Raw genomic sequence first — 72,089 nt, 5'->3', positions numbered from 1 at the left:
CGAGGTATGGATAATTCCACTCACTTTGAGAGATCCAAGGCATGTTGGGCCCGTTTGAAATACTTTTCAGGAGCTATAAATGAATGGCCCCTTTCACTTTCTCGTTTGAAATAATTATAGATTTTTCTAATAATGTCTTTTGCGTCAGCCGACAAATTAGATGTGGACATTTCTCTATGTGTAGATGTGTGTGATGTCCAAGAACATCAGTGTATCACAGCTCCCTCCCCCCAACACAGACCAGTACATTAACTACCAACAGATAAAACAAAACGTGCCAAATCCATGTGCCACCCAGATGCACTCAACACTAAACTGGACCATCTGAAGCAAATTTTCACTTCCCTCAACAGATACCCTGCCTACATAGTTTTCAAAACCATCCACAAGACCCTCTACAACTCCGATCCAAAAAACTGAACCATCACCAATCAGAATCACTGTATCAAGGGTCACTCCTCAGATTTAAGCCCCATCAAGAGTAAGGCAAACATAGATGCCAGCTTCTCCAATGATATGACAATGGAAGAGGCCCTAGCATCGCTAACCTCAATCATAGAGGATGTATCAGCCAGATCCCCTGAATCTCCTGAACCACCAATATATCACAAAAACAGAGCCCTTAACACTAGACTCAAAGAACACCCGTGCTCCGTCAACAAACGAGCTGAAATCAGCTATCTCTGACCACATCCTCAAGAACCAAGACCACAACTCCTGTCTACGAACAAAAAGAACTGGCAACAACGAAAACTGCAAGAAGTCACTGGCATCAGGCAACACCAGCCAGCCATGAACCGCAACAAGGGAACCCACCCGCTCAAAGCCTGGGAGTTATTGCTTTGATCTTTGTTTGATTGTGGTATGTACTTATTATGCCAGGAGCATTAGACCTTGCCATGTGCAAAGTACAAAGTTCTGCAAATTCTACCTTGTGGCATTTTCAAAATGGCCGCCAATTTCAAGATGGCGGCCAAAATCATTAAAATGATTATACACAGGCATATGTTGTCAATAAATATGCCATGTGACATATCAAATGAAAGTTCATCTCACAAGGAATCTACAAAAATTACTTATAACACCACACATACATAAGACAATGAAGAATGGCATGATAACAACAATGTTATGAAGCGACCTTTGCTTTTCTTGTTGCTAAGAAAAGGCTTTGGTGAAGTTGTTGCCTTCATGTCTGGCTCAAAAATGATTTGAGACGATATGTTCAGCAGATCATATCCATCAAACTCCACTAAACTGAACCATAATGTTGAAGCACAAAGGACACATATCTGTCACGTATCTGGCAAACGTTGTAGCAGCTGACTACCGCCAATGACATAATACACTCTCTTTGGATGGTCATTGTCGTCTTTGACTTGTGATCTCAGCTGATTAGCAAACATCTGACCTGTCGCTGCTGAAGGTGCCTTCTTTCCTATAGAAACTGCGTTGTCTGCGTTTACCAATTGGCCAACTACAACACCACCTCTTGCTATGCAGATGAGCGACCCATGCTCGTCATAGGAGAAAGGAGAATGGTCTTTCAGCCAATGGAAGAATGTGTTATTGTCCTTGTTGTCTCTCACGATGTTACATAAATGGAGGTCAATATGTTGCTCAGATATTTGGCTGTGCACCCCTATGAATCTCTCTAAAGCATCACATACTGGTATGCAATGAAGCATTGCATGGACCCATTTGGCAACAGTGCTGTCAGTTATACCACGACCACGAGCCATTCCACCAGAGATCTTCAGCAGTCGCATCAGATCTTGCTCGATCACTTGGTCAGTGAAGTTGCCACTCCAGAATGTGTCAGTTCTACTAATGGTGAAGTACCCTTTTCCTGTTTAGGCACTGACCTTATCTGGCGACATTATGACCTTCAGGTTTTTATTTCTTCAAGATACAGACGCTCAGATCTGGCATAGGCAAGATGACCAGCAGCATGGACAAGGGAATCATCTTTGCTCCACGCAAATGAACTGCAGGATCAATTATATTTGTTCTGCATATTCCGATATCAACCAATTCTCTGCTTTCATACCTGTGGTTAATGTAAGTGGATATGGCCAACAATATTTGTGAGACAAACGATCTTGTGAACTCCTGAAGTGAATTCTGACAGTCATCATTTTCACGAATATACATGCAGAGTTTCTCAAGTGCTTCATGGTTTACTGCATCGAGAGGCCGACCTCTTCCATCTGTATTGTCCTCACTTGGAAATGGCTTATTTCATCGCTGCAGCTATACAATCAAAGGTATTTGAGATCCAGAGTTTGACAGCATCCCCCCACTCGTCAGCTCGAGCATCTGCTTTCTTGAGTATACTTTGAATATAATCCATCGTCATAGCTTCGTGTGACTTGAGTCTACAATGATTGGAAATTTTTAATTCAGATTTCCCCTTTGCTATTTCCTCAGTACAGTTGAGACAATGTGTTTTAACGTTGACAACAGTAGCATTTGAGCACAATTTAGAAGCTGGGTTTTCAACGTCGAGAGATTATTTTTCATGTTTTCTTTTCAAAGAATTTATCCTGCTCGTTCTGATGTAGTGTCTTCTGCATTCCGCATGAGCAACAAATGATAACTTTGCCTTGCTTTCTTCAAAATATGACTGGTAACCATGCCCTCTCTAACCATCTCCATGATCGGTTGCAATGTCTTTTCCACAGATTGGAATTCCACATCTTTCCGTCATTATGTTGTGTTTTATGTTGTTCTGTCAGTTTTAAACACTTACTTCAATATGTTCACCCAAATATCACATACTTAGATATTTTGGAAAAATCAGGATGAAATCCATAATTTCACATCCCACTGCATTCTCTTCCCACAAAGGTTAATCCTGTCATATCTTCCTACGTAACCTCTGTTCTAATACGGCCATATTTCCCGGTCATCGAGAAATCCCCTTGCGGCAAAAAAATCAAAACAGGAATTATCCCCCTTGTTACTATCCAATCAGAACACGCGTTAAATAGACTTAGCTCCAAAATGGCGGCCCCCATGGAGTTGGTTCATCAACGTGCGAAGGAAAGATTCTGTATTTCATGTTTACCTGAAAATCAGAAACTGACAACAGAGAGTGCAGGGATCAATCGCTGTTTGTAGAAACAAAAACTGGTAGTCACAAGTTTTCCAGATTCATTCAGAAATTACTGAGTGAGTGAGTGAGTGAGTGAGTGAGTGAGTGAGTGAGTGAGTGAGTTCATATTTAACGTCACATCGGCATCAGCCATATCGTGACGAGAACAGATTGGAAATTGAAATGGGAAACGTGCATACTATAAAAAAAACTGTCGTCAAAGGACAGTAAAACAACTAGAGTATCACAGCTACGGATAAAACTAGTGTGGAACGGTAAAACTGATAGAACTATTTGGACAAGACAAGATAAAACACGGGCTATACACGTCACCAGCAGCTGAAGGTAGATCACCATGCCAGGGTCCATGGGGACTTACAGTACCTTTGCTACCTGCATGGACCCTGGCTGGATTTACGCCATCGCTTCAGACACTGGCGATGATAGGAAGATTTAGCCAGAATTTAAAACAACAAACACACTATGACTAAAAAGTATGGTTCAGCAAAATCGACTTTGAAAGTTTTTTGGGACTTACGTACACTCTTGGGAGGACAATAATTTTACGCTACTTCAACCTCCCTCGAGGGCACAGCCACTAACGATCTCAGCTGCTAATTTACAATACCATGCATAAAAGATATATTATCTATGTACAAAACATATTCAGAATTTATGTAGCGATTCTATTTCCTTTAAAAATCCAATTATTAAATGATGATTAACGTTATAAAAAAGATCCTTTACAGTTTTCTCATTGAAAAATTTATCCCTTGTGTTAACAGTGATTCTCTCATCACAAGGGATACAAAACGGAGGATCCTCACCTTTTAACAAGTGTTCGTGAGTATATCGCGTGTGGCCAATGCGACATCGTTGTATAACAACCTCTTCAAATCGGGACCGACAACCCAAGTGGGTGTAACCGATATAGGGCTTTATTCCATGTAATTTATTGATACCCACTTGGGTATCCCACTTCTTTTACATTAGATCACGGATATATGATCTTATAACAGCCTTATAATCAGAATAGGGTATGAGAAGCGGTGTCACAGATTTGTTGAGTGCTACCTTGGCAGCATGATCGGCCATTGTGTTACCAGAGATTCCAACATGGCTGGGTAACCAACAAAAGACGATGTCACATTGGCCAGTAGCAAGTTCATTATACAATTCAACAATGTCAGCTAAAAGTGGATGTTGAGAAGATACATTTTCAATAGCCTGGAGGCATGAAAGAGAGTCTGAATAAATGATATATTGTTTATATTTAGAGTGTTTTTTAACATAGTTTAGGGCTGTTAATATGGCATGTGCTTCTGCTGTAAAAATGGAACTGCTATTTGGTAATCTAGACGATATTGTTCTGGATCCAATGACAGTGGCACAAGCAACTGCGCCACCATCCTTGGATCCATCTGTAAATAAGGATTTATATGTACTGTACTTACTTTTTAATTGATTATATTCCTGTTTGTATTGTAAGTCATTAGGTTCTGATTTTTTATATTTACTTAATGTAAGGTCAACTTGTGGTCTAACCAGTTGCCAAGGAGGAGAAGAAAACAAGCGAGAAGGAGCTAAATTATCCAGCTCAATGCCAGCAGCAGAAAGAAAAGGTTTAACTCTCAGTCCAAGAGGCGGAACAAGAGAAGACATCTTATTGTATAAATCCCCATACGGGGGATTGAAGACATAGTTATATGCAGGATTGGACTTATTTGAATACAGTTTAGTGAGATACTGTAAAGATAATTTAATACAACGGTGGCCAAGAGAAGGCTCGTCTGCTTCAACGTATAGACTGTCAACAGGAGAAGTTCGGAATGATCCAAGACAAAGTCTGAGACCTTGGTGATGGATAGAATCAAGTATTTTGAGGTTACTTTTACAGGCCCCACCATAGACAATGGAGCCGTAATCCAGTTTAGATCTGATGAGTGACCTGTATAAATGTAGAAGGGTTGTTTGGTCTCCTCCCCACTTTGTATTTGAAACGACTTTCAACAAATCGAGCGCCTTCAGGCATTTGGTTTTTAGGTATTTAATATGTGGCAGAAAGCTTAAGTGTGAGTCAGAGATGAGACCAAGGAACTTAGCTTCCTTGACAACTTTGATGGGTGTACCATTTAAGTCAGGGTCTTTATGAGGTTTGTATTTTCGGCAGAAGTGAATGCAGTTTGTTTTAGATTGAGAAAATTTATACCCGTTCTCAAGGCACCATTTATGAATTTTGTTGAGACAGATTTGTAACTGTCTCTCAATGGTTCGCATGTTTTTGCCACGACAAGAAATATTAAAGTCATCAAACCATTGATTGAATCTGTTAAAACCTTTGAAAGACTATTTATTTTAATACTAAATAAAGTCACAGACAAAATACTGCCTTGTGGAACACCCTGGTCCTGTTGGTAATGATCAGAGAGGATAGACCCCACTCGGACATGAAACTGTCTGCCCGTTAAAAACTGTGATATGAAATGAGGCAAACGACCTCGTAAACCAAATTCATGTAAATCTTTTAAAATGCCATGTTTCCATGTGGTATCATAAGCCTTTTCAAGGTCCAAAATATAGATACAGCATGCTGGTTATTAACAACAGAATTCTTAATGAAAGATTCCAATCGAACCAAATGGTCAATAGTGCTTCTGTTTTTACGGAAACCACACTGAATGTTAGAAATCAGATTATTGGTCTCCAAATACCACACTAAACGATTATTTACCATTCGCTCCATAGTTTTGCAAACGCAGCTAGTTAATGATATAGGTCGATAATTAGATGCATCTGAATGGTCTTTACCAGACTTAGGTAGAGGAACAACAATAGCATTCCGCCAAGAGGGAGGGAATGTTCCTGAAGTCCAAATTTCATCAAATATGTCTAAAAGTACCTCAAGACATGAATCAGACAAATGCTTCAAGAGCTGATAGTGAATATTATCAGCCCCTGTTGCTGTATCATGAGCTTGCACAAGAGCAGTTTGTAGTTCATGTAAGGAAAATACTTCGTTGTAGTCTTCATCATTGTCAGAGTTGAAACGTTTCATGTTTGAGTTTCTCAGTACACAATGATGTGAATTTAGACCAGTTAGCCTTTGAAAAATTCCACCTTGATGAGGGTGAAACATCAGACGGGTTATTGACTGAGAGGAGTGTTGGGAAATGGTCACTTCCACATAAATCATCATGAACTGACCATGAAAATTCATTCAGAAGATCTGCATCTGTGAGTGTAACGTCCAAGGCAGAATAGCTAACTGTAGTAGGGTGTAAATATGTGTGTGTACCATCATTAAATATGCAGAGACTGTTGTCAGAAATAAAATCTTCTATTATTTTCCCCTTGGTATTGATAACATTACTTCCCCATAAAGTATTATGTCCATTTAAATCCCCCATGAGTATGCAGGGATGAGGAAGCTGATCATACAGAGCTTGAAGGTCAGATTTCTGGAGGTGTGAAGATGGAGGGATATTCAAAGAGCATAAAGTAAACGCAATGTGTAACGAAATCCGAACTGCAACAGCTTGAAGGTTAGTAGTAAGATCAACAGGGCTGTGTATTATACCCTTCCTCACCAAGATAGAGGAGCCTCCAGTGGCTTTGTCACCCGGAGGAGAAAAGGAATGGTGAGAGCTGTACTGACTTAAGTCAAATTTATCAGTCTGCTTCAGATATGTTTCCTGGAGACAGAAAACTGATGGTTGAAAATCTTGTACTAATAATTGTATTTCATTGAAGCTGGTCCTAAGGCCTCTGCAGTTCCACTGGATAAGTGTATTATTCATGTGACATTAGGTGGTAACACAGGCGATCTGTTCCTGGACCGTGGCGAGTGACGCACACGGTGGTGAGGAGTGACATCCATATCTTCCAGAAGTTGATATTTATTAAATATTTGTACCGGATTCCGTTGACTCTTTGGAACCCGATCTGACTTTTTTTAATAGTTCACTGTCTTGCTAGCATTCACTATAACAGGTGATGGTGAACGAGATTGTGGACGGGATTGTGATGCTGTTTGCGTGGAAGCAACAGTTTGCATTTCACACGTAGAATAAGTCTCACTATTCACCCAAGTGATTTCAGTCTGGCATTCAACTGATTTAACAGTCTTAGTACGTTGACGGGTAACAGCTGCAGAGTATGACACAGTTGCAGTTGGAGTGCTATCGTGTGCAACCAAACGTTTAGCCTCTGCAAAAGTAATGTTTCTTTCATGTTTAAGTTTCACTATCTGATGTTGTTGTTGCCAGACAGGGCAAGATTTTGATGAGGCAGCATGATCGCCAGAGCAATTTACGCATTTGGGGTTGTTTGGACAATCAAACGTGTCATGAGCAAGTTCTCCACAGCGATGACATTTCTTGCTGTTGGTACAAGATTTAGCAACCATGACCAAACTTTTTACATGAGTAACACCGAAGCGGGTTCGGTATGTACTTATCAACATTGAAACTTATTACAAAGAAGCGATCTGCGAATGTATAACAGAAATGTAATACTAGTATCTAGACATTTTATAGTTTGCCTATATGAATCATAATTCGCACGCTCGCCCTAGTGTATGTCGTCTGTATCACTACACTTCACGACGAAAACAATGATTCTGTTGAAAGCTACGACAACTTATTAAAAACAAAAAATGCAAATATTAAAATTAAAGTTATAGGAGCAAAATATTAAAATTAAAACAAATTAAAGTTATAGGAGCAATGTCAGGCTATTTGCTTGTTCGTGGAATGTATCCATCAATATCCACAAAAACGAGTGATATATAATTCATCTGCAGATTTCCCAAGTGATGTGTCTTTTAACAGTCTAATATACGAAAACGTGATGTACCGTTTCAGGTTTTTCACATTGCTGTACAGTCTCATTGGTCACCCAAGATAGCACACCTGGCAACTAATTGCATGATGTGCGTCATTCTCAACGATGTCAATGAGTGAGTTATGCATTTGCACCACCTAGAGTATATGTGATCTTTAATGCTGTTTCCCTCAGTCAATTTAAAACAACGAGAAACCCAACAGAAACTCATAACTACTTTGATTTAAATGGTGGAACGAGATTTTGACAAATCATCCACTGTCGCCTCAAGTTCGGCTGTAGTGATCTAAACGCGAACAGATATAAGCGGCACATATTGGAAACATCCAAGTGTTCATGCGGTCATGATAACGAAAACGTTCTCCACTATCTCTTTAATTGTGAGAACTAAGGTCAGCTATGTATTTTTATACTCAAGGATATGCCTTTAAAACAACTTTATCTGGCAATGGTGCATTGAATAACGTAATAGATAATGATATTCTCAACTCATCTCACTACTTCATTTTAAAAAGTAGTAGGAGCAATGTCAGGCTATTACCTTCTTCGAGGAATGTATCCATCAATATCCACAAAAACAAGTGATATATAATTCATCTGCAGATATCCCAAGTGATGTGTCTTTTTACAGTCTAATATACGAAAACGTGATGTACCGTTTCAGGTTTTTCACATTGCTGTATAGTTTCATTGGTCACCCAAGATAGCACACCTGGCAAGTAATTGCATGATGTGCGTCATTCTTTTTAAAAAGTTATTTAGTTAGCCAATAATGAGCAATCAATCAATGTATTGGCGGTTTATCCTTTGAAAGAGGGGTGTTGTTTTACATAGACACAGACACGACAGAGTGTATTCAGTATAGATTAGTAAATATCCATACATAAACACTACCTTTTCACAAATCCCCCATTTAAATCCCCATAAAACTAATTAATCAATCAGAGTGTTATCGGTTCATCCTTTGATCGATCCAGACAAAAGAAATGCCAAATGGGGGCCTTTGTCGGGTAATCTAAGTGGCGTTACCACTAATCATACCTGTTATAAATTCATTAACTGAGCGTCAAGTGAATGATGACAAATAACGTGTAGGTTTATACCACCTAACACGGATTACGACCTAGCGACACCAAGTGATTTTGCCAGAATCGTCTATGAAAACAAGGGTTGTAACTCGAAAACTAGGCAAAGCAGGAGACAAAACTAAATGATAGTAGATTGTGAGAACATATAGCTTTCATTTTTTCTCAGATTTCGCGATTTCAGGTTTGTACAAACCTGTAAACGAAATAGTTTAACCCCTGAAATGTAGATGAATACTGCACAGACCCTCATTTCTATACCCACTATTACGTCACGGAGACGCGCCGCTCTGATTGTTTGAAATTTCGTTTGTTGACAAAAAGGTCGATTTAAGGTAATTAAAGATCGAAATGAGCAGTTTTAATGACGGGGTTTCATTTACAACGATGTCAGCAAGTGATTTTACATTTGTACACTATTGGAGTATATGTGACCTTTAAATGAGTATCAAGTGAATGACACTGAATTTGCCAAAGTGTCTGTTTGCTTGAAATCTCTGACACTGTGTGTTTTTATACTGTGCCCAATACTTAACGCTTTAAGTCCTGTATGCATTACTCAAGAAAAAAACACATGCCAGCTTTATTACACCTATTCATTGCATTTCACTTGATATGGTCACGAGATTCTCAGTTCTTCGATCCTCTGATAGTCGCGCTTTCACAGCACAGAGACTGAACCTGTCGCAATTATAGTACACGATAATCAAAAGCGTTTTTAGTCGCAAAGTCGTGAGTTTTGTGTTTCTCTTTCTGTTGTTAAATGAAGTATAGTACATGGAAAATTAAAACATGGTTACTGAAGTACATATACTACAATTAACCATATGCAGGCTGCGGCATCTACGCACTCCTTATTCTACCAGGCTCCACATAATGTAAATGTTAAGCCTTCCCGTTTGTACAGAGACCTTGGCCTTATAGGGGTTACAGGTGACTGACTCATGCTGTATCTCTAATTAACTAGTATTGAAGGAATGAAGAAACAAACGACTGAACGAATGATTCACAAAACATGAAAGCCATGCACCTGTTTACAAAGACGTCATATATGCACATCAGGGGAGGTACCGCCATGCCGACAATCTGGTTACTTGCTCACGTTAGCCGTTTAGCAAGTCGGGTTGACGCTACATTTTACCCTTGCCAAGTTAAAAAGATAAGCGAAACAATGGAAATTGGGGAGTAAACCAGCTGTGGAAAACATATATGAGCCTGGCAAGATGATTATTTCCAGCCTGAATATTCATTACCTCATATATCATGTACAGACGTCGCGGACTTTGTATATTCCGACATCTGAGTTATCCGACAGTCTGTGAATTCCGACATATTTTGGGGGTCCCGACAGCTTTCTACTATATTATCATAATTTAACCATTGACTTATCCGACACATGCCCATTCCGAAATCCGACACCCTTTTCTGGTACCAATGCTACTGTCAATCTAGACAATCCGACGTCATTACCCCATATTCCTGAAAAACAAGTCAGTACAAACCTGAAATCGCGAAATCCGTTGAGAAAAAATGAAAGCTATATGTTCTCACAATCTACTATCATTTAGTTTTGTCTCCTGCTTTGCCTAGTTTTCGAGTTACAACCCTTGTTTTCATAGACGATTCTGGCAAAATCACTTGGTGTCGCTAGGTCGTAATCCGTGTTAGGTGGTATAAACCATTATTTGTCATCATTCACTTGACGCTCAGTTAATGAATTTATAACAGGTATGATTAGTGGTAACGCCACTTAGATTACCCGACAAAGGCCCCCATTTGGCATTTCTTTTGTCTGGATCGATCAAAGGATGAACCGATAACACTCTGATTGATTAATTAGTTTTATGGGGATTTAAATGGGGGATTTGTGAAAAGGTAGTGTTTATGTATGGATATTTACTAATCTATACTGAATACACTCTGTCGTGTCTGTGTCTATGTAAAACAACACCCCTCTTTCAAAGGATAAACCGCCAATACATTGATTGATTGCTCATTATTGGCTAACTTAATAACTTTTTAAAAAGAATGACGCACATCATGCAATTACTTGCCAGGTGTGCTATCTTGGGTGACCAATGAAACTATACAGCAATGTGAAAAACCTGAAACGGTACATCACGTTTTCGTATATTAGACTGTTAAAAGAAACATCACTTGGGATATCTGCAGATGAATTATATATCACTTGTTTTTGTGGATATTGATGGATACATTCCTCGAAGAAGGTAATAGCCTGACATTGCTCCTACTACTTTTTAAAATGAAGTAGTGAGATGAGTTGAGAATATCATTATCTATTACGTTATTCAATGCACCATTGCCAGATAAAGTTGTTTTAAAGGCATATCCTTGAGTATAAAAATACATAGCTGACCTTAGTTCTCACAATTAAAGAGATAGTGGAGAACGTTTTCGTTATCATGACCGCATGAACACTTGGATGTTTCCAATATGTGCCGCTTATATCTGTTCGCGTTTAGATCACTACAGCCGAACTTGAGGCGACAGTGGATGATTTGTCAAAATCTCGTTCCACCATTTAAATCAAAGTAGTTATGAGTTTCTGTTGGGTTTCTCGTTGTTTTAAATTGACTGAGGGAAACAGCATTAAAGATCACATATACTCTAGGTGGTGCAAATGCATAACTCACTCATTGACATCGTTGAGAATGACGCACATCATGCAATTAGTTGCCAGGTGTGCTATCTTGGGTGACCAATGAGACTGTACAGCAATGTGAAAAACCTGAAACGGTACATCACGTTTTCGTATATTAGACTGTTAAAAGACACATCACTTGGGAAATCTGCAGATGAATTATATATCACTCGTTTTTGTGGATATTGATGGATACATTCCACGAACAAGCAAATAGCCTGACATTGCTCCTATAACTTTAATTTGTTTTAATTTTAATATTTTGCTCCTATAACTTTAATTTTAATATTTGCATTTTTGTTTTTAATAAGTTGTCGTAGCTTTCAACAGAATCATTGTTTTCGTCGTGAAGTGTAGTGATACAGACGACATACACTAGGGCGAGCGTGCGAATTATGATTCATATAGGCAAACTATAAAATGTCTAGATACTAGTATTACATTTCTGTTATACATTCGCAGATCGCTTCTTTGTAATAAGTTTCAAAATGCATGCAAGTATGATTATAAAGTAATTAGGATTATGAGACCAAATAGAAAGACGTTTATTGACAAGTATCTACATACTGGTGAGTGAACGTTACAACCAAGTAAATTTAGCAAGTGAAGAAATTTATCGCGCAGTATTTTCACTTCGACCTCGACCTCGCTTATGTTATGTTCCAGGTTGTGTCATGCAAACTCCCTTTGGTCATGATTCAAATACATATCTAACTATTAGTTGAAAGTAGCTTTGATTTTCTAACTTGATGAAAACAAACCATAATCTCATTAATTCAAATCGACTTTTGTCCGTGGCTTCACGATTTTCAAAAATGGGGCGCCCTGTCTTAGGATGAATGCTATTTGTTTGTTTTCAGCGACTTTCCAAATCAAAATAGCTTCTACTAGTAGTAAACTGTGTATCTTATTGATGGGCAATACGGTTTTGCATGATATTGCTTATAACATAACAATTTCATTCTTGGAAGAGAAGTGGAGGTCAACATAATATTACTTACGATAATATTGTCACTTCGACCACAACCTCGTTTCCGAGGAAGAAAGGGTTATATTCATGCAAAATCCTTTTGCTCAGCAATGTGTAGTAAGCAGTCGTAATTTTATAAACTCGATGAAACTTAAACTCCATTTTCTATCCTGGAAGCGTGGTAGGGGGCGAACCATCCGATTTAGTATATACCACAGATTCCACAACGCTCACTTCGCAGACACAAGCAACCAATTTAAGCACAAACTACGGGGTCCGGTGGAAATCTGTGTATAGTGACACCATGACCCGACTCCAAGGAGCAACTGACGGCAACACAACAAGAAATCAGCAAAGTGACGAGCTTCCTACACATTCACTATACAACTAACTGAAAATCGTTCCTTCTATGACGTCACTGCAGGGCTCTGGCGACAGAGTTACATAACCTGTCTATGGTTTCGTTTGCGGGCGAGAGAGAAGCAGACAGCTTTTTAGCAACCTTTAAGCGCTTGGTATTAAATAACCACAAGTTTTTTTAAAAAAACAACAACACAAAAGCTGATCCGTTTGTGACTAACCATAATTCTTTTATATGCAGTGGTAAAACGAGTACCCAAAAATTGAGTTTATTCGTTCTTTAACAGATCCATCAGTTAATGAATTCCATGACATAATCGCACTTGGTACAAATAATGTGAATATCTTGTGTTCTACAATTAACAGATTGAATAGAAGTACATTTCCAAAGATTATAGATGCTTTGTTCAGATACTCGTCCTGGTACAAGATTGTTCAAATAGTCTGGAGTTATGAGCTTAGAGCGATATCGTCTTTCTTTCAGTGTGTATAATTGGTTTCCCTGTATAGTTGTATATCATGACTTGTGCCACGAACCGCGCCGCATATGGATCTTTGTTGTTACCTTTGCCCTTACAGTTTGTTTGAACTTTGAATATTAAATGTATATATATGAATGCACACTAGATCTCGCCACTATATGACTGGAATAATACAGATGGACTGAACTTATAGTCTGGATTTGTTAAGCAAACCTCGCCATGCTTAGGATAAACACCTCGATATAACGATATATATTGAACTATGTTCCACCTACAGGCAAAGGTGTGTGTGTCGGTTTATGGTATGATCTGAGACGGAGTTTTTCTATATCAATTAAGCTTTACAACTATAGTTGAGTTGCACCTCGTATTGAGTGATTATTGTTTTCAGCATCAATAAACACATAAGAATGAAGATTGTTAAGGACATGAACTTCTTTATTATGAGAACACAACGTTTCGGGGAGGGATTCACCTGATGAAGGAGTAAGCATTAACTCCGAAACGTTGTGTTCTCATGATAAAAAAGTTCATATCCATAAAAAATCTTCATTCTTATGTATTTCACTTCTAAATGCCCTTTAAAGAATTAATAAACTCATAATCAGTGAGATCATCAGGCAACATTTGCGGCGTACCTCCCTGTAAGGTTTGAAATCGATTCTAAAGTAGGCTTGCAAGGCCTCATTTCCTTACCAGGAAGTAGCATCCAAAAGATTTTGGATTATTAGCTAAGTTTGTTTTCATTTTTATAACCATCCACCTTTGACCACCCATGTTGAATGCGTTTAGGTATGAGATGTATAATTATAAAACTGAAAACAGTAGAAACTAAAAACAAACCTCACCCAGACAGGTTCTCCTTCTCATGTTTTGATGTGTGAGTTTCAGGACGCGACCGACAAACCACGGAATGGAGCCGAGAAATCTCCGAAGACGTCCGAGCGTGTTTCAAGTATTACCGACACTACTTCCGATAAGGGCGTTGTGTTTATGTTATTACCGCTAACCTACCTATATCGCTGCAATTGTCTCGCAAGTGGGCTGCGCTTGTTATACACATGAGATGCAATTCCTTCAAGTTTGGCGTAATTCCTTCAGTTACTTAGGGGAGGGGGGACGAGAGGGGGGAGGGGAGGGGGCGGGTCAGTGTCAGTGATATCTCACGACATCAATAAATCTTCATGCGTATCCTTCAGCGATCATGTCACATTGAGAACATCTAAGAAACAATCAAAGAGATATCAGGTCAAGCTGATTTATTGCCTCTATCAAATCTTACAGTGGTCTGATCAAATCATTGAACTAAATAACGAATACTGTATATTGAAATACGTAGATTGAGATCAATATATTATATCGTCATTAATATTATTAAATATGAACAGGTAAAATTAATTAAAATTAACAGAAAAGTTATTTTAAAAACACTTCCTGTGCACAATAGATGGGCCGGACTCATCGTACTCCTGCTTGCTGATCCACATCTGCTGGAAGGTGGACAGAGAGGCCAAAATGGAGCCACCGATCCAGACGGAGTATTTCCTCTCTGGGGGAGCGATGATCTTGATCTTCATTGTGCTTGGGGCAAGAGATGTGATCTCCTTCTGCATTCTGTCGGCGATACCAGGGAACATGGTGGTACCTCCAGAGAGAACAGTGTTGGCATACAAGTCCTTTCGGATATCGACATCGCACCTCATAATGGAGTTGAATGTGGTTTCGTGAATACCTACAGTTTCCATACCCAAGAAGGAAGGTTGCAAGAGGGCCTCTGGACAACGGAACCTCTCGTTACCAATGGTGATGACTTGACCATCGGGCAACTCGTAGCTCTTCTCCAGGGAGGAAGAAGATGAAGCAGTAGCCATTTCCTGCTCGAAATCAAGGGCGATGTAGCACAACTTCTCCTTGATGTCTCTGACGATTTCTCTCTCAGCAGTGGTGGTGAAGGAGTAACCACGTTCAGTGAGGATCTTCATGAGGTAATCAGTCAGGTCACGACCGGCAAGATCCAACCTCATGATGGCGTGGGGAAGAGCGTAACCTTCATAAATGGGTACAGTGTGGGTGACACCATCACCAGAGTCCAAAACAATACCCGTGGTACGACCAGAAGCGTACAGAGACAAAACAGCCTGGATGGCCACATACATAGCTGGAGAGTTGAAGGTCTCGAACATGATCTGGGTCATCTTTTCACGGTTGGCCTTGGGGTTGAGGGGAGCCTCTGTCAGGAGGACCGGGTGCTCCTCGGGTGCAACACGGAGCTCGTTGTAGAAGGTGTGATGCCAGATCTTCTCCATGTCGTCCCAGTTGGTGACGATACCGTGCTCGATGGGGTACTTGAGTGTGAGGATACCTCTCTTGGACTGAGCCTCATCTCCAACATAGCTGTCTTTCTGACCCATACCGACCATCACACCCTGAAACAAGAAAATGGTTTTATAAGCATTGACATGTATTGTTCTACAGAGGCATGACTGCGATCCCGCTTCAACGTTTATAATCTCTCATTTCTCTTGTCACTATGTCGCAAGATGTGAGGGCATCACAATGTCCTCCCGGTACACCCGGGGACCATGTTCTTCCAAGGTAACAATACACGACAGTACCTGATGTCTTGGACGCCCCACGATGGAGGGGAAGACAGCTCGGGGAGCATCGTCACCAGCGAAACCGGCCTTGCACATGCCGGAGCCGTTGTCACAGACCAAAGCAGCTACATCATCATCCATGGCTGTAAGTAGTTGTGTGAGAAACAACAAACACAATGCGAGTCAACTGAAGACTGAAAGTGAATGTACTGTCGACGTTCATACCCAAACATCATTTATACTTTCCCTGCCTGTAGATGACCAATCAGATTAGTCCAAGAATAGTGGGAAGAAACAGATGTTACCATAATGATCTCATCTGCTGCATAACGGCCTCTCTCTCTCGTGTGTATGTAAGAATGTTTCACAGAGGGGGGCGGAATCGTCTGCAGCCAGCGTTCTCGCGTACAGCGATTCTCTCTTTTTTCCCTTTGATTTCCACGAAACCCCTCCATGACTTATTGTCTCACCATGTGATGCAAAATATTTCATTCTGGACGAAGTGTGTAGTAATTCCTTTGAAGAATTGCTATGAACATGTGTATTATAGTTATTTGTTTTTATTTTTTGTGACAGCATGTGAGTGAGTGAGTGAGTGAGTTTAGTTTTACGTCGCACTTAGCAATATTCCAGCTATATGGCGACGGTCTGTAAATAATCGAGTCTGGACCAGACAATCCAGTGATCAACAACATGAGCATCGATCTGCGCAATTGGGAACCGATGACATGTGTCAACCAAGTCAGCTAGTCTGACCACCCGATCCCGTTAGTCGCCTCTTACGACAAGCATAGTCACTGTGACAGCATGTTCCTTCATGGTACAATTACAGTGGAAGCCCTCTAAACCGGCACTCGTTTGTACCGGTATTGAGAAAGTTTCCCTTTTCAACCCAAGAATGCTCTGTGAGCCGCAAAATACCACGTGTTGATAGTCATCATACGCTTTCTGAGTAGACCAAGGCATTGCATTAAATCTGTTATCAGCTGAATTTTCTGTTCAAGAGGTAATTCTTATCTATCCCGTTTGGCACAATGAGCGACTGACAAATTGTGATATGACATGTGTGACTTTATTCTTATCCCTACTCCTTTTACCAGGCAGCTACAACTAGCCTAATGCCGATGGCATTCCACTGTGTCTGTGTTAAAACAATCTGTTAATCAATCAATCAGCCAATACACAGGACAGCCAAGATGCCGGAGGCCGGTGTAGAGAGAGTTAATTTCCATACAATCACTTGAGCTGTCTTTGTTGTGCCGAAGTACGGAACAGTCTGACGCCGGATTAGAGGGCGTGTAAATGATAATAAAGTAACTATCTTCTGACGGGACCTAATTCTAGTACCGATACTGAGAGCATGCGGTATTGGATCGTTGCCGGTTTCCAGGGCTTCCACCGTATGTTGCACTGTGGGCCCTGAAATGCATCTATAGAGAGGGTCGTGAACAGATCTGCTAGAACTGCCATGTACGATTAAGTTTGAGAGACGATCGTGAATAGATCTGCTAGAACAGCACTGAGCAATTATGTTTGAGAGAGGTTCGTGAACAGATCTGCTAAAACTGTCAGGAACAAATGTTATGGAGAGAGGATTGTGAACAGATCTGTTAGAACTGGCACGTTCAGTTATGTTGGAGAGAGGGTCGTGAATAGATCTGCTGAACTGTACTGGAAGCGGCGGCTACAGTTACTGTGCACACGTCAATTTCACCCGAGTTGCAGTGATCATATGACAAAACATCAGAACAAAAGTGAGGTTGCGCACCCGTGCAATCCCCCCTCCCCGCACCACACACACACACACACACACACACACACACACACACACACACACACACACACACACACACACCAACCCCCAATGGATCCTTCGTTAGATGATTCTTAGTAGGTGTCTTCATTTGAACCAGGCCATTGTGAGACAAGACATATCTAAAAGAGTTAGAGCGATCATGTGTTAGTGTAGCTGTTGATCACGACTGTTGGATACTGCCTTACGTACATATATTCAACTGCTGAAACCTGAGATATTTTCCATCGTTACAGTTCTACCGAATATAATAGTGTTAACAAAGACATTTTCATATCAAGTCTTCTTTCGGAGAAATGCATAAAACTGATTTTTCTTTATCAAAGCAGCTCCCGTCTCCGGCTCAACACCACGTGGCGGGCGGACGTCGGGCGGGTGGCACCTTCCATATAGGGACAAGAGAAATCACAGAGTGCTCGGCAGCAAGCAGATGAACCCCGACTGTGACACAGGCTCCCTCGTGTGCACATGGAATGATCTTATGCAACACAATACACTGGAGCAGCAGCAATACTTATCATTAACGAGCACTGTATTAGGTTTCTGTAAGGTGAAACTCAGTCTGATTAGTCTTCGAATGATGGTGGAAGTATAAAAGATGTTTGGATGTTAACATCGACAGCGCATTCTCTTACAGTCTTCAGCTGACTCGCATCGTGTTTACTATTCTTCACAGAACTACCTACAGCCATGGATGATGATGTTGCTGCTTTGGTCTGTGACAACGGCTCCGGCATGTGCAAAGCCGGTTTCGCCGGTGACGATGCTCCCCGAGCTGTCTTCCCCTCCATCGTGGGGCGTCCAAGACATCAGGTAATATAGTTTTGTGTTGCTATTGAAATACAGGGGTACGAGAGAGGATTTCATATAAATCAGTTCCACACCTGGTATTTGAGCTGACGTTATGACCCCCAGTACTTTACACACAACGAATATACCGTCCATTCATTCACTCTGCCCACGCTAGGCTCTAACTTATTACCATAACACAGCAAGTTTGAAGACAGAAATCTACGGGAATGACGACTGACAGTAGCATAAAGAATCATAGTTAACCCATTCAACACGGAAAACCGGAAAACACTTATTACATTTCAAATGGCCAAATGTCTGGGAGGATTAGAATAATAATAAACTATTTATCACAATGCAACGGGTACACTCCAGAGTTCTCAATAACAATATCTAAAGGAAATAATTGAACAAATGGAATAACCGGCAGAATTCAACCAATCACAGTACTCATAAGAGTTGTCAAAGGAACATTATACATTACTTTATCCATCTTTATTGTGCGATGGTATAATGAAATTCAAGTGACATCTCGGCTTTCGCTGCTTCGAACCTAACGCTCGGACACGATATCTTGTCATAGATCATACCTCCTCTAAGTTCCATAATATACGTATAGGTGGTGATCATCCGTGTAACACGTTCAGAATAGTATGATTTTTACTTTCGTCCGAATCTACACGTTTTCGTTTACAAGGACAGTATTCATCGCTGTAATCTGATTGGCTGACATTGTTGTTCCTGATTTTGACCAATGACGATAATCATAGCAGACTAAGGCAAATATGCGCCATTATGTACTTCGTGCCTGCGCCAACCGTGTCAGTTACCATAAGCAATGAAAACATCTACTGGAATTCTAACGTTGTTGCATTCGTCACCACTCACCCATTTTCGTGACCCACTCGTGTTATTCCGGGACAAGCCGAATACCGACTCGTGCCCCTTTCGTGGCCATCTTTGTTATTCGGCTTGTCGCGGAATAACACGAGTGGGTCAAGAATGACGTCGACGTTGTTGAGCACTGAAAACAATAGCGGCTGGTAGTATGGGCAAAAGTCAAGGTTGAATGGAGTCAATAGTGACGACATCCATGTTGATCTATGACGTGTCCATATTTGTAAAAGGTCGTTTGCTGTGACAGTAAATGCTTCTGTACCCATGGAGTTGTTTATTTCATAAAAACTTCAATCCATCTTAGCTATAATAACGGTAACGGTTTCTTTTTCAGGGCATTATCATTTGCTTCCGCAAATGATAATGCACTGAAAAATAGTGTTACCCTGATATTATAAAAAGTGCAACTCCACATCTCAAAGACGTTGACGTCAGATGGTTTTTTACACACTCTACACATGTTTTTTACAAAAAAAATGACTTCTTGTTTCAGGGCGTGATGGTCGGTATGGGTCAGAAAGACAGCTATGTTGGAGATGAGGCTCAGTCCAAGAGAGGTATCCTCACACTCAAGTACCCCATCGAGCACGGAATCGTCACCAACTGGGACGACATGGAGAAGATCTGGCATCACACCTTCTACAACGAGCTCCGTGTTGCACCCGAGGAGCACCCGGTCCTCCTGACAGAGGCTCCCCTCAACCCCAAGGCCAACCGTGAAAAGATGACCCAGATCATGTTCGAGACCTTCAACTCTCCAGCTATGTATGTGGCCATCCAGGCTGTTCTGTCTCTGTACGCTTCTGGTCGTACCACGGGTATTGTTTTGGATTCTGGTGATGGTGTCACCCACACTGTACCCATTTATGAAGGTTACGCCCTTCCCCATGCCATCATGAGGTTGGATCTTGCCGGTCGTGACTTGACTGATTACCTCATGAAGATCCTCACTGAACGTGGTTACTCCTTCACCACCACTGCTGAGAGAGAAATCGTCAGGGACATTAAGGAGAAGCTGTGCTACATCGCCCTTGACTTCGAGCAGGAAATGGCTACTGCTTCATCTTCTTCCTCCCTGGAGAAGAGCTACGAGTTGCCCGATGGTCAAGTCATCACCATTGGTAACGAGAGGTTCCGTTGTCCAGAGGCCCTCTTCCAACCTTCCTTCTTGGGTATGGAAACTGTAGGTATTCACGAAACCACATTCAACTCCATTATGAAGTGCGATGTCGATATCCGAAAGGACTTGTACGCCAATACTGTCCTCTCTGGAGGTACCACCATGTTCCCTGGTATCGCCGACAGAATGCAGAAGGAGATCACATCTCTTGCCCCAAGCACAATGAAGATCAAGATCATCGCTCCCCCAGAGAGGAAATACTCCGTCTGGATCGGTGGCTCCATTTTGGCCTCTCTGTCCACCTTCCAGCAGATGTGGATCAGCAAGCAGGAGTACGATGAGTTCGGTCCATCCATTGTGCACAGGAAGTGTTTCTAAACGTGCTTCTAAACGTTTTATAGACAAACCTAGTGAATATTCAACTAACGTGAAGACTGTTTGGGATTCGTCAGAATCAGAGTGCATTGGTGAGAGAATATGGCTTTACGCCCGGGTCATTAGCATGACGAACGGAAGCTTGAACCATCATGCTACCCAGCCGCCTCATAGCACACTAAATACCTGGTATTATGACTACTGTAAATATATTGATATATTTATTATTGTCTCCTATCCAGGAAATAATTACTTTCATATGGACAACATTCTGCGGATATACGATGATAATAAACCAGTTTGAATTGTATACTTTTCGGTGTATTTGTTATGTGACAGCGTGAGTGGCCTTAATTCTAAGTCCCGAAGCCATCTGAGCAGTTGGTCCAGATTGTTTCTACGGCAGGTAAGAATCTTACCAAGCGTTAAATGGTTAACATGACATGTATTGCCGTTAGTTTAGCCTACGTTCAAAGGCTGACGTCATGACTAAACTATCGTAATCTCAACATCCGTCCAATTTGCTTTTGCCATAAAAAATTCCTATCAACAGTTTCTGAAAATAGAGTACAATATTTGTGGCAATGCTGAATGCGTGTCAGCTTTTTTCCAACCACAGCAACACAGAGCATCAGGATTTTTATTCTGGATATAGTTTAGGTCCTTCTTATGATCTTACTGAAATAAAGTAGCTTTAGAGTCTTGAAGAAGAAGATTTTCTTTTTCATTCATTTTGATTTGTTGACTGCACAGTAACAGCCTGTGTTATACATCTAGATCACAGACAAGAGAAGCCCAAGGACCCTCTTTGTTCACACGGTAACCCAGAGATAAAGTAGTTTGGTTCAAAGTCCGCCTGTTCAAATCCTATTTATTGTTTAAACCAGCCACAACGCCTCTAAACCAAAGCCACTAAACACATGCTTGTTTTATTGCTGAAAGTAATGAGCTCACGGTCCTTAACGATCAGTTCACATGCTGCCAAGCAACTATGCTCAGTTGACGTCATGTTGAAGATTTCACAACTAAGCGCTAACTTGCACATTAGCTACATAACTATTAGATCAGTTATGAGGACTCGTGTGGCATCCGGGGAACCACGTTGCCACCGATGACGTAAAGTGTCGTCCAGGTCCTAGCAGACTGAGGAACACCACGATGATCGGGTGTACACTCGTCTGTCAAGACATCAGTGTGATAAAACAAGAACTGAAGTGGGCAGTGAGAGTCTCTTAGACTCTCTCCCATTACCATCAGAAAGACGCTGTGACATCTGCAGGTACATCGTCCGATCAGACGCCCCTTCCTCACAGACAGGAACAGACAGAAACGTCTGGTGTTGTGTAAACTCAAAAAAAAATGCAACTTGTCGAAATGGAGTAGCTCGGAAACAAAAAGGTCAACGTTTTCGAGAGGAAGTACTGCATACGGCCATAGGATCACATTTTCTTAACGTTGTCAATTGTCAGATATTCATGGATGACGACGCCTCGATGACTGGTGCCGCTATAACATTTTCTACAGAACAATCCATCGAAACATGACCATGGCCCACAAGGAGCCCCGAAATAAACCTAATTTCTTTCGGAAACTGTTAGATATCAAGTTCGAGATGGGCCTTATCCTGTTCAAAGAGAAGAATTAAGGTCATTGTAATCAGGTGCTAATACATACGATGACGGATGGCAGATGAATCAGGTGCAAATAATATGATGCTTGACTGGTAATATGAGAAAGATACTGGCATCCGAGGGATGGCTACACCAGATACTAGTGTTCTCGTCTGTGGTGTAAAACCACAACTACATTGTTTAAAAACAGATTTGTGTGGTATCCACTGTGACCAGACTTTCCAACATTGCTGATGTTTGTGTTTTTGTATTCTTATCGGATTGCAATAATATGCTACCGTGTTTCAATTTCAGTTTGGCTTTTGTTCCAATGAGAGTAAAATGTATTGCAGTTACCATTTTAATCCATGTAGTTTTGGTTTTCAAAGCATATATGTAACCGGAGTGGTTTTGTATATGCCACAAAGGCAAACATGTTTCAGTAGATGTCAGCTTGTATAGGCAAACTCGTAACAGAAGGCCCTGTGAAAATAAATACATTGAATTAACACGCTGTATTAAAATATACAACAGTACTTCAAGGGCCGACAAAGATGGGAATTAGCAATTAGCAATCAAATATATCTAATCAATATAATAATTATTGATTGGTCAGGTCATAGAGTGAGTGTGTATATATACATTCATACTTATAACGTTTATATTCAAGATAACCATAAAGCATCAAATAAGAGTCACCGAGTGTATGGTACTGCGCCCCTTTGAACGTCACAACCGTCAGCAAATATGTTTGCCACACCTGAACATAAATATTTTCAAAATCAAAGCTGTTTAACGTTCTGCATCTGTATCACTCTACAGTACATTCAGTATCTATTCTAACGACTCATCTCATACATACGTACGTACGTACACACGCATGCACGCGTGTATACACTATATTTACATACACAATAAGTTATTTAACATCCCTGTGCAAATGCTATTTAAGAATACCTGCAATACACCCACATACCAAAACGTATTGCTAGGACCTAGTTATGTAGCACACAATAGATAGTTAATTTAATTTATAAATACCACACATAACATGATACATGTTTTAAAAGAAGCTAAGAAATAATACATACACACTAAATATGAAGACATAAAATATAAGCTAACCTGTGAAAAAGCTGTATATGCTGACCAGTGACTGAGAGACTGAAGTGGAAATGTAATCTGACCCAGAACACTCTGCCTGGGAATATAAGGGGCCTGGGGCTGAGACAAGACAATAGGGGAAATGGTCAACGTAAGCGCTGGGCTGACTGTGCTATTGTGAAAGTGAAGCAGGTTAGAATAAGTGGTTAAACTGGGGCTAGACTTAATGATTAAAATACGAGATAAAATATGCATGCACTTGCTAATATATACAATTAGACCTACATCCTTCCCTCCCCAGGAAAACGACGTCTCAGTCATTCTGTGTTCTGGCGTGTGAGAATATGTAAAAATACTTTTGTGATGTCCGGTGCAGTATCTTGTAATGTTCCAGTGTTGGTTAAATGCTCTAAGTACCGAACCCTAGCCATCCAGTCTGGTTCTTCTGTGATATGGCTGAGTGCATAGTGTCCTGAAATCACCCAACTAGGGGGTTGCCTAGTACGTGTCGACCTTCGTGGTGCCACACTGACTCTACTAGTGTCTGGAGCAGAGTCATCTGCGATGTCCATTTCTTCAACTGCTTCAGGTGAGGACACAAGGTCCAAAACATCATTATTTGTTCCTACGTCTTCACTTTCAGGAATGACGTCATCTCTGTGTAGATCTGATGTATTAATACCAGCATCTTCATCCACTTCATCATCAGAAGGATTCATCTCTGTTTCTCCCTCTCCTGGAATGTGAACGTCGTCGCCAGAGACGTCTTCCGCTGCTACTTCAGTCTCACGAACGTCACCACTCGCCTGAGCAGCAGTACCCGTATCTGCAGAAGCATCCTGTTTGGTATCTGTTGGAATACCAGACACTGCAGCATCTCTAATTCTCTGGATCTCTACTATTACGTCTTCCTGACTGATGTTATCATCTGACCGTACATTATCTGGCTCTGGTGGTGGTCTAGATCGTCTTGGCCTTGGTACGGGTTTGGGTTTGGCTGATAGAGATTCTGCTTCGGGAGATGACTCAACCTTATCAAAGTCATTAAGAGCAACGATGGGTGAAAGGAGATTCCTATGCAAAGTCTTCTGTCGACCTTTGCCATTTTCTTTCTTCACGCTTTTCCAATCGCTCTTCATGTCGCATGATGTGTGATTGAACCTCTCACACATGCCATTTCCCATAGGATGATATGGTGTCATTCTGGATTTCTTCATGCCGGTTAATGAACACAGTTCCTTTATAAGATTTCCATCAAAGTTTGCCCCTTGATCAGAGTGTATGCGCTGTGGAATCCCATAATGCACCGTGAAGTTGTCACAGAAAGCTTTAACTGTAGGCTTGGCTGTCATCTTGTTAGTGAAATATGCCTGTGCATGCCTGGTGAAGTGATCCGTGACAACTAAAACACAGTGCTTCCCTCTTTTGCATGGCTCAAGGTCCAAGAAATCGATTGATACTAACCCTAGTGGCTGAGTGGTTTCAATTCCTACGAGAGGAGCTTTCTGATTGGTTGTAGTCTGCCTGCATTTTGTGATACATTCATCAACCTCTTTAGACATGCCTGGCCAGAAGAATCTAGCTCTCAAGAGAGACAAAGTCCGGTCTCTTCCTGGATGATCCAGATTGTCGTGAAGGCCTTCTAATGCGTCTTTGATGTAATCAGCTGGTAAAACCGATTGCTGTCTAGTTTGTCCGTTAATTGACACCTCTCTGTACATAACTCCCTGTTCAAGATGTAAGTTCCTTGAGATCTTGAGCAATATCGAGTGATTAGGAGAATCACAGAAATGCTCTCTCCTTGGTTTCTTGTGAGACTGTAAACTTCTTATCCATTGGTTCAAGATTGGGTCATGGTACTGTGCCATCCTCCAATCCCATTTCGACATCCTGGCTAAAGGGACACCAGTAGTATCTAGATTCTTCTCCAGAGTTACGTCAACCTGCATACATAAACTCTCAACACAATTTTGAGTATTAATGACGTTGCATAGAGCCGTTACAGACTCGCTTGGCATGTGCTTCATGCTCTCCACTTGTCTCTAGCTCGGGAAGACGGTACTTGATGTCAAAATCATAGGCTGCCAAGGCCGCTAACCATCTATGTCCTGTTGCGTCCAGTTAAGTTAAAGGTATTTTATAAGTCAAAGGATTGTTATGAGTATAGACTCTGAACTGGGCACCATAGGGTAATCATTGAACTTTTCAGTAACTGCCCACTGCAAAGCCAGAAACTCAAGTCTGTGGGCAGAATAAGTTTTCTCAGCTTTGTTTAACCCTCCAGTTTCATATGCAATCACTTGCTTCTGTCCGTCCTGCTCTTGGTACAGAACAGCACCCAGTCCATGAGTACTAATTTCGGTATGGAGTTCAAATGGTAGGAGGTAATCAGCAGAAGCTAGAACAGGAGGCGAAACCAGAAGCTGTTTTAGGTGATGGAATGGTGAATGCTTTCTTCCGTGATCTATTTGTCTGAGCTATTGGAGGATTAAGGTTTGACAACCGCTTGGTGGTTGCAGCAAAAGTCTATACAAATCTCCGGTAATACCCTGTAAATCCAAGGAACTGTCTAACTTCTATTAGATTCTTTGGTTGAGGCCATACCTTATCATTTCAACTTTAGTCGGATCTGGTTCAATGCCTTGTCCTGATACGATATGTCCTAAGAACTTAATCTTGTTTTTTTTTAAAAAAATGCACTTGTCTGGAGCGAGCTCGAATCCACAATTTCTGAACCGCTTGAACACCATCTTCAGCCTAACCAGATGTTCTCCATATAAAAACATGCATGTACTCTATGCTGGAATTTATATACATCAGCTTTGAAAAACATCTGCAATAAATATAACCAGCATGTTATGCAGATTTCTTGCATGTATGAAAGCGCCAAGCTGCTAGATGGCGCGAGGATATGCTCCTTACATGTTTTCCAACATGTCAAATACATATAGATACTTTCACTTCCAAAATGTGAAAACGGCATGTTACAAGTTTCAGAACAGAGTTAATAATCCATGAATTTACACGTTGAATATATCACACGGTCTATGTATAGTACATACGTGGATGAATTTTGGCGTCATGGGATGATTAACGGCCATGTATCCTGAAGAAATATTCCACCTCAAAGGAGCCATCTTCAGGCAAGTCTGTGCAGTGGACAGCGTTGCGTACTTTGACTCAAACAGAGCCCGTAGTGTCCGTAGTATCAGATGACGCGCGATCTCAGGATCAGCGGGTCCAGCCAATTCTCAGAATGTGTTAGGTGGGCACGAACTTCCAGTGCAATGCAGGGTCCTGATGTGAGCTCGGCCACCATACCACTGTATTCCTGAAAAACACCCTTGTACACCTCATGGAACTCCTCAGCATTTGCCCTCTGCAGGTTGAACATCTCGATGGCCGAGACTTCAAACCTTGCGCCGGGGCTTGATGACACAGCAGGTGCAGTCATGCAGGACAGTCCTTGAGGACGGCGGTGTTGCGCCGACCGGCGCCCGATGATGGGAAGAAGAAGTCCTGCTCACGAGCAGATGATGATGGACTGTCAGAACCATGGCATGCATTCATCTTCTTGCCTGTGCCAAACTGAGCCCGGATGCCGTTTGGAGCCTCACTACGTGCCACAGTCGGGTCAGTGGGTCCGATTGCATCTTTCCATTTCTGTATTGCATCCTCCCCAACCAGCTCCATAGCCATATCAGGACCACTTGTCACATAGTTCATCTAAGAATGGTTTCCCTTTGTGCTCCTGGTAGAATTCAAAAGCTTCATTGCGATCAACTTGACACATTTTTATCTGGGAGACCTGGAAACCATTGCGATAGACGTTGTCCAGAATTTGTCCGTCCTTCTTGACAGCATCTGGCTTGATCAAACCCAGAGTCTTTTCCTTCTTGATGGAGAGCATGTTCTTGGTGTAGACGTCAGCGTAGTCCTTGATAACTATCTGTCGACCCAGAATGTTGAGTGTACTGCCGATGCGCAGGTCACTCAGCGCAATAGGTCTATCCCTCAGACTGGTTTTGAGGTAAGTCTTCCGCGTCTTGATGCAGTGCATTTCAATTCCCTTTGTGCTGACATAGTATGTGAAAATGAACTGATGCGAATGTCTAATGAAATGTCTGACGCGAGCTGCCTGCTCCTCATTCCACTCAATCAGGAAACAAAACCTGTGTTGGTCAGTCATAATTGTCCCGGATATATCCGGCAAAATGCTTTGCAGAACGTCCTTAACTGTACGTTTCCCCTTGAGATCACCGTTTTTTCTGTTGTTGTAGCAACACGTCGGATGGTTGCCATTTGAAAGGCGATACACCAACATGTGTTTTCGTATTCATCTTTAAAAAGTGGGTTATTTCATGATTAATGCTCATGGATATATTTCATCATGACGTTGAGCATGTAGTCCAATATCATAACTTGTCATTTGTAGTATAACTGCCACGAGACATGTAAGCAAAGACGATTAATGTGGCACCATCGGTTTTTAATTGCTAATAAAATGTTTCATGAACATACTGAGTGCATTATCGTCCTTGAAACCAACTTAATTATGCTGAAATGGTATTCTCTAAAAGAAACGTGTAGAAAAACTGTAAAAACGAACTAGGCGAAATTGTCACTGGATTGCAATCATTTAAATGTTTTTAAAAATAATATTAAAGAGTAAAGACGTCTGCGAAAGACAAATCTGATTATTTGCCATTGTTGAAAATATCAATCAGTATTCTATCTGCCATTTAGGATAGTGGAGGCATGGTGTCCACCCATTTATGAGAACTGACATTTGTGAGGCACATTAATTAATAGTTCAGTGCATATAGGTGGTGCTTCCACACCCCTACAATGACAGTGGGAACAGCCCTGCTGCTGAAGAGTACCTGCAGGAGGCATAGTTCATTACGGAGTTACGTAACGCAGAAGACATTGTTTGTTGAAGGGCAGTTATTGTTTTCAATGAAGAAAATCAATAGATTCAGAAATAATGACATAGATTATCAAAAATATGTAGCGACCAGTTCTAAACAGGTATTTGCTGTCATATAATGGTGATCGAAAAGAGCACTCAAAGGTTGATAAAGATATTTATGTAAATATTGGTTAAACAGTTATTTGCAGTCAGATTTTATCATTTACGGTGAATTAAGTAGTTACCCCATCAGGATATCCGTAAACATAAGAATTATATGAAATTGGGCTAAAATGTTATGTTGAAAATATCGTGTTATATAACGTTATGTACAATTTGTACTGTTCAAATGCTGATTTTGACTTTCCATTCAAATGTCAAACGTATCATATCATTTGTTTTTCAGAACCTTATTTGTTACAATAACCTTATTACTATAGACTCTGGTTAACTAAATTTAGAACATCAAACCATAGGTTGCCCCTTGAAACAGGACGTTGTTACGGAACTGAAATTTAAGGTGTAACAGATATACATCATCTGTCTGTGGTGTACTCCACATTATATTATACTGTCCAGCACAAAATGCCCCGTTTCTTACAGTTTCTTTCCCAAAAACTGTAAAGATACAAACTTTATCAAAACTGGACTTTGCTCAATATTTTAATGTGATTTTACAGAATACAATGTCTGTTACATACAAGATTCAGTCACACAGCTAAGCGCTAATTAGCTAGCTAAAACCTAAATAGATAGGGTTAATCTATTCTTTCAGATGGTTCACGACCGGGAAGGCCATCAACGTGACGCTTCTCGGTGCAATGAGCGTAGCCTTCACGGTACTTCCGGGAAAACTGAACTATACACTGTAGCCTTCCCTGGACATTTGACAAATACATTGTAGCCTTGCTGGACATTTGACAAATACATTGTAGCCTTCCCTGGACATTTGACAAATACATTGTAGCCTTGCTGGACATTTGACAAATACATTGTAGCCTTCCCTGGACATTTGACAAATACATTGTAGCCTTCCCTGGACATTTGACAAATACATTGTAGCCTTCCCTGGACATTTGACAAATACATTGTAGCCTTCCCTGGACATTTGACAAATACATTGTAGCCTTCCCTGGACATTTGACAAATACATTGTAGCCTTCCCTGGACATTTGACAAATACATTGTAGCCTTCCCGGTACGATAGTGGAGTAAGGTGGCTTTCTATGGTAAATACCTTCTCCACTGTCTCACAAATGGGAGTCTCACAAATAAATGGGAGTTCTCTCAAATGGGAGCAGACCGGGAGCACAAATATTTTGGAGATGTTTAATTTTGATGTAAATTAACAATTTCTTCTCTTTCCCTGTACCTGTAAATGACTAGTTGTTAAATTATTGCTTTGTAATGACAGGCTCTGCCGACCATGTAAGAGGAAACATTGAAAATAGTACGGCATTTTTGTCTCGTGCACATGCGCACACGGACAGAAAAAAACACTACGTGCCTCCATATCTGAAATTTGTTCCAAGAGCTCCAAGATGGCGGACTCGACCGGTCTCATATAAGATACCTGTCGAGTCTAGTGGATCATTTTCTTAACTCATTGCCCATGCAAGGCCTATATATCGCTTAAACGTCTCGTAGGTAATTGCAGTAGCACATACGAAGAAGAAGGGGAAGCTATTGAGCTGAATTATGCCTTCGATGGACAGAAAAAGGCGGCAAGGGTGGAGGACGGTAGAGTTGTGTTTGAGACTAGCACCCTTTAGCCTAACACCCAGAGATCAGAAGTCTGTACCAGAGTTCGAACGTCCAGCCATTACAACACCCAGACTCGGCTACATTCTGTCAGGACGACACAGAAAACAATATCTCCTACCCATCGATCCTATTCAACTTCATCAACGAGGCCTCTGAAGATATACAAACAAGCAAGTTGACAAATGTGTTGATGTCATCTCAACTTCAGGAGAAATTCAAACAGGCGTTCATGCCAGGGCCAAAGGACGTCGTTGAGGTCTTGTCTAGCGTACCATACATCTATCATCCAAGCAGTTAGGTGGCTGCAGCAGAGATACCATAGTTTGACATACAAATAATTACCCACAATATTCTACCCCTTATTAACTACACGTCAAAAGTTAAGACTCACTAGCGTAAATGTAGACACTTACTTCAGTCAACTGCTCTACAGCAGATTTTGGAAAATATTCCATTCTGTTTAGCGGTAATGTTTAAACATGAAGCGATGTATGGTAAATCACATTCGTAATGCTGAAAAGATTATTGTCGTGCGTTCAGTAAATGATGAAAATCAGTGAAAATTGGCAAATTCTTTATAAAGAACTAAACCAAAATGCGGTCCTTCCCATGCACAATAATTGCACAATAATAGGTTTTAACAATTTGATGCATGATCCTCGTACAGTTTATCAGCATTAAGTTTGCAGTTAGTTTCCCCAAGTTAGTTGAGAAATTCCTTGACGATGTAACCATATACACAAAAATATATAGTAAGTGATTTAAGTGATTCTAAACTTATGGCAGGTAGTATCACTGTGAGCCATTATATGTTATTTTCGTGATCCATTTCTTACACAATTGTGATCCCATTTAGAGCTCTTAAATTAGTGGGCACCCGTGGCGAGCCACCTCCTCGTGGTGGGTGCTGGGTAACGCCAAGAGCTCGCCAACACCCCCGTATTGGACCCGGGGGCATATTTGGTCCACCAACCCGTTTGCCGTGGGTTGCGGCCCTGTGTCGGCGGAGGAGGGGATCCTGGTGGTTGAGGGCAATAGGGGCCTGCAATCGTGCTCCTGTTGCTCAATACACCACTTTGGCCCTGACTTCGCCTAGACGGGTGGTCGAATGGGCCCGGTTCGACCAATCGGCTGGTAATGCCAAGCCCTGTGCATGGAGTATTGTTATATTTTTCAATGCACACATATCATTTAGAATTGTTATACCTTTGGACTTGGCTATATTATCTAAAACATTTTTGATTTTGACATATGTTGTTCTGAAATTTGCCTAGAGTCCTATGCCAGAAAGCGGTGGCTCATGGGCCCATCTGGTGGAACTATTAATCTTTTAATTTTTCTACTGGAGTATATCATCCGGGTATCCTTGGTGCTGCAAGCTGGAGATCTGCTTGTTTTTAGCATTGTCCTTGTGATACTCCGTGGTGGGTGGGGAGCTCGGATGATGAAATCTCAACCCTAAATATAGCTTATGAAATCCCCACAAAAAAAAACAAACGTCCTCTTGAAAATGATGTTGATGATAATGACCTTCGACCGTCCAGATCAACTGAGTTTTGGCCACGCTTTCTTGTGATCGAATCTGCTGATAAAACGCCTCTAAAACTGAACCTGTTCGCAGTTGCCAAAGATATTCAAGGTATTGCCGGGGAAGTTAAGAACATTAAACGGTTACGTTCAGGTGCACTGCAGGTTGAGTGTGGGAAACGGCAACAGTCAGTCAATTTGATGAGCATAGAATCGTTTGTTGGAAGTCCGGTTACTGTATCTGCTCATAAGACGTTAAACACGAGCAAAGGAATCATCAGAGACAGTGATCGGTTGTTTTCTGACATGACAGAACTTGACATCATGACTGAAATGAAAGATCAAGGTGTGCTCGACGTCAAACGCTTTTCAGTCCGTAAAAACAATGAAAGTGTTCCAACCAATACTTATCTGTTCTCTTTTTCATCTCCGACAGCCCCAAAATCATTGAAGGCTGGTTACTGCAACATCAAGGTTGACGTGTACACTCCGAACCCACTCAGGTGTTTTAAATGTCAGAAGTACGGCCATGGTGTAAATACTTGTACATTGTCCGTTGTGTGTGCCCACTGTGGTGAGAAGACACACACAACAGAAGATTGTACCAGTGATTTTAAAAAATGCACCAACTACTCAGGCGACCATTCCTCATTTTCTAAACAATGTCCTGTTTGGAAAGAACAAATGGAAATAAATAGAATCAAATTCACTCAAAATATATCTTTTTCTGAGGCCAAAAATATAGTAAAAAGATCTGATCTTCCAGAAAGTTATGCTGCAGTAGCAAAAACAACATTGGAGTCACGCTCTAAAATAACAAAATCATCCACAGGCTGCCAAACTACCTTGACTTGGGTAAATTGCGATTCTCCACAGCTTTTGTACCCTGCTATATCATCTCAGACTGAGGAACCACTCCCTAGTACCTCAAAGTCGTCTTCTGATCACAAATCATCATCATCTCGGTCACATTCAAGGTCTCAATCAACATCTGATAGTCAACAAACGGTGAAAAGTAAACCGAAGCCAAAGCTTGATGCTTTAAAACAACACAGTAGCAGAGCTCCTAAGGGGTCACAAAATTAAATTCAATTGTACAATAAATATGGGTCTCTTGAAGATATGGACGTTTCTGAAAACGTCCATTCTAGGGCACATAGCTTGTCGCCCTCCAAAAGAGTGCGGGGTAGATCCCCAATAAATCCCCCTAAAGATAGTTTATTCCAATACTATTGTACAGTGGAACTGCAGAGGATTGAGGACAAATTTACATGACTTACAGCTATTAGTCCAAGATTTCACACCTTCAGCGTTATGTCTCCAAGAGACATATTTAAAGCAAACAGATACATTTGACCTTCGTCATTTTAATGCATATCATTGTTTTTCACCTCCGGGTGCTAGGGCCACTGGCGGATCATCCATTCTAAACAAACAAAACGTTATTCAAAGCCCTGTTTCACTTAATACTAATATGCAGGCTGTTGCAGTGAGAATTACTTTACATGTAGCGTTTACGCTATGCTCTCTTTATATTTCACCATCTTCGGCTTTTGCCAAAACCGATCTTCAAGCTCTATATGATCAGCTCCCGAAGCCCTGTGTTATAATGGGAGATTTAAATGGGCACAGCCCACTCTGGGGTAGTGTAAATACAAACACTAGAGGTAAATTGTTAGAGGACTTTTGTTCTGACAATGACTTATGTATTTATAATGATGGTTCCAACACATATTTACACCCTGGTACAGGGACTTATTCTGCTCTCGACTTGTCATTGACAAATTCCGAACTATTAAATGAATTCGAATGGTCAGTCCACGATGACCTGTGTGGAAGTGACCATTTTCCTACTATATTAAAAGCTGTAACTCCATCTGATGTTCCTCCATCATCAAGGCGGAATTTTAAAAAGGCTAACTGGGCTTTATATGAAACACTGTGTGCTGAAAAACTTAAACCCGAACGTTTTATTGACGTTCCTGATGCTATTAAATCTTTTTCTGATGAACTGAATTCCATAGCTGATGAGTGTATACCAAATTCCTCTGTAGTTCCACACAAAAGAAAACCATGGTTCAACGATGAGTGCAAACAAGCTAGGAAGGCAAGGAAAAAAAGCAGAACATTATTTCCGTCGCCATCCTATGGTGCATAATTTAAATAAATTTAAAATTTTAAATGCTAAAGCACGGCGTACTTTTAAACAAAACAAACGCCAATCTTGGCAAAATTATGTGTTCAAAATAAATTCTCGGACACCCATGTCCAAGGTATGGAACATGGTCCAGAAAATCAAAGGTAAAGGTACTAAATCTACTGTCCATCATCTTAAACATGGAGATCAATTGCTTACTGATAAATCAGATATTGCTAATAAAGTAGGTGAAACCCTTGCTAAACACTCTTCCTCTTCAAATTATGTACCAAAATTTCAGCAATATCAAAAACAAGAAGAAAAGAAAACTATTAATTTCAATTCTGATAATGGGGAAGATTATAATGAAACGTTTTCTATTCATGAACTCCATACTGCCCTTGATCAAGCTCATGACACTGCTACAGGAACTGATAACATACATTATCAACTCCTGAAGCACTTACCGGAATCCTGTCAAGAAACTCTTCCCAATATTTTTGATGATATTTGGACATCGGGTACCTTTCCTCCCTCATGGCGTGATGCCATAGTAGTACCAATACCTAAACCTGGACGTGATCATACGGATCCGTCCAATTATCGACCTATTTCACTAACTAGCTGTGTTTGCAAGACCATGGAACGCATGATAAATAATCGACTTGTTTGGTACTTGGAAACAAATAATCTTATCACAGATATACAGTGTGGTTTCCGTAAAAACAGAAGTACTGTCGATCACTTAGTGCGACTGGAATCATTTGTGAAAAACGCACTAATTAATAAACAACATGCTGTGTCTATCTTTTTTTATCTTGAAAAAGCATATGACACAACCTGGAAACATGGTATTTTGAGGGATTTACATGACTTCGGTTTGCGAGGTCGTTTGCCTCAATTTATTGCCAACTTTTGAAAAACGACAGACAATTCCAGGTCCGTGTGGGTTCTACCCTGTCTGATCATTACAATCAGGATCAGGGTGTTCCACAAGGCAGTATTTTATCTTTCACTCTTTTTAGCATCAAGATCAACAGTTTATCAAAAGTTTTAAACGATTCAATTGATGGATCGTTATTTGTGGACGATTTTAATATTTCTTGTCGTGGTAAAAATATGCATACCATAGAACGGCAATTGCAGTTGTGTTTAAACAAAATAAATGAATGGTGTCTTGAAAATGGCTTTAAATTTTCCAAATCGAAAACTAACTGCATACATTTTTGTCGTAAATACAAACCCCATAAAGACCCTGAACTGTCTCTAGATGGGACGCCCATTAAAGTTGTGAAGCAAGTCAAATTCTTGGGTCTAATCTTAGATTCACATTTAACCTTTTTACCACATATTAAATCTCTTAAAACTAAATGCCTGAAAGCACTTGACTTGTTGAAAGTGGTTTCAAATTCAAAATGGGGAGGGGATCAAGCTAACGAATCCAACCCTGCATATAACTGTGTCTTCAATCCTCTTTATGAGGATTTGTATAGCAAAAAGTCTTCTCTTGTTCCACCTCTTGGGCTCAGAATAAAGCCGTTTGTTGCTGCTGCTGGTATTGAGCTGGACAATATAGCTCCTTTCCGTCTTCTTTCCTCTTCCCCTTGGCAGTTGGTTAGACCACATGTTGACCTAACATTAACTACACTTAAAAAATCAGAAACGAATGAATTACAGTATAAACAAGAATATAATCAATTGAAACATACATATAACAATTACAAATCCTTATTTACAGATGGGTCCAAGGATGGTGGTGCAGTTGCTTGCGCTACTGTCATTGGATCCAGAACAATATCTTCTAGATTACCAGATAATAGTTCTATTTTTACAGCCATATTAACAGCTCTCAAATATATTCAAAGACACCCGAAACGTAAACAGTATATAATCTATTCCGACTCTCTTTCTTGCCTTCAGGCGATTAAAAATATTTCTTGTAAACATCCACTTTTAATAGAAATTATTGAACTGTATAACACTCTTGCTACTGGCCAATGCGACATCGTTTTTTGTTGGTTACCCAGTCACGTAGGTATTTCTGGGAATGTGATGGCTGATCTTGCTGCCAAGGCAGCACTGAACAAATCTGTGACACCACTTCTTCTTCCATATTCAGATTACAAAGCTTGCATTAGAACGTATATCCGTGATCTGTTGCAGAAGAAGTGGGACACTCAAGTAGGTATAAATAAATTACATGAAATAAAACCGTATATTGGCTACACCTACTTGGGTTGTCAGTCCAGATTTGAGGAGGTCATCATGCGACGATGTCGTATTGGCCACACAAGATATACACATAAATATTTGCTTAAAGGTGAGGATCCTCCGTTTTGTATCCCTTGTGATGGAAGAATCACAGTCAAGCATATCCTGCTTGACTGTGTTGAGTATTCCATCACAAGGGATCAGTATTTTCATTCACGAACTCTGAAGGATCTTTTTAATAACACAAGCTCTCATTTAATCATTGCATTTTAAAAAGAATTAGATTTATTGACCGAATTGTAAATAGATAAATATTTTATTATTGGAAGTTTAAATTCATAACTGTGCTTGTTAGTGGCTGTATCCTCAAAGGGGGTTGAAGTACTGTAAAACTATTGTCCTCCTGAGAGGGTACGTAAGTCCACAAACATTCAAAGTAAATTCTAAATTTCCACCTTTTTAATCGTAGTATAAGTGTTTTTTATTGTATGGCTAGATTCCCCAAATTGCTGACGGCTGAGGGGATGATGTAAATCCAGCTAGGGTCCATGCAGGTAGCAAAGGTACTGTAAGTCCCCATGGTCCCTAGTATGGTGATCTACCTTCAGTTGTTAGCAATCTATAGCCCATTTTTATCTTGTATTGTCCACTGTAGATAAATTGTTTTAGGTATAGTTACTAGTTTTATATTCTACTCTGTGATATCCTAGTTGTTTTACTGTCCTTCATTGACAGGTTTTATAATAGACATATATTTCATTTCAGTATTAAATGTTCTCGTCACGATATGGCTGAGATATTGCCGATGTGACGTAAAATATTAACTCACACTCACACACTCTTAAATTAGTGAGATTTGTCTCAACAAACAGCCGATCATACCGACCACCCCATATCGTGTGTATGATGCGTCGATATAATTAAATGGCCTATATATCTTCTCGTTTTGGCAACATTATGGTGACAATATATCTTCCGTGAACGTCCATCTGCGATCTGTTACTTTGTATCCTGATTTTATTTCCCCATTTCTCAAAGACAACTGCAGCCTTATGTGTGTTAGTTTTGAATTAAGTAATATACGGTGAAAATGTTTAAAATCAAACATTGTTATGAAGAGATAAATCGAATTTAACCCCATTAATCAATCCATGTAGATATCTTTAATATGCATTTATCTATATTTTATATTTGGAGTAAAATATTGTGCTTATGCATGATAAATATGTGCTAAAATGCCGTGCATGTGTAATGTAATATTAAAGAACGATTGCACCATCGTACAAGATACATATATCCCATAATTTAACTTTATATTGTGCAGATATCTATTGATGTCAAGAGGGAAATGATTGATTTTATTGATGTTTTGTGTGAGAATATCACAAACCAGTCTCCAGCTAAAACAGAAGCATTAGAAAGCTATGTATAACAGATAATGTCGTTATAGAGAATCAAGAATTAGTATGAATATATTTGTGTTTATTTATATGATTGAGGTTGAAAAGCATGTTTGATAATGTACATGAACTAATATAGCTTCTTCTGTGTATGATGAAATACATTTGTTATTTTCCTGTGTTAGATGATTTACATGTCATTTTAATACTTTTTTAAATTATACATATACCCTTAGTCTACCATAATCAAACTGCAGTTAGTGTAGATATTTGGGGTTTATATCAATCATCCATACATTCATTTCACACATCATGCACCATAAAGCCTTACCAAACAACGATGTTTCCACTCTATTTCTAATCGTATTTGAACATTTGGATGCGATATGTAAGTGTTTATTTTAACGGTTTATTTTATAATTACTTGAACATTGTTTCTCACAGTTATATACCTGACAGATAAGTGTGTCGTAAACAAATCAGTATGTAATGGCCGACCACGTTCACACGTTACAAACAAGACCTTTACATTCGGCGTACTGCATCTCCCGAACAAAACTGCATAAGGACATAATGCGACAGATATTTGGGAACGCATACAATGGAAACACGCTTAAGGTATACAATGTTATGTTCAGACATCTGCTGAAAGACTTATATTACCGATTGCTCAGCATCAAAACCATGACCTAAAATGATAGATCAGCTCTTTCATCGCCTCCCTTGGAAGGGCCATCTGGTGATTAATTATTGCAGTATAAGCAACCATGGCCATTCTTGATGTATCACGGAGTCATAAAACAAATATTTCAGAACTTTAAACTTGATATACCAACGTTTGAGAACATATATACATTGCCGATGCACCAGCTGGCGCGTTACCGATGAAGGTGAAGGTTATACCTGTCTGTATCCATCATAACAATACATACAGTTCGCATTGTTCATAAAACATGCCTTGTCAGTTAAAGGTTGGACCGTTTGGATCACCGACCTTACTGAAGGTAAGGTAGTTTGAATAAAGGTTCCCCATTATACTTCCGAAAACTCGGAGTTCCGAGAAACACGGACATAATGGGAAAGCAAATACACTGTAGGACTACCTAGGTGAGACGATGATGTAAACGCCTGGTCAGGACCTACACCAGAAGGGCAGGCTTCAAGTTGCCATATGCGCTACGTGTATGCAAGACATTATTAATAGTCGACTTTTGCAACTGCGTTCAATTAAACCAGATTATAATGATACAGTAAATACTGATCAGGTGAAATGTATTATACATCTAAATAGTCAAGATAATAATACCTCTTAAAAGTATCTGTTGGTCTTAGCAGCTGGATTCAGCCAGTCGCACATATGTTTGAAAGCTGAGGTCTTTAAAGATAATGGATAGCGGGTTGATTCTGTTAAGGAGAGAAAGACAAATTACACAGCGTTAGGTAGCAAGCAGACGAACCCCGTCTGTGACACAGACTCCCTCGTGTACACATGGACGGATCTTATGCAACACGATACACTGGATTAGCAATATTACTTATCTTTAACGAGCATTGCATTACTTACGTTTCTGATTGGTCTTCGAATGATGGTGGAAGTATATAACGCGACTGAATGTTAACATCGATAGTGCATTCTCTTTCAGTCTTCAGTTGACGTGTTTACTGTTTCTCACACAACTACCTACAGCCATGGATGATGATGTTGCTGCTTTGGTCTGTGACAACGGCTCCGGCATGTGCAAGGCCGGTTTCGCCGGTGACGATGCTCCCCGAGCAGTCTTCCCCTCCATCGTCGGTCGTCCCAGACATCAGGTAATATAGCCTAGTGCTGAAAACACAACGGGTTCAATGATTTATTTCAGGAAATTAGGAAATTAGGAAATTGTAAGTTTCACCCAGGACAATGGACTTAACGCTATGATACCCTAAAGTATAATACCACATGACAGGCTGAGTTCTCAAATTCAACCTGTCGCATTATGTGTAAGTAGAAATAATTATGATATTAAAAATGAATTACCGTTTCACGGTGTGATGGTTGGTATATGACCCAAAGTTATGGCCCCAGCAGGTATAATTTTATTCTTGCGATATGGCAAATCCAGGTCTCAAAACCGTTAACTTCAGATCACATCATGTGAAATAATGCATGTAAATAATTTTAAAAATACAATATGACTTGTGTTTCAGGGCGTGATGGTCGGTATGGGTCAGAAAGACAGCTATGTTGGAGATGAGGCTCAGTCCAAGAGAGGTATCCTCACACTCAAGTACCCCATCGAACACGGAATCGTCACCAACTGGGATGACATGGAGAAGATCTGGCATCACACCTTCTACAACGAGCTCCGTGTTGCACCTGAGGAGCACCCCGTCCTCCTGACGGAGGCTCCCCTCAACCCCAAGGCCAACCGTGAAAAGATGACCCAGATCATGTTCGAGACCTTCAACTCTCCAGCTATGTATGTGGCCATCCAGGCTGTTCTGTCTCTGTACGCTTCTGGTCGTACCACGGGTATTGTTTTGGACTCTGGTGATGGTGTCACCCACACTGTACCCATCTATGAAGGTTACGCACTTCCCCACGCCATCATGAGGTTGGATCTAGCCGGTCGTGACCTGACTGATTACCTCATGAAGATCCTCACTGAACGTGGTTACTCCTTCACCACCACCGCTGAGAGAGAAATCGTCAGAGACATCAAGGAGAAGTTGTGCTACATCGCCCTTGACTTCGAGCAGGAAATGGCTAATGCTTCATCTTCTTCCTCCCTGGAGAAGAGCTACGAGTTGCCCGACGGTCAAGTCATTACCATTGGTAACGAGAGGTTTCGTTGTCCAGAGGCCCTCTTCCAACCTTCCTTCTTGGGTATGGAAACTGTAGGTATTCACGAAACCACATTCAACTCCATCATGAAGTGTGATGTCGATATCCGAAAGGACTTGTACGCCAACACTGTTCTCTCAGGAGGTACCACCATGTTCCCTGGTATCGCCGACAGAATGCAGAAGGAGATCACATCTCTTGCCCCAAGCACAATGAAGATCAAGATCATCGCTCCCCCAGAGAGGAAATACTCCGTCTGGATCGGTGGCTCCATCTTGGCCTCTCTGTCCACCTTCCAGCAGATGTGGATCAGCAAGCAGGAGTACGATGAGTCCGGTCCATCCATTGTGCACAGGAAGTGTTTCTAAATGTTTTATAGTCAAAACCTAGTGAATGTTCAACGGACTTCAAGACTGTCTGACATTCGTACGAATTGGAGAGCACTAAATACCTGGCATTATATTTATTTAATTAATGTAAATGTATAGTCTTCTATCCGATAATGTTTACGTTAACACAGAAGGGGTTCCTTGGATTCGCGAGGGTAATAAACCAGCTCGATTTGAATACTATTCGGTGTATTTGTTATCTGACGGGGTGAGGAATTTATCACCTTTATCCACATCAGGGATCCGTTAAATGGCATTCCAGCCGTTAAATGGTTAACATGGGATTTATTACCTTTAGCTTGACTAATCCTACGTACAAAGGCTGACACCATGGTTAACCTATTGTGATCTCAACATCAACTTACTTACATCACGGTGAAAAGATATTGGATGTCCACAGCTGTCCCACAATTTCATGTTTCCGTACGTAGTGTTGAACGAAAGTGAATTCTTGGGAACAGAACGGAACATTATGATATGTGAAGATACGGTAATTGTAATTGTATTTCAGCATCTTAAAAACAAACATAGCAACACACTGTTTTCGGGTTCAATAAAAGAAAATAGCATGATTTCAAAAATAAGATATCTGAAATCCTTTTCTTGATACCTTTTTGGGGTGTTTAATGATAAAAGCTGAGATCTTATTCCAGAAATGTTACACATTATATTTTTCATCGATCTTGTTGTAAATGTATGTGTCACAAGAGCTAACTGTGTTATACATCTGGACCACACACGACATGATACACCTAGGGACTCTGTCTGATCACAGCCTAGAGATAATGTATTTTCGTTCCCGAAAGCTCAAATTCCACATGTTCAAAGCATGATTTTCTCTAAACGTGCCACTAAATTACAATCACTTAAATCTAAACACATACTTATATTGTTACTGAAAGAGCTTTGCTGAGAGTGGGTCCACGCGCAGATAACAGGGTCTGGAAAACCAGACCCAATTAAAGTCATAGAAACGTCATATCTTGCACATAGTTCCACATACTCATATCTACCAGATGTCATGAATCCTCAAATCCACACGCATATGCATACCATATGTAAACCTGTATCTCCCGCACATAGCGTACAACACACCTCCATATACACTTCATCATTCCTGTATAAACTATCTGTCACACATCACACACCTCCATATACACTTCATCATTCCTGTATAAACTATGTATCACACATCACACACACCGATATACACTTCATCATTCCTGTATAAACTATCTGTCACGCATCACACACACCGATATACACTTCATCATTCCTGTATAAACTATCTGTCACACATCACACACCTCCATATACACTTCATCATTCCTGTATAAACTATCTGTCACACATCACACACCTCCATATACACTTCATCATTCCTGTATAAACTATCTGTCACACATCACACACCTCCATATACACTTCATCATTCCTGTATAAACTATCTGTCACACATCACACACCTCCATATACACTTCATCATTCCTGTATAAACTATGTATCACACATCACACACCTCCATATACACTTCATCATTCCTGTATAAACTATGTATCACACATCACACACCTCCATGCACACTTCATCATTCCTATATTCAGCAGAAACTACACACGGTTCCCCATTCCTGCATGAACTATCTGTCACACATCACACACCTCCACATATTTCAACTGATTTCAAAGACTTGAATGTTGATGTGGAAAGAATGCATTTCGTGAAAGTAAACTTTCAGTGCTAAGTTGGGAGTATTGTGCAGAATGTCCCAGGGATATTGTATACGACCATGAAAGGAGGTTTACCAGAGAAATAATTATCCCCCAAAACGACGTAAATATGACATCTGAGGTTTATATGTATAGTAAAATTATACCTTTTGTAACTAGTACTTATATTGCAGAGACCGTTACTTCCTTCTGTAAGGAACTCAACTCGACTGAGTTTCATTTCGATTTCGCTGCTGCTACAATTTATACTATTTGACAAGTTGACGGGATTTTAGGTCGAGACCGTATACCGTATAAATGTAAAATCAACTCATATGAATCTGTGGAGAGCGAACTTTTATATTTGTAAACAAATGGTATGTAAGGAGTTTGTTTGCCAATATTCTACCATCACAAGTTGTCAGACCAGACATTAAACCTGACGGACTTTAGCTGGGTTGCATGACAGCAGATACAGCCGCCCACCAGGACATTGCATGCATTGTGTAGAGAACGACACAGCATAACACTAAACATAAATGTTTGCTTTAAACATATTTTGGAAAGAGAAATCAGAACTGGCAAACAAGCATATACGCTTATGTGAATGCCGCTCGGGTACAAAAAATCATATACAATACAATACGATACAATACAGTGAAGGACAAATGTACAGAAACAGATAGAGTGTCAGGGTTTTTCAATGTAATTAATGTAAGTTACTTTGGCTTTAGGACTTGAGATGAGAAGATTCTCACTAGGTATCACTGAAATCGTTCAGTTTTGTAACAAAATATTGAAGAACCTAGTTAATGTGCCTGATCTCCAAAAAGAACTGGTTTAATATCAAAGCCTTTGTGGTAGGAAAATTGACAACTTCTTATGGAATTCTACATTCCACATGCCAAAAAAAATGTAGAGAGCTCTCGAAGTGGTGTCTGCAGGAACATCAGTGGTTAAAAATATGTTGAATTTATCTTCGTTGAGGTCACTACACCCAAGGCGTAAGCGACTATGGATGATTTGACAAAATCTGACTCCGAAATTGACATAAAAATGCAATATCATTACTTACTTTTGGTCTGATAATTGTTCTAAAAGAATCATGTTTGTTAGAGCAACGTAATTATGTGCTCCAGCACAACACCAAACAAATGTTTTGGCAACAGGGGCGTAAAAAGGTACTTCAGCATAACACTACACATGTATATTGGTAAGAGGGACGTGAACAGGTACTTCAACACTACATATGTATGTTGGTAAGAGGGACGTGAACGGGTACTTCAGCACAACACTACACATGCATGTTGAAGAGAGGGAAGTAAAACTTGATTAAGCATAAAGGATGCAAGTGTGCATTAAGAGCTGCACCTGCACAACTATAAACATATATGTCGGACAGAGGAACGTGAACAGACTCGCAAGAACTTCACTGATTTTGTATGCTGGACACGGAATCATTAACAGACGCGCAAAAAGAACACTCAGCATAAATAATGGAGAGTGAACATATGCTCTGGTCCTAAACAAGACAGTCATGCTTGAGGTTAACAGGTGCGCTGGGCATATGATAGACAGTAACAAATAATCTTGTGTCAGTAGCTGTGCTCAGTTAAACCAGGTTATTGTGTTGCAAGTAATATTGATGAGGTCAAATGTATTAAATAACTATATTGTCAAAGCAATGCCTGTTTAGTGTAGCTGGAGATCAGGACTGCTGGGTACTGCCTATAGAGTTTGTGTTCAAATGCTGTAACCTGAGATATTTTTACATCATTACATATCTGGCGAATATAAACGTGCAACAAAGTCACTCCTTTACGTCAATTTATTGATCGAATCTGTATAATTCCGAGCCATGCCTGAATATGGTATAAACATTTGTATCGATACAGCTTCACGCTGTTAACAGATATCCCCTTCCCTGTCTGGCAGCATACCACCCGACGTTTCCCCTCCGTTGGGTGGGGGGGTAGGGGTGGGGGGATTGATTCTGTTTGGTAGCAAGAAGATGGACCCCGACTGTGTCACGGGCTCCCTCGTCGTGCATTGGAATTAGCATAATTACGTATCATTAGTTACGTTTCTGTAAAGTTAAATAAAGTTAAACACCACCTGATTGGTCTTAGAATCATGAGAGAAGTATATAAGACGCCTGAATGTTAACATCGAGATTACATTCTCTTTCAGTCTTTCAGTCTAGCTAACGTGTGTACTGTTCCTCACACAGCAACCTACAGCCATGGATGATGATGTTGCTGCTTTGGTCTGTGACAACGGCTCCGGCATGTGCAAGGCCGGTTTCGCCGGTGACGATGCTCCCCGAGCAGTCTTTCCCTCCATCGTCGGTCGTCCCAGACATCAGGTACTGTCAGGCACTGTTATGTAGTGATCAATTTACATTTGATAGAAATACTCTCAAATCTACCATTACAAGTGCAGAAATTGCTTCTGTCATTAGGAAACTAAAACGAAATAAGGCATCTGGAGTGGACTAGGTGGGAAATGATTGACGCTTCAGAAACAAATTCCACTTCTGACTACTTTCTTCAGCCTGATGATAAATTCCGGAATTGATCATGGTTGTTGGCTTATCGGAACAATTAAACCTAATTATAAGAATAAAGGAGTCCCGATGGACCCAAACCCCTGTACACAGATAAGTATACTAAGCTGTCTTGGAAACTATTCACGATTCTTGAATATAAGGCATTCGCATTTCGTAGAGATGAAAACATTCTATCCCCGAGCCCGTCAGGTTTCTCTGCTGCGAAAACTTAATTGTAATACACATGTTATTCGAAATTTTTTATATTTTCCAAACGAAAATTATATTGTGTTTTCATTGATTATACTAAAGCTTTTGACACCGTTTTGGCGAGTTGACCTATGTCAGGATGGCGAGTTGACCTACGGCATAAATTACTCACATATGGCATAAGTGGCAAAATTTATCTCTCTTTAAAAATAAGTATCATGATATAAAATCTACCATTTTGCTAGAGAGCCATATGTCATTTTACTTTCCATGTAACACAGTAGTGAGTCTCCTTTATTATTCTCACTGTTTATAAATGATATGGAATCGTTTTTATAGTAAAGGTTGCACAGGAATCAACATACAACAAGTAGACGAAAATAGTGGTCAACAAGCATGGTCAGGTTCATACTACTCCTTTTTATATGTAGACGATGCAGTCCTCGTAAGTGATATCCTAAATGATCTACAACTGTCCCTACATGCTTTCCATGACTAATGTGCTGGGTACAACTTGAAAGTTAATTTCCCTAAAACCAAAATAGTTGTCTTTGGAAAAAACCAAAATAGTTGTCTTTGGAAGTGGCCCCTCTATAAACCCAAAGCATGTTCCCCGGGTGCATGAGAGGACATTCTGATGCTCTCACATCTTGTGACATGATGACGACACAACTGAAAGATTATAAACGTTGAAGCAGGATCGCAGTCGCTTCGTCCCTGTAGAATAATACAGGTCAAAAATTATTAAAATTATTTCTTTTTTCAGGGCGTGATGGTCGGTATGGGTCAGAAAGACAGCTATGTTGGAGATGAGGCTCAGTCCAAGAGAGGTATCCTCACACTCAAGTACCCCATCGAACACGGAATTGTCACCAACTGGGATGACATGGAGAAGATCTGGCATCACACCTTCTACAACGAGCTCCGTGTTGCACCCGAGGAGCACCCCGTTCTCCTGACAGAGGCTCCCCTCAACCCCAAGGCCAACCGTGAAAAGATGACCCAGATCATGTTCGAGACCTTCAACTCTCCAGCTATGTATGTGGCCATCCAGGCTGTTCTGTCTCTGTACGCCTCTGGTCGTACCACGGGTATTGTTTTGGACTCTGGTGATGGTGTCACCCACACTGTACCCATCTATGAAGGTTACGCTCTTCCCCACGCCATCATGAGGCTGGATCTTGCCGGTCGTGACCTGACTGATTACCTCATGAAGATCCTCACTGAGCGTGGTTACTCCTTCACCACCACCGCTGAGAGAGAAATCGTCAGAGACATCAAGGAGAAGTTGTGCTACATCGCCCTTGATTTCGAGCAGGAACTGGCTACTGCTTCATCTTCTTCCTCCCTGGAGAAGAGCTACGAGTTGCCCGATGGTCAGGTCATTACCATTGGTAACGAGAGGTTCCGTTGTCCAGAGGCCCTTTTCCAACCTTCCTTCTTGGGTATGGAAACTGTAGGCATTCACGAAACCACATTCAACTCCATCATGAAGTGCGATGTTGATATCCGTAAAGACCTGTACGCCAACACTGTTCTCTCAGGAGGTACCACCATGTTCCCTGGTATCGCCGACAGAATGCAGAAGGAGATCACATCTCTTGCCCCAAGCACAATGAAGATCAAGATCATCGCTCCCCCAGAGAGGAAATACTCCGTCTGGATCGGTGGCTCCATCTTGGCCTCTCTGTCCACCTTCCAGCAAATGTGGATCAGCAAGCAGGAGTACGATGAGTCCGGCCCATCCATTGTGCACAGGAAGTGCTTCTAAATACAAAACCTAATGAACATTGAACCAGGTGTTTGCCTTTAGCCCAGTCAGAGCACACTAAATACCTGGCATTATAACTAATGTAGATGTATTGTCTTCTATACGATAATGTTAATATAGACCGGATACTTTGGATACATGACGGTAATAAAAAAGTTAGATTTGAATACTTTTTTGGTGTACTTGTCATCTGACAGTGTGAAGTTTTTATGTCGTTTAAGCCACCTGAGCAACAGATGCACGTTCCACATCAGGTGATGATCTTAGCAACATTTAAACCGTTAACGAGACAGTTACAGTCAATATCTTAGTTAATCCTACGTTTCATGGCTAATATTATGGTTACAATATCATGTTATCAACATCCGTCTCAGTTGCTGTTCCTTTGAACATGACCGAACTGTTAAGTTTCTGAAAATATACACATGCTTACGAAAACAATCACCGTAAATATTTAGAAATAGACATATTAAAACGTTAGGGGTATAAATGATTACATACTCCTGGAGAGAGGACTGACAATATCATGTTTAGAAAAGAACATGTTTCATTAACTAGTATTTACATCAGAAACAACAATGCCTAAACACTGTTGACATCACGACTTCAAGGTACTGTAAAACAAAACAGGGCATTCATGGTTTGGTGATCGAGCCAGTATGATGCGGTAACCAGTATATTGCCTTATTTCGACTTCCGAATCGGATCTTTACGAATTGTAGTTTCGAAAACAGTGACGCAACGTAAAACATTTAAACATGATATATGTTAGCTACTTACTTGTCACCACGCATGTCAATTAGATGGAGAGTAAGTAAACACCTCATTACTAAGATATGTATAGGTAATTTATAAGTGTTTGAATGCGTGAGTTCTCTTTTCTTTATATAAAACGAGAGACATGTTCAAACTCAGAACGGTGGAAAGTAATTATGGATTATTTACGTTGAACGGGTGTGACCTAAGAATTGAAATCTCCCATCTGGTTATAGTACGAGTGGGTGTTGTTTGTGAGAAGACACTGCTTGAACATCAGAAGCATCTTAATGTGTTTTTCTCATCGTGTAATAATTCATTGCTATGAATTCCACTACTAGCTTATGTTCCATTGCCACTTCCTTAATGATAGACCCACTGTTCAAATATGTAAACATTTCTATAACTGGCTGAAATTTCCTTACGTGAAACAACCATATAGGCATGGCCTCTAATGGTATGATAGCGATACGTCAGTAACACACTGCATTGATTGTGCGGTCAAACAACCTGCTCAAATCTTCTGTGTACTGGAAATCTATACATGTGAATCTGTTCATGCAAAGAGTTGGCTGCATGTGACACTCTGTTCTGTAATAAGGTCCTCAGTCAAGAAAAGTACGGGAAAAAGACCTAAATTTGCCAAGGTAAAGGAGTCCCCTTTTCATTTTCTAACAAAAACATATATAGAAAAACGTATATTTTCATTGCCACACACTCAACAAACGTCACATCTTATTACACTATGCCGTTTTGAAATGTTAATATATAAATCAAACGAAATGACTACAGGTGACATTGAAAGTTATACGTATCACATGATGGCATCAGATAGTCTAGTCCTGCTGATATTTATGAAGTCGGATGTTCACCGCCACAGCCGCCTGTTCATTCTGGACCCATTACATGGTCTTCTAGACAGTGTTTGGCGTACATGTGAGACCAGCTTCAAACCACACATTTTGGTGTGCATGACTTCCATCATGGAGGGCCGTTTGAAGGATCAAACATCAATTTTGATAATAATCTGCCATCATATGTGATTTCTTCATGTTGTTTTTTATCTTTGATGTCAGATAAATATCTAATTCAGTAAAATGGAATTTGTACCCACTACTTTTCACCGAGGTCTTTTCCTCCAATAATCTTGTGTTCAACCATCTCAGGATGGACCGCCACGAGGTGGGGTCAGTACACTAGGGCCTAATCCGGTCTGTGTTAGTAAACTATGGTTCAGTATAGAAGACCTTGAAAACAATTATAACTGTTCATAAGGCGGCAGTCCTCTACGTTCGCAATCCAACTCGCGTGCAGACCTCCATTATATATTTGATTATTGTCATTCATCGTAAAACTTCATGTACCATCTGACATCGTTCCATGTGCTTTCAGGGTGAGAGTGGGTAGGGGGAGTAACTCTCAGCTAACGATGCCACCTGCATAACAAAATCCCAAATAATACATGATTACCGCTACAGTTCATTTGTAATAAAACCTGTCCCTGGGGCATTGTTTGTATTAAATTCATCAATGGCTGGTTCGCTGACATTCCATGGTGGTGATTCTTGTCTTTGAACATATATCAACTATGAGATACAATCGAACAACAAACTCGGGCTCTTACCACAGGTGTCTCATAATTACGGTAATGATTCTTACTCTGTTTGTGATGTCTGCTCAGTGACTTCACCATGTGAACCGTCATCACCAAACCGAGTATGGGGAACCTTTGTGATACGTCACGCTGCTCTACAATACGGCGACGTGGTGGGTGGAAGACTACGTCAACAACCATTACATGAACCATGTACAACAAACAGAAGGCACCATGGGTGGGATGGGGATTGCATGATTTGGCATGCAATGTTACCTGGTTATAATGCCACCGTTTGCCCAGGAGAAAATATGGCATTATATCCAGGGTGGCATTATAACCAGGTAGCACAGTTAGAGGCCCTATGCAGTCGCGCTAAGGTGATTGTGTTGATGTCTCCTGTAGGTCTACTCCCATTTGTGAAAACTCCCAGTTGTGAGACTCCCAGTTGTGAGACTCCCAGTTGTGAGACTCCCAGTTGTGATAGAGTGGTGTGTGTAATTAACAAAGTCAACACACCATACTCCCCTGTGTGACTTTATTTGGTGATGAGGCCATAGGCCCTTTACTCAGAGTACGATATCAGAGGGTTATAAAGCCACAGGAAGCGCAGTGCAATCAGCCATACACATGATATTTAGCAACAGAGGCAATGACAATCATTGGCACACGTCACGATCAACATGCGAAGTAATCCTGGTTTTAAAACGTAATTCGCAGTTAAGTGCAAGGCCCTCTACATAGAGTACAGCATGTCGAAGTATTAGTATGCAAGGACACGTGGAGTGCCTGTAATATCGGAAGTACAGATGGTAATTCTCAATAGAGACAATGGCTGACAAGGGCAAACTTCAACATGCGAAGTAGTTATGATGATGAGAACATATTTCGCAATGTAAACGCAAGGCTTTACAGAATACAACATGTCGGAGACACAGACATCGCCTGTACAACCAAATACAGATGATAGTTAATAATAGAGGCAATGACTGTCAATAGCAAAATTCAACATACAAAATAATCATGGTGATAGAAACTTATCATGGCAACTAATCGTGTAAATGATAGAGATGTATACTTTCTAAGGTTAGTTGGTATTTCATTATGACACAGCAGCAGCCGCTTAAACGTCTCTTGAAAAAGGAAATTCCCAAGAATATTTTGAAATAAGATTTTTTTCTGAGATCACCGTAAAATGAATATTATAGGGTGAGCCATACACCCCTATGTGATAGAATGACTTAACTCTAGCTAAGTAGGGATTAGTTATGTAACTGAATCTTCTGAATTTTCTGACTGAGTCCAGTTTTGATAAATTTGAGAGTTGAGTGGTGAATAACCACTAATCATTAAATCTTTTTCAATGTAAGGATTTTGACAGATATACTTGTGAAGAAATTGATGTCTAACGGTATTTAATAGAATTAGTAAGATTTAATAAAATGTTGACCACTTACTAAATGGCATCGTGTAATCATAGCCTTCGGCTGTGGGAGCCGCGCCAATTCACACTTATCAGAGGGGTACACAAAGTACGCAGTCTAGACTACCAGTTGTCCGACTTTCATTTTTGTGGAAGTCGCGGTGGCTATGCGAGCTAGGCGGCTGACTCGTGTGCTGGCGATTAGGTGCCTGACTCTCAGGGTGCGATTGCGAATCCCGAATGGGACTCAACCAAAAAAGGTACTAGAATTTGTACTTTACTAAGAAAGTGAAATCCCAAATATGACATATGTTGCATGTTCATCACAGACAGGTAATGTATAGAATTGGCAGACTCTATTACATCTTTCAAGGCCGTACAATGAACAAGCTGTGATTTGAAGTTAAATTTTAGTAAACCAGTGTCTATAGTAGTGAACTGTAACCACAAAGTTCTTAAAATAGTAACTGTTTTAACTATGATTAATATATAGTACTTACCTTTTGATGAGTCAAACCATATCTTTGATAATCTATTTCATTACTTTTCTATCTATCCATGTTCTTTAGTGAAAGCAATAAACTCTCTTTAACCAAAACCACTAACTCATTAATGAACTATGCCTCCTGTGGGCATTCTTCAGCAGCTGGGCTGTTTCCACTTTCATTGTATGGATGGGGAAGCACCACCTGTGTGCACAGAACGATTAATTAATGTGTCTCATACATATATGGGAGTTCTCACAAATGGGAAGACACCCTCCTGTAATGAGCCATGAATGACTGGATAATCCTAGCGTCCAAAGGCTGCAGGTGACTTCTAGGTGGCAGGAAGCCTATAGTCACGTGTTTTATCCCATATGGCAACATGACTACTTCAAGCTTATATTACTTCGGTCAGTTAGTGTGAATCGTGTCAATTAACTGTTTGCGTATTTAACTTATGATATCGACGCATTATAACATTACTAACAAGACGTCGATGTGAGCCTACAATAAAGACTGCAGGAAAACAAAACAAATTCCGTACAATCTCCTACAATTCCCACAGCATTAACGCATGAACTACATGTTAACTTAAGCTCCTTCAGTTCGTACATCACATCGTGAACACCTAAGAAATAGTCAAGCTGGTATTCAGGGCAAACTGCTTTATTGTTTCGATCAAATCCTCGGGATTGTCTGATCACAACATTGAACTAAATCTGAAATATACTCAAATAGGAAGCCTGAGATAAATACATTGAATATCAATTGTCAACAGGTGAACATAGAAAAGGCGCATCAGAAGCACTTCCTGTGCACAATGGATGGGCCGGACTCATCGTACTCCTGCTTGCTGATCCACATCTGCTGGAAGGTGGACAGAGAGGCCAAAATGGAACCACCGATCCAGACGGAGTATTTCCTCTCTGGAGGAGCGATGATCTTGATCTTCATTGTACTTGGGGCAAGAGATGTGATCTCCTTCTGCATTCTGTCGGCGATACCAGGGAACATGGTGGTACCTCCTGACAGAACAGTGTTGGCGTACAAGTCTTTACGGATATCGACATCACACTTCATGATGGAGTTGAATGTGGTTTCGTGAATGCCTACAGTTTCCATACCCAAGAAGGAAGGTTGGAAGAGGGCCTCTGGACAACGGAACCTCTCGTTACCAATGGTAATGACTTGACCATCGGGCAACTCGTAGCTCTTCTCCAGGGAGGAAGAAGATGAAGCAGTAGCCAGTTCCTGCTCGAAGTCAAGGGCGATGTAGCACAACTTCTCCTTGATGTCTCTGACGATTTCTCTCTCAGCGGTGGTGGTGAAGGAGTAACCACGCTCAGTGAGGATCTTCATGAGGTAATCAGTCAGGTCACGACCGGCAAGATCCAGCCTCATGATGGCGTGGGGAAGAGCGTAACCTTCATAGATGGGTACAGTGTGGGTGACACCATCACCAGAGTCCAAAACAATACCCGTGGTACGACCAGAGGCGTACAGAGACAGAACAGCCTGGATGGCCACATACATAGCTGGAGAGTTGAAGGTCTCGAACATGATCTGGGTCATCTTTTCACGGTTGGCCTTGGGGTTGAGGGGAGCCTCTGTCAGGAGAACGGGGTGCTCCTCGGGTGCAACACGGAGCTCGTTGTAGAAGGTGTGATGCCAGATCTTCTCCATGTCATCCCAGTTGGTGACAATACCGTGTTCGATGGGGTATTTGAGTGTGAGGATACCTCTCTTGGACTGAGCCTCATCTCCAACATAGCTGTCTTTCTGACCCATACCGACCATCACGCCCTGAAACAAGAAATAATTTGTTATTTATCAAATTATTAACACGCATTATTTCACATAATATTATCTGACAGCAATGATTTTGAATATTGATTTTAATGTGTGATGCAATAATATATTTCCGCAGGGGACGGCTCAAAACCAGGTGTGAAACTTGCTATTTCATATGAATTCAATCCTTGAATCTATGTTTCAGCAGCAGCATCAAACTATATTACCTGATGTCTGGGACGGCCGACGATGGAGGGGAAGACAGCTCTGGGAGCGTCGTCACCGGCGAAACCGGCCTTGCACATGCCGGAGCCGTTGTCACAGACCAAAGCAGCAACATCATCATCCATGGCTGTAGGTAGTTGTGTGAGAAACAACAAACACAATGTGAGTCAACTGAAGACTGAAAGTGAATGCACTGTCGATGTTAACATTCAGACGTATTATATACTTCTCTCATCATTCGAAGACCAATCAGATTGTATCTAACAATAATGAGGATATGATACCCTCCTTGTGTAATTGGCCGTCATGTCGACATGAAGAAGAGTGTTTCACAGTCTGGGGTCTCCTCGTCCCCAGCAGGGGCCTGAACATGTTTGGATGTCTGGTCTATTTGAGAATTGCGTTTGCAATGTAATGTTGCACTTTCGCTTATGATTACGATATTGAAATCAATCTGAGCTCAGCTTAATATTTCTCGCGTAGTCAACAAACCACGACGGTAAATACACGTTTCAAATAAATACTATTAGCAAGGGAAATATGAAAACTTTTAAAGGATATTTTCTAGAAACAAGAACTTGTCCCAGGAGAATGTTGAGATTTTTTTTATATTCCTGCCTGATGTAAATCTACGTGTCACACAATAACTATAGAAACAAACCTTGTTTACAGTTCAGAACTAATTCTGCAGTCTCTGAAACATCTGTAACCAAGTACCACCCACGAGTGAACACTATGCATTAGAACTGAACCCACGTTGTGTAAAGCGAGAGTACATAAACTGATAGTTATTAAAGTTTGTCGACGTAATCATGATGTCTTTTGGAACACTCTGTTCATTCGAAGAGAGAAAATGATTTCATACTTCAAAGTTATCATTTGTATCTGCAAGATAGCGAATGTGGTATATGCTCTATGATGAAATACACCATCTTGGAAGTGATACACTAATGTCATAAGAGACACTAATGAGGCTCTTATTGTCTGAAATATGTTCTCTGGAGTGAACTCCGTAATTAACGATTATATAATTACAGAGCTGCCACCGAGGGTATACACTATCTTGGTTAGACAGTCAACTAACGAGGCTAATTAAGTGTCACTCCAGAATGGAATTGCCCACGACTGATTGTTTGATCGGCATTCTAGAAGTTGGGGAGTCAAAAATGAAGCATACAACTTATATTCATATATATATAAGTGTATGTATTCATACATATAAATGACGCTCTCAGTTAAGACATTAGTGAAACACTTCCGTGAGTAAGAACTCATTCAATAAACAAGAAGTGTATGTTTTATTTTCCAGCACGTTCTTACTAACGGAAGTAATACACTAATGTCATAAGAAGCACACCTTAACCTGCGATTGTGCGTTATGAAAATCTGAAAGAACAACCGTTATGTGTAGAAATTACTTGAGCATTTTAGACGGCAGACACGCACTACATAGAAATACACAGTATTTTCTTTAATTAAGTTTTCTATTCGTAACTGTCATATACAGATATCAAGTTCTTTAATATTTTTATTTCTGCACACATATGTAAACCCAGATTTAACCAGCCGTGGTGTTTCAGGAGTTGATGTCCATTTATAAACATAGTAGTTTTCATGTAATTGCTTTGAGTGTGTATATACTGCAAGACATAAATCTTGAGATTCTGAAGCATTTTGGAAGGTAAAACTTTGCTAAAGTTGCCGAAATAGCCGAACTTAACCTGAGCCAATTTTGGGAAACCTGATTATGTACATCAATAAATCTGTAGATAAAGGAAAGATGTAAACGCTGATACAAGCACTCTTTGTCGTTGATGGCATGCAATAAACATCTAGGTCCTTTATTGCGAATTGTATGACGTTATGAATTTCATTTATGGACTTCACCGCTTGGCCGAGGGAGTAAATTTTGAATTTGTTATAACTGTACTTTATCCACAGATAAACTCTGTCAACTTACTATATACATATCATGAGACATCCTGTTTACAATTTAATCCAGTCTGTATATTGTCTTTCAGACTTGTGCGTGCTATTTGCTCATCGTATTTTCCACCTTTTCAAGACGACAGGGTAGCCCAGTGGTTAAATGGTTCGCTCGTCACACCGAAGACCAGGGTTTGATTCCCCACTTGATAAAATGTGTGAGGCCCATTCCCGATGTCTCCGCCTTGATATTGGTGGATATATTGAAAACGGCGTAAAACCATACTCACCCACCTATTACCTGTTAATGCTAGTCTGTTGCTTGTCACTTCATATATTTCATCTCACCATCAGTTGTCGCAGCTCTTACTTTGGTAACGGGTGGAAACGCCCTTCTATATAATGAACATGGAATTGTTTTCTATAAGTCTTACATCATGAATACTGATCAAACAAGTATTTGGATACGATACGTAATCTAAATGTTTTTAACATTTTCTCAACATAGATATAATGTCCTTTAATTCTCACGTCACAACATTGACAGTGAAGTATTGCATATCTTTAAATAGAAAGATAAACGTACAGACTTCCTGGCCCACAATAAATAGCACGGAGATACAACTGGTGACTTTCTTTTTAATGCGGTTTTAATTTTCAACTCAAAATATTGTGACATGATAATCCCTGAGCCACAGAAATTGGTTGGCTTACTCATTCTGAATCTATTGCTTTTCCTAACTCAGAATCGTTCAGGAATATTTTTCACAGGAATCCTTTGTAATATCCAGCTTCTGAGCTGATTTCGCGCAACATTACTTTTCCTGATTTATAAAACGAAGGCATTAAAACATTTATTGACGTGTAATATGCCACGTTCAGTCAGCCAGCTGTCAGCAGTCAGTTGTCAGAAATTCTGTCACAAGTTTTATTTATTCGTGTATCGGAAGCTTTACATGTGTCTTCATACAAAAAGCGACTGGGAAAACTGAAGAGTGTTGCGCTTTGAGGATAGTAGCTATACACGTAAAACAGAATTTTGGATGTTATACTAATTCACAGAACTTGTTCCTAGTTGATCACACAGGAACAGCGAAGGCAAAAATAACTTCCATTAAAAATTATCCAAAAAAACTTATTCGAGATAAGATTTATGTCATTTCTTAACGCCGCCTCAGATGTCGCTATATTAAGAAAGGTGTAAATTGATTTTATAAAAAAACTGTTTCTTCTAATATCCAAAACATCAATGAAAGAAGCAATAAATATTCTACAATATCATATAAACTGCTTTTCTGTGTGTGTTCTCTAAAATAACCCTTGAGATACTTTGGTCATCACACTGTATCTGACATGAACATCGGAGATATATTGAAATATGGTATTCACGGGAAAGGAGAAATTGACAGAAGCAGTGGTAAAATATTTCAAAATAAACCAAAATGTGCACACTTCTTATCGGCAGCCTGAACAGAATGTGTACTTGAACAAAATCTTTTATTTAGTATATCTTCACATGGTCACCGTTTAACTGTATTTTAAATTAAATGTATACAATAATAATCATATACATATGGCGGGGCTGAAAAAAGTGCACAATACACAACACAGGTTCTGTTTATGAGGGATGACAGGTCGCCCGACAGATTCTGCGGAACCCAGTGTTCGTGAGCATGAAGGTAGGGCACCTCGCTAATGTTTGTAGGTTCGGATTTCGTGGATTTTGTCAGAGTTGTTCTCTCATGGTTTTAAAGATGGATTTTTACCTTATAACAATAAAGTATAACAATAAGATATAACGACAGAACTAGAGCAACAATCCTTTCGCGTCTTTTTTTTGCACAAATAGTAAATTACCTGGACAATAGTACAGCAGGCCTTGATGCCAGTGAATGATGGCGAGGAGCCTCTGTTGTATAGCAGGCCTTGATGCCAGTGAATGATGCCGGAGAGCCTCTGTTGTATAGCAGGCCTTGATGCCAGTGAATGATGCCGGAGAACCTCTGTTGTACAGCAGGCCTTGATGCCAGTGAATGATGCCGGAGAGCCTCTGTTGTATAGCAGGCCTTGATGCCAGTGAGTGATGCCAGAGAGCCTCTGTTGTATAGCAGGCCTTGATGCCAGTGAATGATGCCGGAGAGCCTCTGTTGTATAGCAGGCCTTGATGCCAGTGAATGATGCCGGAGAGCCTCTGTTGTATAGCAGGCCTTGATGCCAGTGAATGATGCCGGAGAGCCTCTGTTGTATAGCAGGCCTTGATGCCAGTGAATGATGCCGGAGAGCCTCTGTTGTATAGCAGGCCTTGATGCCATTGAATGATGCAGGAGAGCCTCTGTTGTACAGCAGGCCTTGATGCCAGTGAATGATGCCGGAGAGCCTCTGTTGTACAGCAGGCCTTGATGCCAGTGAATGATGCCGGAGAGCCTCTGTTCTACAGCAGGCCTTGATGCCAGTGAGTGAAGGCAGAGGGTATTATTACCTTATTCCATATCGCAACAAAAAGGGTCACCCCAGAGTTAGACCTACAGGTGTAGATCCCAGACCTGTAGGTATGTATCTCACACCTACACGTGTATATCTTACTTCTAGAGGTATACACCCCACACCTACAGGTATAGATCTCACAATTACAGGTATATGTGGCAGATCTACAGGTATATATCTCACATCCACGGGTATATATCAGCCTACTTCTAGTGAATCCAGAGATCGCCTTTCACCGGTGCTTAATGGCCCATAGGTAAAGCCTACGTATCACCCTTCAGCTGGGTTTAAGCTTACATATACCACTAAGTTATGATATATCCTTTGTTTCAACGGGTTGTTTTTTCTCCCATAGCTCCACAAGCCGAGGTTACTATATAGTGGTATATTGTTTTCACCGCTGCAGATACCTCACTTTTCCTCGGCTTAGCCTCGGAATCTATTCTTCACTCGATATCGGACATCTGGAATTTTCCCTCTGTAAGAGCCGTTAGAGGATGTAAATTATTAAATTTAAAGTACGTTGGATGCAAAAGTAACCTTCACATAGCAACCCCGGCACGTGTATTACAAATGTTGAAACTAGTGAAGAAAAACTCACCACATTCATATGAGTGATTGGTGTTATAACCTTCAATACCCGCCCTGGCACACCTTTCGGGAACAGTCTTGTGCAGCGTGTTGTAACCTTCAATACCCGCCCTGGCACACCTTTAGGGAACAGTCTTGTGCAGCGTGTTATAACCTTCAATACCCGCCCTGGCACACCTTTAGGGAACAGTCTTGTGCAGCGTGTTAAAACCTTCAATACCTGCCCTGGCACACCTTTAGGGAACAGTCTTGTGCAGCGTGTTGTAACCTTCAATACCCGCCCTGGCACACCTTTCGGGAACAGTCTTGTGCAGCGTGTTGTAACCTTCAATACCCGCCCTGGCACACCTTTCGGGAACAGTCTTGTGCAGCGTGTTGTAACCTTCAATACCCGCCCTGGCACACCTTTCGGGAACAGTCTTGTGCAGCGTGTTAAAACCTTCAATACCCGCCCTGGCACACCTTTCGGGAACAGTCTTGTGCAGCGTGTTATAACCTTCAATACCCGCCCTGGCACACCTTTCGGGAACGGTCTTGTGCAGCGTGTTAAAACCTTCAATACCCGCCCTGGCACACCTTTCGTGAACAGTCTTGTGCAGCGTGTTAAAACCTTCAATACCCGCCCTGGCACACCTTTCGGGAACAGTCTTAGTCAGCGTGTTGTAACCTTCAATACCCGCCCTGGCACACCTTTAGGGAACAGTCTTGTGCAGCGTGTTATAACCTTCAATACCCGCCCTGGCACACCTTTAGGGAACAGTCTTGTGCAGCGTGTTATAACCTTCAATACCGGCCCTGGCACACCTTTAGGGAACAGTCTTGTGCAGCGTGTTATAACCTTCAATACCCGCCCTGGCACACATCTCGTGAACAGTCTTGTGCAGCGTGTTATGTCCCAAGGCTTGCCTACTACGTCTGAGAAATGCCTTTTAGTAACATTAGCAAAATACAGTAAGACACTCCAGAAGGTTTCAATTACAGACATTTATTAACGACATATTAATTCGGGCAAAAGTTGAACAGTGGGACATCACATGACTTGATCGATTCTGACGTTACTTTCTTTGGTAAACATATTGAACACTCGACTGTCAATTTAAATTAGTTCTGTCGTAAATCGTTACGGTAAAAGTTCGCTTCAAACAAACGCTCACCTGTTGCAGTTTTCTCTATACCAAGCTACGACTCTGACTTTAGACGCATGAAACAATTCTTCACTTCACAAAGCATGATCCTTCCAGTAATGGCTGCCGATGACTGTCACCCAGGTTCACAAATTACACACTGCATTGATATGTTTGTGAAAAACGTGCATATCGTCAGAGATCGTGACGTGATCAGGTTGCGCTTTGACGAATGTTCGAAATCATGAACATACACAGTTCATTTAAATGGTTTCGTATCTACCTAGGGCCGATATATGGACGATGCCATTAGGATAACATCCTCGATATCTCCAGGGTATACGTTCCGATAAGTCTCCACTATACCCTGGACGCATCTACGGCTCTGCCCGATAAATTTATTACCTCCCTTGACCAGTCAGGTGTCTACGCTGGGAAGTTGAGCGAACCAATCACAACTCACTTTCGTTTTTTGAATTATCTAACCGATTATACTTGGCAACAGAAACCATGCAGAGGTTCTCTGGAAGAGTTAGAAGGCGTTCTTGCATATGTTGTTTTAAAGTTTCGGACATGTCAATTTGTTTGTATGATTTCCCTAAAATCTGGGACGCACTGCGAGCAAACCTTTGCAGTTGCGACCGCTACCTGTGTTGACACTGGCAAGCTCAGTTATAACGGCGGCCTAGCTGATTGGCTACTGTGCGAAGGCGGAGCCAGCAAAGGGAGGTAATAAATTTATCGGGCAGAACCGTAGATGCGTCCAGGGTATAGTGGAGACTTATCGGAACGTATACCCTTGGGATATCGAGGATGTTAGGATAAGGGTAAGTCAACTATCACATTTATCACCTCTCAGTGGGTCGTTAACCTATGCATATCACCCTTCAGTTGGGTTAAGCCTACATATCATTGTTCACTTGGGTTAAGCCTACACATCACTGTTCACTGGGGTTAAGCCAACATATCCCCCGTCAGTTGGGTTAAGCCTACATAATCACCCTTCAGTTCAATTAAGCTTACTTATCACCCTTCAGTTCGGTTACGCCTACTTTTCACCCTTCAGTTGGGTTAAGCCTACTTATCATCCTTCAGCTGAATTCAGCCTACTTACCACCCTTCAGTTGGATTAAGCATACATATCACCCTTCAGTTGGGTTAAGCCTACTTATCACCCTTCGGTTCGGTTCAGCCTACATAATGACCCTTCTGTTTTGTTAAGCCTACATATCACTCTTCCATTGAATTAAGCCTATTTATCACCCTTCGGTTGGGTTAAGCCTACTTATCACCCTTTAGTTGCGTTAAGCCCACTTACCACTCTTCAGTAGGGTTAAGCTTACTTATCACCCTTCACTTGCGTTAAGCCTACTTATCACTTTTCAGTTAGGTTAAGCCTACCTGTCACCCTTCAGATGCGTTAAGTCCACTTACCACTCTTCAGTTGGGTTAAGCCTACGTATCACCCTTCGATTGCGTTAAGCCCACTTATCACTTTTCAGTTGGGTTAAGCCTACTTATCACCCTTCAGTTGGATTAAAGCGTACATATAACCCTTCAGTTGCGTTAAGCCTACTTATCACCCGTCAGTTGGATTAGGCCTACATATCACCATTCGGTTGGGTTAAACCTACATATCACCCATCAGTTGAATTAAGCCTACTGACCACGCTTCAGTTGGGTTAAGTCTACTTATCACCCTGCAGTTGGGTTAGGCCTACTTATCACTGCTCAGGTGGGTTAAGCTAACATATCACCATATATTCAGTAGGAGTTTGGTTAATCATATAAATATATGTGTTGAGACATATCGTGATAAGCTGAACCCTTCTGCAGACATCTCAGAAAATCGTTCATGTTTAAAGGTCAGGTGCAACTGCGCCTACTACCTTGCTCCGAGCGTGACGTGAGATTGTCCATGGGTCACTTCAAGTACTCGACTTGAGGTGAATCTGCAGATCACCCACAATTTTGGCCCTTTAGAAATGAATTGCATCTACAATTTACAAATGATTTCAGTCATTTTCTTCTTAATCCTTGGTTGGAATCAACAAGAACCACCATAAACATAAAAAGTGTCATGTGTTCGTCCCTGAATGATGTTGATACATTCTGAACAACAGCTAAGAAACAGTCAAAGTAGTGTTCAAACTGATTTATTGTTTCTATCAGATCCATACTTTTCTGATCAAATCATTGGACTAAATAATAAATATATGTAAATAGGATATCAGACATCAACGGGGTAACATTTTAGCAATTTTAGAAGCACTTCCTGTGCACAATGGATGGGCCGGACTCATCGTACTCCTGCTTGCTAATCCACATTTGCTGGAAGGTGGACAGAGAGGCAAGGATGGAGCCACCGATCCAGACGGAGTATTTCCTCTCTGGAGGAGCGATGATCTTGATCTTCATTGTACTTGGGGCAAGAGATGTGATCTCCTTCTGCATTCTGTCGGCGATACCAGGGAACATAGTGGTACCTCCTGAGAGAACAGTGTTGGCGTACAAGTCCTTTCGGATATCAACATCGCACTTCATAATGGAGTTGAATGTGGTTTCGTGAATACCTACAGTTTCCATACCCAAGAAAGACGGCTGAAAGAGGGCCTCTGGACAACGGAACCTCTCGTTACCAATGGTGATGACTTGACCATCGGGCAACTCGTAGCTCTTCTCCAGGGAGGAAGAAGATGAAGCAGTAGCCATTTCCTGCTCGAAGTCAAGGGCGATGTAGCACAACTTCTCCTTGATGTCTCTGACGATTTCTCTCTCAGCGGTGGTGGTGAAGGAGTAACCACGCTCAGTGAGGATTTTCATGAGGTAATCTGTCAGGTCACGACCGGCAAGATCCAGCCTCATGATGGCATGGGGAAGAGCGTAACCTTCATAGATGGGTACAGTGTGGGTGACACCATCACCAGAGTCCAAAACAATACCCGTGGTACGACCAGAAGCGTACAGAGACAGAACAGCCTGGATGGCCACATACATAGCTGGAGAGTTGAAGGTCTCGAACATGATCTGGGTCATCTTTTCACGGTTGGCCTTGGGGTTGAGGGGAGCCTCTGTCAGGAGAACGGGGTGCTCCTCGGGTGCAACACGGAGCTCGTTGTAGAAGGTGTGATGCCAGATCTTCTCCATGTCATCCCAGTTGGTGACGATTCCGTGCTCGATGGGGTACTTGAGTGTGAGGATACCTCTCTTGGACTGAGCCTCGTCACCGACGTAGCTGTCTTTCTGACCCATACCGACCATCACGCCCTAGAGTGAATATATTATAAGTTACAAAAATGCCTTGGACAAAATGTTTGCAATGATTTATGTAATTAGAAGGGGATTAGGATGTATACCGAATCATGTTCTTGTTTATCTGCCTGAAGAAATTGTTTATTCAAATGGAATTGTCGTCATTCAGTAGTAAGTAAGCTGTAGTATTTAATGCTGCGTTTGTGTCTAAATATAGGTGCTACCTGATGGCATCATTTTTAAGGTCATTCCTTACCTGATGTCTTGGGCGTCCGACGATGGAGGGAAAGACAGCTCGGGGAGCATCGTCACCGGCGAAACCGGCCTTGCACATGCCGGAGCCATTGTCACAGACCAAAGCAGCAACATCATCATCCATGGCTGTAGGTAGTTGTGTGAGAAACAGTAAACACGATGTGAGTCCACTGATGGCTGAAAGAGAATGCACTGTCGATGTTAACATCCCGACATCTTTTATACTTGCCCCCATTATTCGAAGACCAATCAGGTTGTATATCTGAAATCATAGGAACGTAACAAGTGATTGCAGTTGATTATACACATATCATTCTAACATACTGTATTGCATAACACCCTTTCATGTCGGACAGAATGGTCCAGGCGGGGGCTACCATATGCTCCTTGACCTAGTCGTGTGTGTCTTTCCAGACAGAGTTTTGTGAAAATAGTCCACAAGGACTAATATAACAGAGAATCGATTCTTCTTACTGGCGTAAACATAAAAATCAGTTCTATTAGTGATCCGTATTAATTGATACATTATGTCCATGGTGTTACATTGATTTCGTATGAAGACGTCTTGGTGGTATCTCTGTTTGAGATTGAGATAAAAAAAATCATATATCACACATTATATTTCCCTCATTCTGGTGTACATTTCCAAACACCCGTGTCCTTCTAATAGATTTATAGAAAACTTTCTGGAAAGTATTAGGTATCACATAATTAATTATATAATAGCCATATTCTTGAAAGCTATTTCATTAAAGTAGAACAAGAGAATCATTCATTAAGCGAAGTTTTGAATTTTGTTTGTGATTTATGATCAATATCACTTTCATGAAGAAACAATTGACGTTTCTTCAATCGATCCTTTTTCACATTGTGCGATAAAACAGACTATGGGTAATCTGTGGCAAAACTGCGACTATGGGCCACGCTGTGTAAACGGTATTGGTGATTTCAGTTGTGTAACTGTTATTAGGCCGAGTGGACGACACCTGTAATCTTACACAAGACGGCTGTAAGTACCCTTCCTGAACAGCGGGACAGCAGTAACCAATCTGTCTGAAGTGCCCTGTGATGAGTCAGCACAGTTACTGGTTTGCTTAAACTCATACCATGTTCGAAGGCACCAAGGCTGGAGATAGTGGATCATAAATGGTTACCTGTCGAACACTTCATCCTCCCTCATCCTTCGTGTATCTTAGGCAGTTTAGTGTTAATCTGAATCGTAATGGGAAGATTTCAATATGGATCAGCTGTGGTTTCACCGAACTGGGTGAGTAAACGTCCGACCAGTAGGTGGCGCTGTAAGGACCACAGTCAGCAAACTTTGTAATGCCCTTGTATATGTTCATGTTTTGACTTGAATAACACTTTTCTCACCTGCTGCTGATATGCTGTGTTTGGTTATCGCCATTAGACAAAGCACGCGAGAAGCAGTACTTCTTAGTCTTCACGTTAGTAACGACAGATCTTAAATATCCTCATTAAATGGTTGACATTATTGTTAATACGCTTGAAGCAGGCATAAAATACTTCTTAATCAGTAGTCCACTCGGGTGACCTGTATCACAGAGTACCAGAAGAGAACGTCACAGGGCAGTGATCATGTACGATTCGTTCAAATCAGGAGTCTTTTCGGCCTACTTTCTGTCCCTTCACTCACCTGATCATGATGTAGCGCTAAGAAGCAGTCCCGTAATATCATTCACATAACGTACACATTTCAAGCAGTGTCCCTTATGCACAGTGTGGTCATATTAGCAGTGTCCGTTTTACATAGTGTGGTAATATTAAAAGTGTCCGTTATATGTATTGCTCTCATGTTAGCAGTGTCTGTTACACATAGTGTGACGATGAAAGCAATGTTCATTACACATAGTTTGGTCATATGAGCAGTGTTTCTTACGCACAATGTGTTCATATTAACAGTGTTCGTAATACGCAGTACCCTCATGTTAGCAGTGTCCGTTTTACATAGTGTGGTCATATTAGCAGTGTCCGTTATATGTGACTATGAAAGCCGTGTCCGTTTTACATAGTGTGATCAAATTAGGAGTGCCCGTTATGTGAAATGCTCTCATGTTTGCAGTGTCTGTTATAGATAGTAATGTTCTGTTTCCAGCAGTTTCCGGTGTACATAATCTTACCGCGTTAGCAGTGTCCGTTATGCATAGTGTTGCTATGTCAGCAGTGTCCGTTATATATTGTGTAGTCCTGAGTTTCATGAGAGGCACAACATCGTCCTGTCATCAATGTCTAGATCTGTTATGCACAACGTGGTCATGTCACCAATGTCCTTTATGCATAATGTTATCATCTTTGCAGTGTTTGTAATACGTAGTGTAGCCCTGTTAGTAATATCCTTATACACATTCTCATAGCAGCAGTTTCCATTTTATAAGATGCGGATGTTTGAGATGTGTCCGTTATACATAATGTTCTCGTGTTAGCAGGGTCTGTTTCATACATAATGCAGACATGTAAGTGTTTCTATCTATTAAACACAATTTCATCATATTACAGATATCTGTCTAAAGAAAGAGTTTTGTTGCCATTACTTACATTTCATGGCATAATATTTTATTCAACCCTGAGTGTGGAACTGTCATACTGTCACTGCTAAAGGCAGAGGTGGCGACTCCGTGACGTCATAACTAATGTCCTGTACTGTCGATATCTCATGCAGGACGACGATTATATGGTGTCATAGTTTCTCAGTGCAGATACCCAAGACTTAACTGACAACACCGACTGTAGTACTTGAGAATAGTTCATATTGGCATCCTGTCACTTCGATCGTGAGATGTTTACATCTACTGAACACATTGTAAGGGAAGTGTAGCTTAATTCATGCTTTCATTTCCAACATGGAAGAAATGCAAACAGTGCATTGTAATATATTTGTCTACGTATGATCTTCAGATCTAACTCTGAAGCAAACCCTCTGAACGATGCGTGTTTGAAGGGTGTGAATTCTAGCATTATTACATTCATTTAAGTACTTTGAAATAAGATCTAGCAATTTATGTGAGAAAACTAATAGAAAGATTTTCTTCCTCTAATGTAATAACTACCATATGTTGTGCAGAACGTGCCTAGTTTCCCACGTGCGGCATCCAAACATTGTTATCGACATGCACATCCTTCCAACAGGTTGATCGGAAACATGTTCATCAGCTGGCGTGTAATGTGCAGAGGGTGCCTGGAAGTAGCGAGATTTCGGTGTGTCTGGGTATCGGCTGCGGTGTATGTTTCACGTTCAACATCCCACATCTGCTGCAACTTGAAAACCGTAGTGACAAGTGACTGTCATTACTTCAAGCAGCCTTACACTGACCATACTGGTTGCACATCGGGAACGTTTTCTATTACAACCATCCAGGATTGAAGGTTCGACACTAGACTATTTTGAAGAATGATGAAGTCTGATTCATTTGGCCAGTCGATATGTATTATTGATAAAGAAATTATCAGAAGAAATGTTTCATAAGTGAATTACCTCCCCTGCCCCACTGCCTCACATGGTCATTTTCTGAATAAGACTCACATGTGGCACACGTTCTTTTCAGTTTCGAAAATCCGCATATGAGACATTTTGCCTGCACATTTCATAAACGTCTGCCTGGTGATATGTTAAAACAATTATAATTTAAACGAATATATTTTCCAGTACTTACATTGCTTTGAACTGTTACTTCAGTGATTTGTTAGCGGAGAGATAGCGACTTCCCTCGTGGGATAAGCATGCAATGAAGGATGACACAGTTGGGTGTTTTTCAAGCTATTAATTTATTCAACACATGAATATGATTACAGCGTGTTACTTACAATTTGTAACATTTATTCACTTCAGCCGAATGTCTCATTATTTTTCCGGTCCGTTGAATGTTCTCTAGGTTTATTTATAAAGCATTTAGAAGCACTTCCTGTGCACAATAGATGGACCGGACTCATCGTACTCCTGCTTGCTGATCCACATTTGCTGGAAGGTGGACAGGGAGGCAAGGATGGAGCCACCGATCCAGACGGAGTATTTCCTCTCTGGAGGAGCGATGATCTTGATCTTCATTGTGCTTGGGGCAAGGGCTGTGATCTCCTTCTGCATTCTGTCGGCGATACCAGGGAACATAGTGGTACCTCCAGAGAGAACAGTGTTGGCGTACAAGTCCTTACGGATATCAACATCGCACTTCATGATGGAGTTGAATGTGGTTTCATGGATACCAGCAGATTCCATACCCAAGAAGGATGGCTGGAAGAGAGACTCTGGGCAACGGAACCTCTCGTTTCCGATGGTGATGACTTGACCATCGGGCAACTCGTAGCTCTTCTCCAGGGAGGAAGAAGATGAAGCAGTAGCCATTTCCTGCTCGAAATCAAGAGCGATGTAGCACAACTTCTCCTTGATGTCTCTGACGATTTCTCTCTCAGCGGTGGTGGTGAAGGAGTAACCACGCTCAGTGAGGATCTTCATGAGGTAATCAGTCAGGTCACGACCGGCAAGATCCAACCTCATGATGGCGTGGGGAAGGGCGTAACCTTCATAGATGGGTACAGTGTGGGTGACACCATCACCAGAGTCCAAAACAATACCCGTGGTACGACCAGAAGCGTACAGAGACAGAACAGCCTGGATGGCCACATACATAGCTGGAGAGTTGAAGGTCTCGAACATGATCTGGGTCATCTTTTCACGGTTGGCCTTGGGGTTGAGGGGAGCCTCTGTCAGGAGAACGGGGTGCTCCTCGGGTGCAACACGGAGCTCGTTGTAGAAGGTGTGATGCCAGATCTTCTCCATGTCATCCCAGTTGGTGACGATTCCGTGCTCGATGGGATACTTGAGTGTGAGGATACCTCTCTTGGACTGAGCCTCGTCACCGACGTAGCTGTCTTTCTGACCCATACCGACCATCACACCCTGAAAACAGACACAGTATATTGAGTATTCATGGCGAGGTTACTCATATCGACAGTATACAGAAAGTGTTTGAAGTGTCTGGGGGGGACGTGCTTGTTATTCCGCAATAAATGCAACATTGGGAACTAGACTTACACTGGCACCTAGTCTTAATCACAGTCAGTCATAATGAGGGCGAAAGGAATGTCATTTATTAGACAATTCGGCCCGCCATATAGCTGGAATATTGCTGAGTGCGGCGTAAAACTAAACTCACTCAGTCAAACTCACTCAGACAATTCAGCAGTAGCTGCTACATTCAGAGTTACATGAAAGGGATGTCTGTCTAGATAAGGACATTAGTACCACATCGTCATAAATGTGATTGGTGATTTTCAGAACAGTGAGGGCTGTTTAGAATCATGAATGTTTCCATAACCGGCCATATTATGTGGAACCAGTCCGAGAGTCGATAACACTTTGCAGGAATAGTGTAAATTTTGATATGAGATAATTTCAGGGTAAATGCATTATGTGTAGGGGTTAATGCCTGGGGTGTATTCCTAAACGTCTACAACAGCAATTGTGGTTGGGAAATCTCATTTATTTTGTGAAATGTGAACTGAATGACAATGACATAATGAACAGTGAAAGTAATGGATAATGGTCCGAATTGCTTTAAAGGAGAATAATGTCTGCTACTATCCACTGTTCAACCAGGTCTTGACAAAGTCACATCTCTTGCCTAAGGATAGGTAGGTTATCATTGAAATAAATAAACTAAACATGCAAAATATCATTATCAAAAAGAAATTAAAACCTGACAGGATAAACCCACCACCACCCACTTGACACGGTCTGTGAGTGCCCCGGGAAGAAATGCCAGTTTGATGAAGCGCCCCACAAATCCCATTACCATAAATGTACATGTGTGTGTGTGAGAAGTTATTTATAGACTGACCGCGAAAAGGCGTGAGAGAAAGAGAAGAGAATGATGGGATTTCAGACGGAAAAATGGAAAGAAAAGATTAGTGAAAGCAACACAGTACTCAGAATATACGAGTGTAGGATTGTGCTTTACTGTGCTGAGTTTAGAATCTCCTCACTTGATGGATACTAGTACTTGGATAAATAGCTGTGTCTGCATATATACTAACTGGCACTATGAATCACATTTATCAGTGAAATATATTACGAATAGATTGTTAAATAGCAATGCAACTAACTATCTTCATATAATCAGTCGATACATCAATGTGAATGTCAAGGTCACAACAGAGCTAATTTCATCAAACATCCTATACCCATCCTTGGTAAAAGTGCTAACTTTCATAAAATCCTGGAATTTCTCTCCCGATCTCTAATCGTGATATATTTAACAAAAGGACATTATCGGAGAATTGTAAGCATGAATTGGAAGGACTGTTAATTTGTCTTATCTCGTTTATCATCGAAATTCTTTAGATTCTTATTTCATCATTTCTTAAGTTTATGCCTTACCTGATGTCTTGGGCGTCCGACGATGGAGGGAAAGACAGCTCTGGGAGCATCGTCTCCGGCGAAACCGGCCTTGCACATGCCGGAGCCGTTGTCACAGACCAAAGCAGCAACATCATCATCCATGGCTGAAGGAGTTTGTGAGAGCAACGGAACACGAGAGTCAAGCGGCTAGATCCTAGAGAGTGAACGCTCCGTCTGGGTGCCGTTCTCTTTTATAGAACGCCCGGCTGCCGGCTTACGGAGACCGCACTGCCATGTTTGGTATGCCTTGATGGGGGGGCCTGCACGTGGTGCGGGATTCCAGATGGGCAGCGCCCCTCTGCTCTGTTCAACCAAGTCACTATCGCCACAGGGTGTTCAATGACATAACTTTAGTAGTTAACTGGGATATTACAACATGGTCAGATTTTGCGAAATCAGAAGGTTTTTATTTCAAACTGGATTCGAATTACTTTGCTCTAACCATTCTTAACCTCTGATATTTCGTGGCATGCTCAAAACGAGGCTCTCTGTAGAAATCACACAAATACAAATGTTGGAGCGTTTCTTTACTAGAATACGGTTTTCTGGTGCTAGATATACAGCGCTGGACCAGAACTGCTCAATGTTTTGATTGATCTGCATATATAAAAGAAAGCAAACCAAATGCACTTGGGTGTTAATCTGTGTACAGGAACTCTGTATAGTATGCAGTGCAGTGTTTAAGTCTGTTAAAATCTTAATTCTCTTTCACTGCATGGTAGAGGCGATTGTTTGTACGACGTGTGTGTGTGCGTGTGAGTGAGTGTGTTTGTGTGTATTTGTGTGTGTGTGGTGCGAATAAATGCCAGTAAATTGTAACGTATGTAAATGTGAAGTGTAAGGTATATTCATGTTTCAGATAGGTTTGTTGGCGACTAGCATGTGTTCATATCATGTCTTAGATCTACTCACTCTTATATATCTTATATATACTTAAATCAAGAAGTATAATAACAATGATGGTTCATTGTTAAGAAATAATTGTCACACGATACTCCTGTCATATTCAGTAGTTATTTTCTGTCAGAAGTGCTCGACCGCGGGGGGTCGTAATGGTCACGTGACACTGATCGTGGAGATCATAAGACACTGACCCCTGGAATGTGTGGTGATTTCACTTCAATAGAAATTGCTGGCTTCTGAAAATAAGCCATTTTCCAATTATATACAGAGATACTTGCTTTTGCTTCACGGCACATATACCAAACCTTTCATGTCTTAAAGGTACATAAAATATATGAAGTAGTGAGTGAATGAGTGTAGTTTTAGGCAGCTTTAGCAATATATATGAAGCACTCTAGAAACAACTTCACAGTGATTATAGCGATATATATGAAGCACTCTAGAAACAACTTCACAGTGATTATAGCGATATATATGAAGCACTCTAGAAACAACTTCACAGTGATTATAGCGATATATATGAAGCACTCTAGAAACAACTTCACAGTGATTATAGCGATATATATGAAGCTCTCTAGAAACAACTTCATAGTGATTATAGCGATATATATGAAGCACTCTAGAAACAACTTCACAGTGATTATAGCGATATATATGAAGCACTCTAGAAACAACTTCATAGTGATTATAGCGATTGTTACAGCGTTTGCTGTGTGTGATGACAGTTTGTCAAAAGTAATTAATGTTATTACTAGTACTATTTTCACAAAACAAAGTAAACGCTGTTTGTTGATCGGTTAAACGGAAGCAATGATAATGGTGATCCGTTGATGATGTCTAACACAGGGTCGCATGTCCAGGGTTTGCAGTGTTCCGCTGACCTCTGGAAATCTGGGGTCGAATTCACTTTTCAAGTGAATAGCACAAATTACACCTATATGGAGAGCACGTTGTTTGTCGTACTGCATAGAGATACATTTCGGTAAAGAATCTTACACCGTTATCAGGCCAAAATTGACATTTCATCATTCAGTTGCAGTCACCTTTACGGTGATAATGGTGTAAGAATCTACCCAGGAAACGTCCCTTTATCTAATGATCAAAATGTCGTTATCCATAACATGGTATATTTAGTAAATGTCAGTAATCCTCCCTCCTCATCCTCCCTCCTCATCCTCCCTCCTCCTCCCTCCTCTTCCCTCCTCCTCCTCTTCCTCCTCCCTCCTCCTCCTCCCCCTCTCCTCATCCTCTTCCTCCTCCCTCTCCTCCTCCTCCTCTTCCTCCTCCCTCTCATCCTCTTCCTCTTCCTCCTCCTCTCCTCCTCCTCTTCCTCCTCCCTCTCCTCCTCATCCTCCTCTGTCTCCTCCTCCTCCTCTTCCTCCTCCCTCTCATCCTCTTCCTCCTCCTCCTCCCTCCTCCTCCTCCCTCTCCTCCTCATCCTCTTCCTCCTCCCTCTCCTCCTCATCCTCTTCCTCCTCCCTCTCATCCTCTTCCTCTTCCTCCTCCTCTCCTCCTCCTCTTCCTCCTCCCTCTCCTCCTCCTCCTCTTCCTCCTCCCTCCTCCTCCTCCCCCTCTCCTCATCCTCTTCCTCCTCCCTCTCCTCCTCCTCCTCTTCCTCCTCCCTCTCATCCTCTTCCTCTTCCTCCTCCTCTCCTCC

The 72,089-nt window shown here is 41.0% G+C and overlaps 4 protein-coding genes and 1 pseudogene across 5 annotated transcripts; 2 read left to right on the top strand and 3 right to left on the bottom strand.

The window, feature by feature from the left end:
* Positions 1-14,909: 14,909 nt before the first annotated feature.
* Positions 14,910-53,656, bottom strand: LOC137290551 (actin, cytoplasmic 1). 2 transcript variants are annotated; one of them, XM_067821587.1, is made up of 2 exons: positions 53,488-53,656; positions 14,910-15,924 (listed from the first exon to the last, which is right to left on the bottom strand). In XM_067821587.1, the coding sequence occupies exons 1-2, from the start codon at positions 53,608-53,610 to the stop codon at positions 14,920-14,922; spliced, it is 1,128 nt and encodes a 375-aa protein (XP_067677688.1). In that variant the 5' UTR covers positions 53,611-53,656; the 3' UTR covers positions 14,910-14,919. The 2 variants fall into 2 exon arrangements, with proteins under 2 accessions (XP_067677688.1, XP_067677689.1); XM_067821588.1 differs by lacking the exon at positions 14,910-15,924 and adding an exon at positions 52,235-53,272 and having other exon boundaries at positions 53,488-53,648.
* LOC137290557 (actin, cytoplasmic 2) lies at positions 20,093-21,095 on the top strand. The gene has a single exon (XM_067821594.1). The coding sequence runs from the start codon at positions 20,097-20,099 to the stop codon at positions 21,093-21,095; it is 999 nt and encodes a 332-aa protein (XP_067677695.1). The 5' UTR covers positions 20,093-20,096.
* Positions 26,894-27,995, bottom strand: LOC137290554 (nucleoside diphosphate kinase homolog 7-like; annotated as a pseudogene).
* Positions 39,419-47,220, top strand: LOC137291126 (uncharacterized). Its single transcript, XM_067822411.1, has 4 exons — positions 39,419-39,569; positions 39,948-40,946; positions 44,913-45,047; positions 46,207-47,220. Exons 1-4 carry the CDS (start codon positions 39,447-39,449, stop codon positions 47,209-47,211), a joined length of 2,262 nt encoding a protein of 753 aa, XP_067678512.1. The 5' UTR covers positions 39,419-39,446; the 3' UTR covers positions 47,212-47,220.
* Positions 53,657-61,872: 8,216 nt separating the features above from the next.
* Positions 61,873-69,710, bottom strand: LOC137290558 (uncharacterized). Its single transcript, XM_067821595.1, has 4 exons — positions 69,509-69,710; positions 67,033-68,029; positions 63,119-63,309; positions 61,873-62,877 (listed from the first exon to the last, which is right to left on the bottom strand). Exons 1-4 carry the CDS (start codon positions 69,629-69,631, stop codon positions 61,873-61,875), a joined length of 2,316 nt encoding a protein of 771 aa, XP_067677696.1. The 5' UTR covers positions 69,632-69,710.
* Positions 69,711-72,089: the final 2,379 nt, after the last annotated feature.

The sequence above is a fragment of the Haliotis asinina genome, chromosome 7 (assembly GCF_037392515.1).
Source record: "Haliotis asinina isolate JCU_RB_2024 chromosome 7, JCU_Hal_asi_v2, whole genome shotgun sequence".
NCBI classification, from domain to species: Eukaryota; Metazoa; Mollusca; class Gastropoda; order Lepetellida; family Haliotidae; genus Haliotis; species Haliotis asinina.
This window is presented reverse-complemented; position numbering and strand designations above follow the sequence as displayed.

Excerpts from the sequence above, each read along its gene's own strand:
- LOC137290558 (XM_067821595.1), bottom strand. The coding sequence starts at position 69,631 with ATGGATGATGATGTTGCTGCTTTGGTCTGTGACAACGGCTCCGGCATG. Across the intron at positions 63,310-67,032 it reads ATCTATTGTGCACAGGAAGT|TGCATTCTCTTTCAGCCATC; the intron begins GCTTCTAAATGC and ends TAACATCGACAG. Across the intron at positions 62,878-63,118 it reads TCGGACGCCCAAGACATCAG|GGCGTGATGGTCGGTATGGG; the intron begins GTAAGGAATGAC and ends TATTCACTCTAG.
- LOC137290557 (XM_067821594.1), top strand. The coding sequence starts at position 20,097 with ATGGTCGGTATGGGTCAGAAAGACAGCTATGTTGGAGATGAGGCTCAG.
- LOC137291126 (XM_067822411.1), top strand. The coding sequence starts at position 39,447 with ATGGATGATGATGTTGCTGCTTTGGTCTGTGACAACGGCTCCGGCATG. Across the intron at positions 39,570-39,947 it reads TCGGTCGTCCCAGACATCAG|GGCGTGATGGTCGGTATGGG; the intron begins GTAATATAGCCT and ends CTTGTGTTTCAG. Across the intron at positions 45,048-46,206 it reads TCGGTCGTCCCAGACATCAG|GGCGTGATGGTCGGTATGGG; the intron begins GTACTGTCAGGC and ends TTCTTTTTTCAG.
- LOC137290551 (XM_067821587.1), bottom strand. The coding sequence starts at position 53,610 with ATGGATGATGATGTTGCTGCTTTGGTCTGTGACAACGGCTCCGGCATG. Across the intron at positions 15,925-53,487 it reads TCGGCCGTCCCAGACATCAG|GGTGTGATGGTCGGTATGGG; the intron begins GTAATATAGTTT and ends TTCTTGTTTCAG.